At 48.3% G+C, this 72,089-nt stretch overlaps 1 long non-coding RNA gene across 1 annotated transcript; it reads left to right on the top strand.

Moving 5' to 3' along the window:
- Positions 1–36,671: 36,671 nt before the first annotated feature.
- On the top strand, positions 36,672–38,477 carry LOC311204744. Its single transcript, XR_014618107.1, has 4 exons — positions 36,672–36,832; positions 37,028–37,161; positions 37,883–37,958; positions 38,408–38,477. It is a non-coding gene; the product is annotated as an uncharacterized lncRNA (long non-coding RNA).
- The last annotated feature ends 33,612 nt before the right edge of the window (positions 38,478–72,089 follow it).

Below are 72,089 nucleotides of genomic sequence, written 5' to 3' on the forward strand. Positions count from 1 at the left end.
GAAGCCACAGCCACGGCACGGCCATCACTGCCCATAGCAGGGGGGCCGGAACAAGATGGGTCTCTCAGGTCCCTTCCAACCCCACAACCACCCCCCATCTGTGCCTGGGAGCTCCGGGACGCTGGCACCGGTTCAGCCCCGGGAAGGCAGCCCCGTGTCTCCACACGCCCTACGCCGGGACTCGCCCCCAGCCGCTGCTCCCCCTCACACACACACACACTGAGCCCTCTGCTCCTGCCCCACGCGCGCTCCCAGGGCCCGTTTCTTTCCCAACTCCCCGCTTCCCAGACGGAAAAGCCCCCGGGGGGCCAAGGGGGGCGGGTTCGCCAGGGGCCTTCTCGGGGCGGGGGGACCCGCAGCTCCGCTCCCGCCCTGGGCTCCAACGCCGAGGAGAGGTCCCCGCAGGCCGCACCCGGGAGGCCGCGGGGCCTCAGGGACGGGGCGAGGCCCTCGGGCGGCCGTGCGGCCTCGGGGCGGATCGCTGACCTGGGGGGCGGCCTCTGCAGCGGCGGCGCGGCCGGGGACAGCTCGGGGGGCGCGGCGGACGGCGGCGAAGAGGCCGCCGAGGGGCCCCAGCAGCCATCGGGACACAAGCACCGGCAGCCCGCGGCGGGAACGCGCCCGTCCTGCGCCGCGCCCGGCACGGCCAGGCCCCTCCCACCAGGGTGCGGAGCAGCCCCGCCATTGGCTCCGACCGCTGCCTGTCTGGGCAGGGAGAACGCGGAGGAGCCAACGGGGGGGTGTGTGGCCCAGGGCCGGCCACGCATGCGCGGTGCTGCTCCCCCTCCCTGGGCAGCGCCAGGCTGGGCTGGGCCGGGCTGGGCCGTCCCTCCCCGGCTCTGCCCCCCGCTTGCCCGGCCCGGCCCGGCCCGGCCCGGCCGCCCCTCCCAGGGCTGTGCGGGGCAGCCCCGCCATTGGCTCCTCCCGCCGCCTGTCTGGGGAGGCAGAGCCCGGGCAGGAGAGGGGCGGCTCTCTCCTCTCCTCTGTCTCTCCGCCCCCCCACCGCAGGTTCTGCGGCCCGAGGGACGCGGGTGGGTGGGAGCGGCCGGCGGCCCGGCCCCTGGGCAGGTTCCCCCTCCGGTCTCCTCCCCCCGGCTCAGCGGGGGAGAGGACGGAGGCTCCCGGGGCTTACCGAGCCCTTTCCCCAGCGCTCTCCCGGCGCTCGGTGCCGGTCTCCGCTCCCGCAGCACAGACCGGCTCAGCCATGGCCGAAGGCTCGACTGAGCGAGAGCGGCGGGTGGGCAGGACGCGTGTCCCGGGACACGGAGCGGGGACTTGCGAAGCGTTGAACGGCCCCGCCCGGGACCGGCCGGACCGGCTGCCCGGGCAACGGCGACGAGCGACCCGCCGCCGAACCCGCCGGGAATGGCCGAACCCAGTGGGCGGGAACGAGTCGGTTTCCCCTGTCCCGCTGGGTTCGGCTGGGTCCCGCAGCCACCCCGCTCCCCCTGCCCTGCCCGAGCCAGAAGGGCGGGGATGCGGGGAGGGAGGGAGCTGCGCGGGCAGCCGGGGTGAGGCTTCTCGGGGTGCCCCCGGGTTTCCACCCCGAGAATCCCGGCCCCCCCTGTGTTTACCTCACGTTTCTCCTTCCCGGGGAGAACAGGATTCCCCACCGAGGCAAAACTCCTCCGTGTCAGACGGGAGGAGCATCGATCCCTTTGAACAGCCAGCACCGGGAATCTCCTGCCTTCAAGTCAGGCTGCCAGCACTAGAACTAGATGCTGCCTCTCTCAGCACAGAGCAGATGAAGCCCCCAGCCCCATTTACACCAGCTACAAAGTCCCCACCACAAGGGCAGGGCTTATTCTCCCTGTCATGACTTCTTGGCGCTGGCGGGCAGCGGGTCAGCCGGGCTTCCAGGCCATTCTCCCTTCCCTTGTTGGAGGAGCTGTTTGTCCGTCTTCTTCTCTCCTTGCTGAACATCCTGGCAGAAGGGAGGGAGGGGGAGAAAGAATTAAAAAAGGCGCTCAGGAGCTCAGGGTGTGAAGGGAACGTTTGTGATCTGGGGACAGAGCAAACTGCACAGGCTGTTCCCAAGACAGTGGCATGGTTGAGGGGGGTGGACGTATAGAAGGGAGCATAAGAAATCGCATTTATAATTTACACATAAATAAGAGTAAATTCAATTACTAACTATTGCAAGATGCTTGGAGGGAAAGGTGCTAAGGAGAACAAAATAAATGAGAGCAAGGTTGTGACTCGCGACAGACAGGGACCACCTGTCAGCAGACAGACGGTCTGTTTAGAGACAGGCGGAAAGCCGGGTTTATCCCCCTCACCGGGACCCGACTCCAGGAACCCCCATCCCTCCGGGGGCGAAGAGATCGGAGTGCCCACGCAGGACCAAAAAATCGCCGAATATAAAGTCCTCTCCTTAAGGACGTATCAGATATAAAACTAATAAGAACAGATACTATCCCCGATCCTAGCCAAAAGGCCGAGAAGCGATAGCTGACAACCAACCAGAACCTCTACACACCGCTGCCGGCACTCACACAAAACACGGTTAATACACATTTGCCCCGAAACACCCTCAGGTCCCCCTCGCATTCACATTCCCCTGCCTATCCCCCTCTTCCCGCCGGGATCCGCTGCTCCCGGCTCCGTTAACCGGCGGAGAGCTCCGCACCGAGCACTCCCAGCAGCCCCTGCGCGCACCTCTGATCTTTATTTGCATAGACACGCCCCTCTCCAGCCGCTCCTCTGCCCGGTATCCTCCCCAGATAGCACCCAGCTTCTCCCTTCCCAGAACCGGCCACAATAAGATGGTCAAACAGCCGGTGTGCGGATGCTTTTAGGCATCAAAGGTAAACTAAGGATATTTGGCGATAAGATGGGTTATCAGAACTCGTTATAATCACAAACCAGTCAGTGGGGTGTGAACAGTGTGTGTAACCAAGTAGCAGTTGTTCAGCTTGCCACCTTTGCAGTAACAAATGTCTCTAATCTGTGGGATTTCACCCAATAAACGGCTTCACCTGAAATTCATATCGAATTGGGTGTTGCTCGTTGCCGGTCACCACAAACTCCAGAGGAAAAGAGCAGCTGGAAACAATCCCTGCAGCAACCAGACAGTGCTCAAGGATGGTGGAGAGAAGAGAAAACAACACCCTGCAGCAGTACGGCTGAGAAGGTGAGCAGCTGTTACAGCTCTGGGGAATGAGTTCTCTAGTGAGGAAAGGGCCACAGTCAGGATTTGAGCAACAACCCTTTCAAAGAGGCATAAAATAGGATGAGCCAGCACTGGAGCGTCTGCTGCGGTGGGGTCGTGACCATGGAGTTTCACTCCAACTGCACTTAGTGCTCAGTGTAAACACCTGGCAAGGGGTGGGGGATAAATTATGGGATGCAGTCTCTAGGGGAGACAAGAAGGTCAAGAGAGTTGCTGCTGCTGGGAAACTTGGGATGTCCACTCTGGAAAGCATAAAAGCGGAGCAGACAGATGCCACGGGGGCTGCTAAAGCTCTGGCGGCAATGGCATGGCCTGCTGGGAAAGGGTTTGAGCCCCCAGTCCCAGGACCGACCGCCCCCCCACCCGAAGGCTACGGATACAGAGAAACACAGACTAAAGCACCGGTCAGTGTTGTCCCCACGGCACCTCCTGAGCCCATGGACACTGACAAGGAGCCTGTGCACACGGACAAAAGCCCTACAGAGACGGTCCCGAAGCCGCCTGGCCAGAATCTGCCTTGTCAGACATCGGATCAGGGACCCACTTGGTCTCTACACCCACCGCTCCCATCCACACCTCCCACCCAACCCACCCAGAAATCACTGTCTCCTGATGAATCGGTTTGCAGCATTTGCTCGTATGTGCCACAGGCTCAGGGATGCGTTTATCCACTGAGAGCAAGGCTGGGCACAGAGCAAAAGGAGTTTTGATGGTGACCATAGAAAGTGGGCAGCTTACTTGAAAATTAACCTGGAAAATACAACCCCCCGTTTGGGTCGAGCGATGGCCGCTTACTAAAGAAAAACTTGCCCACTTCCAAGATTGAATAGAGGAGCAACTGACCAAGGGACACATCCAGCCCTCCACAAGTCCGTGGAACTCGCCTATTTTTACCATCCCTAAACAGGACGGGAGATGGCGCTGGGAGCACGAGTTAAGAAAAGTCAATGACGTGATGGAAGACACGAGAGCTTTGCAGCCCGGTCTGCCACCTCCAAACGTGAGACCTAGAAATTGGGACGTTTGGATTGTTTTTTCACTATTCCCTTACACCCTGATGATTATGAAAAATTTGCCTTTTCAGTCCCTACTGTAAACAAAAATGAACCCATGGAAAGGTATCATTGGGTGGTGCTCCCACAAGGCATGAAAAATTCACCCCCTATGTGCCAGGCTTATGTAGCCTGGGCACTTGCTCCAGTACAAAGAGCGCATCCTGATCTAATCCTTTATCATGACATGGATGAGGTACTGATTGTGGGAAAAACTTGGACATTGAAAGTTTGATTCATGAGTTGACAGGGCATTTGAAAAGCAAGGGGTTACAGATTGCTCCAGAGAAAATTCAAAAGAAGCCAGTGTGGAAATCTCTGGGGTGGCAGATTGATAAAAGTACCATAACACCTCAAAGGATTGAGATCCCAGCTGAGGTCAGCACGTTAAATGATGCTCAAAAGCTGCTTGGAGATAGTAATTGGCTTAAGACCATTGTGTGGCATTACGAATAGGGAATTGGAACCCTTAGTGGCATTGCTAAAGGGAGAAGGTGGTGCAGGAGCACTGAGAATCCTGTCAGAAGAAGCTAAAAAGGCCCTCCAAGTCATAGGTTACAAAATCAAAAATACATATACCCATCGATGGGATGCTGAGTGGGACTTAGGAGTCACAGTCATTAATCAAACAGAACATGTGGTTGCTATTATAATGCAGTGGACTAATGACAAAGATCCCTTAAGGTTGTTAGAATGGGTATTCCTGCCCATGCAGCCAAAGGGAACTGTGACTCTGTGTTTGGAGGCGACAGCCCAGGTCAGTGTAAAAGGCCACAATCAGGTAGTAGAATCTGCAGGAACAGAACCCACATTTATTGTTGTTCCATTAGCAGCAGAGTATTTAGCTTGGGCCATAAGGAACAGCACTGCCCTGCAAATAGCTTTATCAGACCGTGCAGGGGAAGTGAAAGTGCATTACCCACCACACAGAATCTCTACAGCAGCACAGAACTGTCCAACAGAAGAAAAGCCCTTGTTGTCTGGGTGTGCGGTTCAGGGTGTTCCAGTATTCACTGATGCAGGGGGAAGGACTCAGAAGGCTGCAATTACATGGCAGGAGAGTGGGAAATGGCAGGATTTGATATTCAAAGGAGCCCAAGCCTCAATCAGCAGTTGGAGTTGCAGGCGGTTGTGAGAGTGTGTGACAAGCAGAAAGCCGAACCGGTTCATCTGGTCTGTGACTCCCTGTGTGTGGTGGGAATAGTGACCCGCATGGAACGGGCACTATTGAAAGGGGTTTCAGATGAGAGATTATATAAATTGTTTAAGGAATTCTGGCTCCTCCTGTCTAACCGACAGCATCAGTACTTTATTACCCATATTTGCAGCCACACTGCACTAACTCAAGGTCTGGCAGAAGGCGATGAGAGAGCAGACAGGTTGGCAGCACCAGCGTGGGCTGCTCCCTCAGCAGAGCGCTGTGCACAGGCTCGGACATCACATCAATCCTTTCACCAATCTGCCAGGGTGCTTCAATGACAACACCACCCGTCAGTTGCTGAGGCTAAAGGGCTTGTACAGTCGTGCCTGGACTGTCAGCAGTTCACCAGTGGCCTTGGCCCTGGCGTCAGTCCTTGTGGCACAGCCCCACTAGAAGTCTGGCAAATGGATGTTACGCACGTCCCAGAATTTGGTGGGCAAAAGTATGTCCATGTTTGTCTAGATCCCTTTTCTCTGGCAGTGTGGGGCTACTGCACAAAGGGGGGATCTAGTAAACATGTCCAACGCCACGTGTGCTCTGCCACAGCAGCACTTGGGGTACCCCCTGAAATCAAAACTGACAACAACCCAGGATATATAACACAGGCAGCACAAACCTTCTTCCAGTTCTGGGGCATTCCCCATGTCACAGGGACACCACATTTGCTCACAGGCCAGGCCATGGTGGAATGTATGAATCAAACTCTCAAGCATTTGCGTCACAAACAAAAAGGGGGAGAGAAGGAGATCTCCCCAGCTGATCAACTAAACAAAGTTCTGTATGTTTTGAACTAATTATGTCTGCCACAGGACAGTTTGGTACCTCCAATGATGAAACATGGAGTAGGTTTGAAAGGAGGTTTGGAAGGGATCAAAGAAAGTCAATGTCAGGTGTTAGTAAAAAAAAAAATGAAATTACAGGTACTAACTTGGGGAAGGAGATCTGCCTGTGTCATTACAGATACGGGAACCTAGTGGGGACCAGCCAAGTGGATGAAGCTGTGGATCCAGAAGAAAGCAAGTCTGCATGAACCAGGATGGGATCCTGGTCCCAGGAACTGAACTCAAGTGTTCCAAGTGCAGCCACGCTGGACTTGAGTTTTGTTATGGGAAATATTGAACTATTGAACAGTCTTTGAAATATGCCTGTAAATTAGTGAAATAGTGACTTCCACACAGCCTAAGGTCACGGACAATAATGGCTGCCTGTACCAGAAGAGAAGCTGCTGTTACCTACACCCAGACACTCCTGACACTCCTGACTGGCAAAGCAAACAAATACAACAGCAAAGGTAGCTAAGGCTATGGATGTGGATTCTGTGAGACCTGCCACCTCACAGAATCCTGCAGCAACTGATTTCCTATCACTGGCTCACGGACACGGCTGTCAAGATTCTGATGGCATGTGCTGCAGGAACCTGTCTGACCACTCTCAGTCAATTCACACCAGCTTTCAGAAATTAATAGATCAAACACAAAAGCTACAAGAAAATGGATTCTTTGGATTGAACAATTGGCTTCATGGGTGGGGAATTTCAGGATGGGTATTGTCACTGGCCAGAACCGGATTGTTGATTTTAGCAGTTGTAGCGGTTGTCTTACTCTTACTGCCATGTTTGTTGAGCTGTCTGCAAAGGGCCCTGCAGAGATCTCTACAGGCAGTTTTTGTAACACAAATACAAAAAGGGGGAATTGTCAGGGAAGACAGCGGGCCTGGCAGTGGCCTAGCTCTCTTCACCCAAAACATAGGCCCTGACAACATCCTCGTGTGCCCATGAGACAGGACAAGTTACTCATGCTGAGAGGATCTTAATAATCACACTTTCAAAACACAGTGGCCTTGCTGACAGGGGTACAGGCTGCCCTAAACCAAGAAGTTGTGATGGGAAGAACTTGGGAGTAATGGAACATGTCAAGAACCAGCCATAATAAGATGGTCAAACAGCCGGTGTGCGGATGCTTTTAGGCATCAAAGGTAAACTAAGGATATTTGGCGATAAGATGGGTTATCAGAACTCGTTATAATCACTAACCAATCAGTGGGGTGTGAACAGTGTGTGTAACCAAGTAGCAGTTTTTCAGCTTGCCACGCAGTAACAAATGTCTCTAATCTGTGGGATTTCACCCAATAAACGACTTCACCTAAAATTCATTTCGAATTGGGTGTTGCTCTCTGCTGGTCTCCACAGGGATTGAGCACAGAAATAGAGGGGGACATGGAAACACAGTGTGGAGGGCGTGGGACATTGAGTGGGGCACATGATGGGGAGACATGGGGAATGCATGGGGACCCAGAGGTGGTAGAGAGCATGTGGAGATATGGTGGAGGGAGGAGTTGGTGACAGCCATGGGGACAAGGCTGCCTGATGTCCTGGAGGGCCACCTCCAACTCAAGGATGTCTGGTTCTGCTACCCTGAGCAGTAAAAGCCCGTCCTCAAGGTGGGCATGGGGGAAGGACGGGGGCTGCAGTGACAGGGCAGGAGGGCATGGTGGGGAGGGCATGGGGATATGGACTTGGCCGGGATAGTTTGGAGGCATAGCAGGGGGACAGACATGGTGGCAATATGGCAGGTGGACATAGGGACATGGTGAAGAGGGCATATGGGGACACAGATGTGGTGGGGGCCATGGGCACATGGCATGGGGATAGAGAGGTGGTGGGGAAACTGTGGGGACATGGCAGGGACAGTGGGGACACAGTGAGGACATGGCAGGAAGGGCATGGGGACATGGATGTGGTGGGGAGGGTGTTGGGACATGGTGTGAACAAGGTAAAACTGCATTGTGAGGGCTGGGGGCACTGGGGGAGGGGCCACAGGGTGTCACCTCTGTCACCCAGAGTGTGTCCCTCAAGCTGCAACTTTGAGAGGTGCTGGCGGTGGTGCCCCCCCGGGGGCAGGGAAGGTCCCCCTGGTGTCCCTGGTCCTGTGCCTGTGACACTGAGAGCCAGGGGGTGCTCCTGGACAGTCACCCCCTCCCTGACTACCAGCCCTTCTACCTGCACGGCCAGGTGCTGCCACCACCTGTCACACACGATGTTCCCAACAGGTTCCAACTGCCACCTGCTGCCACCACCCATCCTCAATGTGTCCTTACTGCCACCTGCTGTCACCACCCATCCCCACCACAGCTCATCAGCATGCTGTATCACCAACCATCCCCAAAGCATCCCCAGATATCCCTGCCATGCCCATGGGACATCCCCACCATGTCCCTGACATGTCCCCAGCCGTCACCACCATGTCCCAAACACATCCCTGCTGTGTCCCCAGATGTCTCCCCCACATTCCCAGCTGCATCCCCATTGTGTTCCCATCCCCATCATGTCCCTGCCATGTCACCACTGCATCCCTGCCATGTCCTCAGTTTTCCCTTCCATGTCCCTGCCAAGTCCCCTGCTATGTCCCCTGCAGTGAGGGGGGATAGAAATATAGACACTTACTTACTTAGTTAGTTGTTTGTTTGTTTATTTATTTATAATGCACCTATTGACAAACATTCTTTGGATCCACTCTGACAGCAGAGGGAAGAACAAAGAGTCAGTCTGTCAGTCCCTCAGTGCTGCTGCTTCCAACAGATTTAAAACCAAACAGCACAAGACTTTGCTGCCAGCTCGCTCGGCTGGTGTTTAATGCTGCTGCTCCCTCAGGGAAGCAGTACTGCCACACCCATCCCCAACATCTCCTTCTGCATCCCTGCTGAGAGCCCAGCCCTTTCCCAGCCCTGTTCCCATCACATAACCTGCCGCATCCTCACCATGTCCCCCCTGGCATCCCCACCGTGTCCCCAGCCATCCCCTCTGCTGCATGTGGCTGCCATCCCCCAGGAGCCACTGCTCTTCTCCCACTCACTCCACGCAGCATCGTGTGTGGACCGGAGAACTGGAGCCAGGCGCAGGTGACAGTAGCAGCCACCCAGGTGGGTGCCCACACCTTTATCACCCACCAGCCCTGGGGCTATATCACAGGAAGGAGATAACCCCCAATCTCACTGTCCCTGTGTCCCCAGCCTCACCCCCATCTCATATAGAGGTGGGCGAGCTGGGGATACAGATCTCGGGGAACAGTGGCAGAGGGTGGCCCTAATTCAGGCCCTGGTGATGAATTCTCGTGTCCACTGTCCTTTGTACCAGGAAGCTTCACTGCCTCGATTCCAGTGCATTGTTAACCTTGATGCATGACCTGGGCGATGGCTGCAGTGCTCAGGTCAGGTGCACCCTCCATCATGAGCCCAGCTGTCCGTGGTGTCTCAGCCCCCATGTCCCACAGGCCCATGGAACTACGAACAGCTCACGACGACCTTCCCACTCCAGGTCTACCTGAGCATCTCCAATTTTAGCCACCTGGTCTCCTTGGTCCTTGTCTTGATGGTCTCCAGGGACACGGCCCTTCGACATGTAATGGGAGTCTGCGCAGGCAGCAATGTCCAGGCCCAGCTGCCTGGCTTTGACTGCTGCAACTCCCCATGAAGGAACAAAGATGGAGAGAGACTTTTACCAAGTCTTGGGGTGGCAGGTGAAGGGCCATGGTTTGCTACTGAAAGAGGGGAGATCAAGGTCTGCTTGTAGGTCCACAGCCCAGGGAAGTGCTCTGGGTCTCTGCCAAAATGGTGGGCACTCTTCTGAGAGCAAAAGCCAAGATTCATGATGCATCCACACAGACAGAAGGTGTAAGGAAGGAGACTGCAGTACAGGCAGGAAGTGTTGGTGAGTGCACGCACCCTTCTCATGCTGAAAAGGTAAGTGCCTGCACAAGGTGGGCACAGGGTGATGATTGGTGGCATCAGGTGCCCGAGCTGCAGGGAAGAAAAAGAAGATGAAAAAAGACCTGTGGGGACCAAGACTAAGGCAGTTCATTAAGGCAAAAGCAAAAGCCATGTGGAGAAGCAAAGGAAAAACAAAAGAATCATTCGCTATTTCCCATCATCAGGAGATGCCCAGCAACATCCCGGGCAGCCGGGCTTCAGTATACGCAGTGGCTGCTCCAGAACACAAGCATGGTCACTAATAAACCATGTGCTGGAGCAGTGTGGTCAGCTCTCTGCAGGCAGCTCCCAGCCTCTCCAGCTGGTGAGACCACAGGGGCCACATCCAGCTGCCCCGGTTGCTCATGGAGCAGTAAGACTGAGATCACTGCAAGGATGGCAGGAAGAGACAGTGTCACCCTGGGAAAAGACCCTGTCCCCAACCCTCTGCTATGGTTGCCTCAGCATCCGCCGCAGGCAGCCCAGTGTCGCTCTGACCATGGGTATCAAGGGGGAGCACAGAGAGCTGGGCCTACCCTATCCACCCCCCCAGTCCCATGTCATACCTTTGGCCAAGCTGCCAGAGCTCCCATCCATGTCTATAGGGGAGAAACAGCTGTGAGCTGCCACCTCATGCTCGCTGTGGGCACAGTGCACGTAAGAGAAGAGGGGAAGAGGCATGAACATCCACTGCACTTTACCCTCAGGCTCAGGGGCTCTGTAGAGAGTTGCGTCTTGTGCCCACAGCCCCTACCAGCCCCCCAGGCTCTGCCTTCCTCCCACACCCTGGGGATTTACCTGGTCTGTACCTCCAGATGATGAATCCAGTGATGCCAATGATGACAGCCGGGATGGCAAGGGGAACAACCACCCACAGCACGATGGATGATGAGTTGGACTCTGGCTCTGGGGATGAACAGGGTGGTCAGGAGGGGAAAGGGAAGCCCCCAGCCCACTCTTTCATGTGCCCAAGGCCACCAGACTCACCCCACACAGAAACCCCTGGCTCGGACAGGCTGGCATGCTCCACATGGCACCGGTACTTGTCCTGCTCCCCAGGATGGGCCTTGATGGACACCCAGGTGTAGTAGGTGCCGTCGCTGTTGGGCACGATGCTGCCCCACTGGGTCTCCTGGTCCCTGACCTCACCGTCCTTCAGCCAGCTGATGCTGATGGGCTGTGGGTAGAAGCCGTAAGTGCGGCAGTGCAAGGTCAGGATCCCCTGGGTCTCCTTCCTGGAGACTTGGACCATGGGGGGCTCTGGGGAGGGAGTGTCAGTGAGGGCTGGCACACACATCCATGCTGGCTGCTCCCCATGGTCCCCATCTCCCCTCACCTTTCCTCTCCAGCACGGTCTGCCTGTAGCTCAAGTATTTCCTCAGCCACTCAGGGCAGGTGTTCTCCAGGTAGTGCTTCATGTGCTTAATGACAGTTCTGTCTGCCTCCCAGTTCCTCTTGGTGATTTGTGCTGCTGCATCTGCCGCAGTCAATGTCATCCTGTCCTTGTCAAAGGCAATGAAGTCCCTCCCGTCGTAGGCAATTTGTCAATACCCCCTGGTGCTATTGTCCTCCAGGATGTCACAGATGACTGTGCTCTGCAGTGTGTGAGCCCCTGAAACATGACCAGGGAGATGGGGCTGAGGGGCTGCTGCAGCACTGGGCCTTCAGTGGGGCAAGGCCCCCTGGCAGCACCCCCCACTCCAGCCCTGTGTGAGGCTCGAGGTAAGCAGGCACAGATACAAGAGCTGCCCCCACCCTGCCCAGGGTCCACAGCACTTGGGGCATCACATACAGCTGTGACACAGACCCCTTGTGCCAAGGGTATGGCTGGGCTGGCACCCAGCCCCATGGCACAGTGTAACAGCAAGGGAATGGGACAGGGTCCTGAATGCTGGGAGAGGGATCAGATAGGAGATGGCACGGGTAGTGGGAGCCCCTCTGGCTCTGAGGTGGGGTGTACAAAGTACCATAGGAATGGTGTGGGGCTGGGACACAGGGTGGGATCCCCTCTGAGAGTTCTCAGGTTCTGAGAGTACTCACTGCCACAGGATGGTGAGGGCTGTGATGTAGCACCCAGGTCTGGGATGGGGTGCAAGGCATGGTGGGGAGAAGGCCAGAATGTGCTTGGTGGGGAACTCAGAAGCCTCCCTGGATCTGGCACAAAGTATGCCATGGAGTGTGGGACTGGGGGACAGGGGTGCATGGAGCCCTCTGCCAACAGCACTGGGCTGGGAAGGATTGGCACGTGCTGGGCCAGTACCATGAGGAAGGGTGGTGTCTTCATGGGGGAGAAGGGAGTGGAGATCTCCCATCCCACAGAGCCCCTTCCCAGCCCACACTCACCCCCACTCTGGTTGTAGCGGCTCTGCAGTGTGTCCAGATCCACACGGTTAATCTCCTGATTCTGCTGTCCAATCTGGGTCTGCTGGTCCCAGTGCTGCTGGTCCAGGTTGGCCGCCATCCAGTCTGCCCGGGGCACCGCCCTCCCCTTCTCGCTGTCGTAGTGCACAATGAGGTTCCCGTCCACGTACCCCATGGACACAAACCGGGGTACTCCTGGGCTGGGCTCTGACACTGCGGTGTGGAGGTAGCGCAGGGAGTAGAGCTCTGTGGGGACACAGGGGTCAGTGAGGTGTTGGGGGTGCAGGGTGAGGGTTCCCATAGTGATGGGGTGCAGGATTGGGTGGTGAGCCTGGGTGGGGGTCACAGAGCAGCAGACTGGGGGTGTGGGGGTCAGCTTCAAGGGGAAGTGTCTGTTGGGGACGGGTATGTGTCCAGGATGGGCTCCTCCTTCCCATGAAGGGAAGCCGGGGGGGTCCTGGTGATGATGAAAGGGGGGCCATGGCAGTGAAAAAACCAAGGTTCCCAGGAAGGGGTCCAAGGGGTCCCCAGCATCAAAGAGAAACAGATCTGTGGGACCATCTTGTAATGGCATGGAAAGGGTGGAAGGGGGTGGAAAGTGGTGGAAGGGGACTATTCCGAGGGGGCACCTGTTCTTCAGGGATTGTGATCAGGGGTCCCTGTGCCCTGAGGTGGTCTGGTGCACAGGGAATGGAGAACTGTTGTCAAGAAACAGGATCCAGGGGGGTTCCTGGATCCCCGCCCGCACTCACCACACGCTGCCCAGCCAAGGATCTCCAGCAGCAGCAGCCCCAGCGCCTGGCCCAGCCCCATTGCTCATCACTCCTCTCTGGGTCCCCGATATCACGAGAATAAGGAGCTCTGGGACAAACTTTGCCACAAGCCCCACCCCTCACCCCATGATTGGCTCTGCCACCACCCAACAGCCAATGGTAGCCTGAGACACTTCTTACCAGTGACTCCCCCACAGCACCGCCCAGTCCCCACACGCCCCCCTACCCCAACACCTTCTCAGGGCCCCAGACCCCACCATGGCCCCATACCATCTGTATCTCCCAGCCTGGGGACACCTCTGCCCCCCCAAGTCACAGATCTCCCCTCCACCCCAGCCCTACTCTCCTCCCCTTCCCCTGGGGCACCCCAAGACCCTCAGACCTGCCTGTCCCGGGGGGACCAAGGCGCCTGGTGTCCCATGGCTCTCCCCACCCGGCTCTGACACCCTTGGGGTTTGTGGGTGAAATAGATGGGTCAAGTGTGAAAACCTCCTGGGGAGAGTGTGGGCAAACCCCAGGGCTTGGGGGAGGTGTCCCTTGACCCTGCTGTCCCTTGTGCCCAGTGCCCCTCATGCCCTGGGTTGCTTGTGCCTTCCATCACCTGTACCCAGCGTGCCTCAGGCCTGGAAGCACTCCTGCCTGGCACTGCTCGTACTGCATCTCCTGCACAGGTCCTTCAACTTACCAGTTCAAACCAGCAAAAAGACCTTCCAGAAGGATCTGGACTATCTTCTGCCCTGTCTCAGAGAATCCCTCTGCTCTCCTGCCCCATATGATGATGCCATCAGAGTACTGCAGGTGCTCTGGGGCTTCACCCCTTCCAACGCAGTCGGGGTCAGCCCAGGGCAGATGGTGGGGCTGTATTTCCACCCCTGGGGCAGTTGATTCCAGGTGGACTGAGCACCCTCCCAGGGACAGCAAACTGTGCCCTACTCTCTTCTGCCAAAGTTATCCAGAAAAATCCAGTAGTGATATCAACTGGGGTGTCCCACTGCGCTGCCTCTGACTCCAGTTCCTGCTGGAGCTCCAGCATGTCCAGCACAGAGGCACTGGTGAGCAGGGTGACTCCATCCAGCCCACGACAGCCTGCTGTCACTCTCCACTCTCCACTGGACTTCACACTGTCCTTAACAGAGGAAGCTCTCTGTGCCCACACACATCAAGGATCTGAGTCCAAGCCAGAGCAGAACACCCAGTGCCCACCTGAGTAGGGGGTACCCAGGCCGGGTCTGATCTCGCTGGTACCCAGGGCTGATCACCCAGAGCCCAGGGGGACAGGAGTGCAGGGCTGCTGCCCATCCATCCCAGAGCTGGCTCAGCGGGCACAGCTCTGGCAGCGCTCAGCAGGGCCCCAGACACGGGGAAAGCTGGGAACTCCAAACGGGTCAGTGCGGTGTGATACTGTTCACCCCAGGGGGACTGGGGGCAGCCAGGCAAAGGATGCTGCCCGGAAGGGCTCCCGACTCCCACTGACTGAGACACAGTGGGAAGCCGGGAGTCAAAAGCGGCGGCTCCCAGTGGGCAGCAGGGAAAAGGAGGAGGGGACACGGGGAGTGCTGAGGGTTCATGGAACTGAAACCTAGAGAAACAGACCCCAAAGCCTTCCTTACGCACATCCCCACCGTTGCTCACATCTGCAACGTGCACCAAACCCACCTCAGCAACACTGACCTCCACAAAACCTTCTGCAGAAACTGACAGACCTCATCTCCCATCGGTGAGTGCTTATGTGCTTTGAGTCATCAAGCATAATTCTTAGGAGCTCTGAGTCAATGGTGTAGTACTGACATCCTGAGCAACACGTTGAACCAGTGGGTCATTAATGTCTGTTAGAGCCAGAGAGGTTTCATGTGGGGTTTTTGTTGTAGGTTTTTTTTTTCTTTTCCTAACTCTCCTGCCCTGTCGTGTGAGGTTCTGTGACAGTTGCTCTCCTGTTTTCAGCAGGGTTAGAGTTAATGTTAATCTTGCAGTGAGTGTAGGGCTGTGTTAGGGATTTAGGGTGATGGAACCACCCTATTGGTTTAGTTGTTGCTAAGCAGTCAAGGACATTTCAGCTTCTCATCCTGCCCTGTCTCTGAGACAGGGGAGGCAGTCAATAAGCTGGGAGCACAGCTCCTGGCACTACTACTGCTGGTGCTGGGCTCGATGTTCAAAGCCCTCATGGTCCCCATGGCCCTCGAGACCCCCAGAACCAGAGGGGCTCCCACACCCTGGGTTCAATGTGTCTGTGTCACAGCTTTACATGGTGCCCCGAGTGCTGTGGGCCCTGGGCAGGGTGGCGGCAGCTCTCGTTTCAGTGCCCGATTCCCCAGGCCTCACACAGGGCTGGAGTGGGGGGTGCTGCCAGGGGTCCTTGCCCCGCTGAAGGCCCAGGGCTGCAGCAGCCCCTCAGCCCCATTTCACTGAGGGGGCTCACACACTGCAGAGCAGAGTCGGCTGTGACCTCCTGGAGCACAATAGCACCAGGGGGTATTGGCAAATCCCCTATGATGGGAGGGACTTCATTGCCTTCGACATGGAGAGCACCTGTACGTGGCTGAGCAAATACTTGAGCTACGGGCAGGCTGTGCTGGAGAGAAAAGCTGAGAGGATCCTGACCTTGCACTGCTGTGCTTACAGCTTCTACTCACAGCCCATCACCACCAGCTGGCTGAAGGACAGGAGAATGTCTCCCCCACGAACCCCCAGGGGCTGCCTGAACACAGCCACTGCCTCCCCATCCTGCCCCTCTGCGCTGGGGCTGCAGCCCCACCAGTCCCTGTTTCCATAGGATTGAGCTTGGCCATGGCCCTGCTGGTGCTTCCCAAGGATGGGATGTCTTGAAGGAAGATGTCCCATCTCCTGCCCTGCGGGGCAGATCCTGGCCCCAGGGTGGTGAAACCTGTTGAGCTCTGAGCTCTGCCCCTGATACTCTGGCTACTCCTGTCCCCAGCAGATGTGGTGTCCCTGGATCCCCAGGGCTCCTTAAAAGACACAGCTCTGATAGTGCTGGAGAGGAGGAAGGGGAAGATAGAGAAGGGCAATGGGGGTCACAGGTGCCCCAGTTGGGATGGCAAAGAAGGGCTCTCCATGCTAAAGAGGTTCCAGTATCTCCCAAACCCCCAGCACGAGTACCCTGACACTGGAAAAAAACATTCCTCGAGGACAGAATGGGACCACACAGCTCCCCAGTGCAGCCCCTGCTCTGCCCCACTGCCCCTCCCCAGGAGTTATTGCAAATCCATTACTGACTCTACAGGGCAGGAAATACAAATCTCCTGTGGAAAGGGAAGTTGCTCACTGGGTGCTCAGGAGCTGCTGGATGCACCAGGCTGCTTTAAAACCCCATCCTCTGCTGGCTTTGAGGTGCAGATTTACGTCTGTGGGCAGCATTTGAGGCCCCACTGCCAGGCAAGAAGCTGAAATTCTGCATCCTCCTACCAAAGCCCAGAGGCAGAAAATACAGCTGCAGTACCTGGGTGCAGGTGCTGGAGGTGGCTTTTCCCAGAGCTGCACCTCTCCCAGCAGCCTGTGCTGGGGAACAGCACGTCAGGGCATACCCACTGTGAGCTCTGCCAATGGTGGGGTGCAGAACTCCAGGGCACCAGGACGGGTGATTTTCACCACAGCCAGCAAATCCCACCTTCCCCAAACTCCCCCTTGCCCCTCACACAGCCACCGGCCCCACCACCCAGCAGTGCTCACCCTGGGATCCCTTTTGGACCCATGCCACCTCATGGGTAAAATACCTGGGATGTGACATATCTGCTCATGGTTGTCCTGCCATCCTGGAGAACGGAAGCACCCCACAGTGATGCAGGAGCCACTCAGGCTGGAGCATATCTCTGCACCCATCCCCACCAACCTACAACCCTAATCTGCCATTGATGGCCCACCTTCAGGCATGTCCCCTCCAGCTACATGACCAGGTTACCCCAATCTGCCCAGCCACCAGTCCAACCAGTTTTCCAGCTTCTGGTTGGGGTGCAGGTGACTCCCCAGCACCCCAACAATCAAGTTCATGTTGAGGAGCATCATACCTGCTCTGGACATTGCTAGATCCAGATGGAGATGGAGGGCTGTCACAGCCCAGAAAACTTCACTGTGGTGTATTTCGAAAACTGCATCATTTAACTGTGATGAGAGACAGTGAGCACGAGGGGGGGAATCATGGAAGGAAACTCCACATCCGATAAAAGCAGATGAAGTGAATGGATCAATCCCTTGGGGGTACGGAGACCCCTCGGGTTCAGGACAGGCTTTTTCTTAAAATAGGCAAATGGTTTTGAAGGTGGGAAGCTAAAAAGAGGCTTTTTAGCCTCTAAGGTAGAACCTTGATGTTCCCCTCCAATGCATGAGCCATGCTGAGCGGTCCCCAAACCCCACAGCCCTCCATCCCAGTGGGAGAGAGGCACCCCTGCAGCCATCCCTGTCCCTTACCTTATGACCCAGTAACTCTAAAGCCCCTTGAACCAGAGTGCAAAGCCTTCCTCATCCACCCAGCTACCCCAGAAACTGAATGGGAGTCAACTTTCCACCTTGTCCACTCTCCTCCTGGACCCACAACTGGGTCCCATACTGGGACCAGTGGTGTTTAATATCTTCATCAATGACATCAACAGTGGGATCCAGTGCATCCTCTGCAAGTTGCAGATGACACCAAGCTGAGCAGAGGGTTGACATGCCAGAGGGATGAGTTGTCATCTAGAGGGACGTAAACAAGCTGGAGAGGTGGGTCCATGCAAGCCTCATAGAGTTCAAGAAGGCCAAGTGCAAGGTCCTGCACTTGGGTTGGGACAATCCTCACTCCCAATACAGGCTGGGGGATGATGTGATAGAGAGCAGCCCTGCAGAAAAGGACTTGGCCCAGTGCATCCTGGGCTGCACCACAAGAGGTGTGTCCAGCTCATGGAGAGAGGTGATTCTCCCTCTCTGCTCTGCTGAGACCCCAAGTGCAGTACTGACTCCAGCTCTAGAGTCCTCAACAAAAGAAGGACATGGACCTTTTGGAGTCTGTCTAGAGGAGGTCACAAGGATGATCGAAGGATGGAGCACCTCTCCTATGAAGACTGGCTGAGAGAGCTGGTGTGGTTCATCATGGAAAAGAAAAGGCTCAGAGAACTCAGAGCCCCTTTCCAGAACCTGACACATGTTGTCCAGAGAGATGGTGGAGGCTCCATCTCTGGAGACATTCAAGGTCAGGCTTGAAGCTCTGAGCAACCTGATGGAGTGAAAGGTGCCCCTTCTCACTGCAGGGGGTTGGACTAGATGGCTTTTAAAGGTCCCTTCCAACCCAGAGCATTCTGTGATTCCACAACTTCAGTCTCAGGGATGGAAGGAGCTGTGGGAATGTCTCCACCCCCAACTGCCAGGAGAGGGCAGTGTGAGCCCAGAAGAGCTGCTGAGCCCCAGCTCCCAGGTGGGACCAGCAGATCACCTCCCAGAAGAGCATCCTCCGGCCCAGGCTGGGATGCTTGGAGCACCTGAATGGGCATCTCAGGGCTGTTGGGTGCTGATGAGAACCACCTCATTATCGAGCACTGTGCCCAGAGGAACAGCAGAAGCTTCATGAGGGAGCTGGAGAAGGGAAACCCAATAAGATTTCAGGTTGGCTCCCCTCTCCCCTCAGCATCCCATGAGCACAGGCAGCAGCTTCACCTTTCCTGGTGTCACCCCCATCAGAGTGGGAACAAAACGCTGTTTGTACCCGGGGTTGAGGCAGGAAGGCCAAACTCAAACCATTCCCTCGGGCATCCCAACCCCAACCAGGATGAGTCCTTGAAGCCCACTGCCATCCTCTGACATGGATGCAGGACCCCCAAAATGTGGAGAACACGCTGGATTTCTGTTCAAAGGAGTTTCGGGGATCAGAGCCAGGAGCTCCCAGGGAATGACAGCATCAGGAGACAGGTTAGGGCTTGGGGAGTCCCCCTGGCCTGCAAAAACCACTGGGGAGAACACTGAGGTGCCCCAGGGATGGAATGGGAGCACAGGGGAGAGGGTCCTACCTGCCGGAAGGGCCGGGGCAGGGGCTGGAGAAGTGCCATGGCTTCTCAGTGGTGGGGTGATGGTGACCTCCTGGAAGGAGAGCTCCTGGTGACAGCTGCCTCCTGGGGGTGTGGGTTGGGGGGTGCACACAGAGAGGCTGTAAAGAGGCCTCAAAGTGACAACATTTTGAAAGTTAAACCATTAAACCAAAGTAACCAAAATGAAAGAAGGGGAAAAACCCACAACTGAGACCCAACATACAAAGGAAAGAACTAAAATTTAAAAAAAGAAGCAAAATTAAAAATATCCAAGCAAAAAACAAAACCTGAAAAGAACTAGAATAACCCCCTGAATAACTGAATAAAACACATGTAATATTATGAAATCAAATAATCATTTTTTTACAAAATAAGAAAGAAAAATCAAAGAAACCAAAAAACCAAAGAACTAATTTTAAAAGGAAATCAAAAGAGAAAATAAAAAAGCTAAGTAAGAAATAAAATTGAATGCTAAGAAATAAATTTTTAAAGAAAAAACAAATTATAAATTTTAAAATAAAATTAAGCCAAGGAAAAAAATATAATCCCACAGTAATAAAACCTTAGGAATAAATTTTTAAAACCCAACAAACCACAAGGTGAGAAATACAATTAAAAGTGATGAACTAAACTTCAAAAAGCCAAAGTCAGACACAAAGCTTGAAATATTATCATAAAAAAATGACAAAAGAAGGAAAAACTTGTTGCCCTGATGTTCCCTCTGCAGTAGCCCCCAAGCCCTGAGGTCGGACCCCGCCTCTGCCGCCAGTTCCCCTTTCCCCCGGCTGCGCAGGGTCCAGGGGTTCCCCCTGCCCGACAACCTTCATCTCCCCCCTACACGCGCTGGCACAGAGCGGGGCTCCGCGGTACCTGCGCACCTACTGTAGGTGGGGAGGGCTGACCCAAACCCACCCAGCCCCCAGGGTGAGGGAGGATGGGGTGGCCCCCACTCACTGGGGAGAAAAATGCCTTTTCCAGATTTCCCTCTTCCCTCTATTTTTATTCTTTTTTTTTTATCATTTTCCACTTTCATTTTAAACCCTATTCCATTTTTATAACCATTTTTTGCCTACTTTATAAAAAAATGTTTCCTCCTTTGTAAAAATAATTCTCCCATTTTCCTCTTTCAAACATATTTTTTTCTTTTACATTTTAACCTTTTTTTTTACCTTTTCTTTTTCGCATATCCTTATCCCCTGTTTTATCCTATTCCACCTTTTTTAAATCTCCTCCCCCCATTTTTACCTTTCTCGGTTTTTATTTCCTCTCTTCATCCCTTTGTTTCTTTCCCCTCTTCCCCCTTCTTTCTCCCCCCCTTCTTTCTTTTCAATCCACACTTTCTTGCAAGAAAAGAAATGACAGGATGGGCATCTTCAGACCCCCATGGAAGTTATCAATAAAATAGCAGCCATGTCTCCACCGGCCAACACAAAGGAGACTCAAGCTTTCCTAGGCACTGTGGGTTTCTGGCGAATGCATATCCCAAACCACAGTCCCATTGTCAGCCCTCTCTACCATGTAACATGGAAGAAGAATGATTTCCAAAGGGGCCTGAGCAGTGACAGGCCTTTGAACAGATCAGACAGGAGACAGTCCATGCAGTAGCCCTTGGGTCCATCCGGACAGGGCCAGATGCAAAGAATGTGCTCTACACCACAGCCAGGGAGCATGGCCCTACCTGGAGTCTCTGGCAGAAAGCACCAGGGGACAGTCAAGGCTGACCACTGGGGTTTGGAGTTGGGGCTACAGAGCTGTCCCTGGGAGCGCGCGTGGGGCAGGAGCAGAGGGCTCAGTGTGTGTGTGTGTGTGTGTGTGTGTGTGTGTGTGTGTGTGTGTGTGAGGGGGGAGCAGCGGCTGGGGGGGAGTCCCGGCGTAGGGCGTGTGGAGACACGGGGCTGCCTTCCCGGGGCTGAACCGGTGCCAGCGTCCCGGAGCTCCCAGGCACAGATGGTGGGTGGTTGTGGGGTTGGAAGGGACCTGAGAGACCCATCTTGTTCCGGCCCCCCTGCTATGGGCAGTGATGGCCGTGCCGTGCCTGTGGCTTCTGTGTCCCAGGGTAGAAAGGGGCAAAACTGCGGGTGTGGGTGGTGAAACCCCCGGGGAGAGTAACTCAGCGTTGTACACAGGGGCATTGCCCCGCTGAAGGGCCGTGTGTGGCTTGGGGGGGGTTAACCTGTGCAGAGTGAAACAAAGCCCCTTCCACGTTAGCCAAAGCCCTGTGTTTGGTGCTGGGAACAAGCGTAACTCATGAAGAAGCATTAACAGAAAGGAATTACCCCACTGTAGTGGGATAATTAGCGGTGCTTTGGCTGGGAGAGGTGGGGGATGCTCTGCGGTGTCTGTGAGTGTGTCTGAGATGATGCCAGGGGGGCTTGGAAAGGGAACTCCAGCAATTAGCTCTGGGAGTTTTGCTTGTGTGAAGCTGAGCCGTGGTTGTACATCCCTGTTCTGTGTCTTCTCTCCACAGCCCTCATCTGCCTGTGGAACATCCTGATGGGCAGGAACCTCCAAAGCTACAACCAGGTGGCGCCCATGACAAAGGTAGTTCACAGCCCTGGTTCTTCTGGGGTTTGGTGTCCCTTGTAAAACTGAGGGGTGTCTGAAACTGCAGAAGGGTGTGCAGCTTGGAATGAATCCCAGTGCTCTGGGTGGGATCGAGGAGCTGGGCTGCCATGCAAATGGCGATCTGAACCCCTCTTAAGTCATGCTGTCATGTGTCCTGCCTTTGTTGTTCAGATGCTGCCATCCCTGGGTGTGAAGAGAAGGCTGAAGAAGTTTCTGCTGCTGCGGTGAAGGTACCAGCCAGGGCAGCAAGGAAACACCGAGCTTCGGGCAGCGATGCCGCTCCAGGAGCAGAGTCTGTGGGAGAGGTTAGCAGAGACTTTCCTGAACCTGTGCAGCCTCAGGCTCTTCTTTGCCCTTGACAGCAGGTGCCTCTTGTGTGCTGGGTTTGCCTCGCCCAGATTTTACCTGCTCTGCTCTGGCATGTGGAGCTGAGGAAGGAGCACCCAAACTACATGACCATGTGAGAACAATCGCCTGCTTCCTCTGGATAAAGCCCTCTCTGCTGGGTTGGGTATCCACCGGCCCGGGAGAGGATTCCCCTAGGACTCTGGCTCTGTAAAAACGAGTCCTGAGCTGCTTGACCCCTTAGTTTGGTTGGGAGGTGCCGTGTTCTTTTTCTTACTGCCCCATAGGGTGAGAGGAGTAAGAAACCCTCATGCTCTATTATTTGTCCCTGAGAGCACCATTGACTCTTTGTTTGTACAAAACCCCTTTCTGAGGGGCTCAGCTCTCCCCCAGCCAGAGTCAGGGCTGAACTCTGGAATGCTGAGGAGCTGCCTGAGGGGAACTGGGCAGGAAGCCTGAGGGGGTTTAATCCCTGCACATAAGAGAGCCCCTATTAACAATCAAACCCAAAGGGCAGCGTGCTGGTCAGAGATCCTGCAAAGATCCTTCTGCTGTGCTCTGAGCCAGCAAATCCCAGTCCCTAAATGGGACCAGAGCTGCCTCCCTTTCCAGAAGCTTCCGCTGGCTTGGGCTGGTGTTCAGGTTAAACTCAGGGTGGTGCTTTGTTTGTTTCTGTTCCAGACTCAGGCACTGTCATCTGAGCCTGCAGTGAAAAGACCCAGAAGTTCTGTGCTGGAGGAAGAACTGGTGCAGACTGGTAAGGCTGACGTCAGGGCGTGAGCTTGTTTCTCCTGCGCTCTTCCTGGCGTGTGGTGCGACTCTCCCCCTCGGCTCACGGACGGGCTGTGGCGGCATCGCCCCTCGGTAGCGTCTGGCAGTGCTGGGGTGGGAACTCAGTCTCTTCCCTGCAGCTCCAGCTGCGATACGTCTGCTGCCAGCTGGCCAGAAGGAAACTGGTCTGGTTTGGGGTGTTAGATCCCCAGAACCCTTTTTGGGTTTGAATCTGGGGTTCAGCCTGTCAATACCTCATGCCCAGTGCAACTTGCTGCAGTTGCCAGTAAGGAAATCTGAGACTGTTCTAAAGGAACAGAATACAGGGAATGTGGGGATGTAGGGGAGAGAGTAAACATTGACCTTTGGGGAAGCTCATCAACCTCCTCAGTTGCCTTTAACAGTGGCTGATTTGCTTATGCTCTCCTCTTGTAGATCAAATGCCTTGCGGGACTCCCTTGGGCAACGGAACACTCTCCCTTTGGGGCAAGACAGCTCCTTGTGCCAGGTAAAACCCTTCTGTTTGCTTTGACTTTCTTCTCTGACAGGTTTGCTTTCCATTTCATTCCTGAAGATCCTCTGTGCTGCCCAACATTTGTCTCTGTGTCCGCACAGGGATGTTTTTCCAAGGTTTCCTGGGCTGCTTTCCTAAGGGAGGTGAACCTTCAGTAGCATTTTATTTTTCCTTCCTCCCCTTCCAACTCGAGATGTTTTTTTTCTTTTTTAGTCTGGGGACGTGAAATGTAAGGTAATGACAGGGGATGCCAGTATTTTCTCTCTTCCTTTCCACCTCCCCTGGTCCTTCTCGCACAACTTAGAGGCAGTTTTCTCTTTTGGGTAACCGTGAGGTGACAAATTTGATTCCTGCCCCTCTGGTCTGCCCGAGTTCAGAGTCACCCAGCTGAGTGTGAAGAGCCTCTGCACAGAAATGCCCGCTGTGTTTTGTCATGACACCAGTGCAGGATGTTTGACAGTCTCGTTGTACTTTAGGTATTTGTTTTCCTTTAGCTGTGGCTCCCCACTCACATGTAGACAGTTGTGTAGGAATAAATTGTCTCCTTTCTGGTGCTCTGACACGTATCAATGCCAAATGCCATGCTTATAAACACTGTGGTTCCTTTCTGTTGTTTTTTCCTGCCCCACAGTGCTCCAGCCTCCTCGACTGCTGAGGCCCCCTTGACTGCTCCAGCCTTCTCCAGTGCTCCAGCCTTCCCCCCTGCTCCAGTCTTGTACAGTGCTCCAATCTACACCGTTGCTCGAATCTACTCTGGAGTTAAATCACACCCCAGTCTTCCATCCTACTGCTGTGTTCCATCCTACTGCTGCCGTGTGCCATCCTATTACTGCCGTGTGCCATCCTACTACTCCAGCTTGCCATCCTACTTCCATTTTCCATCCTACTACTGCCACATGCCATTCTACTCTGCTGTTCCACCCTTGCTCCGTCTTCCATCCTTGTCCGGTTTTCCAACCTTCTCCAGTCAACCAGTGACAACTCTGTATCAGCTGGACCAGCAGAAATATGGAGGAGATCCCTTTCCATCTGGGACTCCAAAGACCTGTGAGTATCCCCATGATTCGTACCTGTCCCACTTGGTGGGTAGACTGTAGCTGCACCACACAGCAGGAGGACGTAGTATCTGGTTGTCGGGACTTGTGGAGGGTGACACATTACTGCACCCCCTTAGGTACCCGCTACTTAACTCAGGCTTGTGGTTACATGGTGCTCTTCAGTCCTTTTTTCATGCTGTTGGTGACTCTCTCTGTGGCAGCAGAGCTTTGAATCCCCGTAAGCTGGTGGTTGTAACACCATGTGTTGGAGGGCAGACAGCAGGTATTGTCCCAGCCCCCGGCCTGGGAACTTCCTCCGCTCAAAAGCTTTTGTATTTCCTCTTCCTGGAGGTGCACCTGGTATGTGGGTACAGGGTGGGCATTGCAGTTCCTTGCTTGGTTCTCCTGTTCCTCCTCTGACAAGGGGTGATCTGGAGGGTTTCTAAATGAGCTTCTGCTGTTGTGGGAGTCTCCTTCAGCAGCTGGCTTTTTGTGGGAATAAATGCTGGAGATAAAGAGGATCTTTTGTTCTCTTTTGGGTTAAACAGCAAATTCCTGCAAGAAGAAAACCGGGAGAAAAGAAAGGTGGAGCTGGCTTGTTCCCAGGGGACTCCTCACAGCACAGAGCCCCACGTAAGTGAGCGCTGCTTGGGTTTGGAAAATGAACTGTGGCTCCTTGTGGTGAGGGTCTGAACCCGTCCGAGTTCAGCCCAAGTCATCAGCCCGAAGCTTCTCCTGTTCTTATGGCACCACCTCTGGCTGCGAGCGGAGCGGGAAGCTGGGTTGGACTCTCCAAGCAGAGCCTCTTCTCGCTGGCCCAGTGCTCTCTTTGCTGTTTTGGGGTTGGGGTTTGTTTAATCAGTCTGCCCCATTCAGGTGAATCTGACTTTGTCCCCATTCCATAAGTTTTTAAGGATCTGTTGAGCCCTTGTCAGAGACCGTAGGCTGCCAAACCCAGCTCTGGGATGAGGATTGATTCTGGCTTGGAGCACAGAGCCCGGTGTGTGACAGAGCAGGGGCTGGTGCCAGTGTTTCTCAGGACATTCCCTCCGAGGGAAAAGCGAGGCCTCAAGCCTTGATTGCAGAGACACGGCGCTGTGCAGAGCTGGGTGTGCCGAGAGCTGGGGGGACCCGCCGAGCCTGCGGGAGTGGGAAGCGCATCCCGAGTTGGGTGCGGTTAGCGCAGGGCTGGTGTGGGTAACGCCTGCTGCTCGTCCTCTGAGGGAACGGCACATCCTCTGCCTTCCTTTGCCTTCCCTAGGAAATCCCTCAGCAGCAGAACAGCAGCGACTGTGGGGGTTTCGCCTGCCAACACGCAGACAGCATCTCCCAAGACGAGCCCATGACCTTTCCTCAGGTGAGCGAAGGTTTCCAACAGCTCCAGAGCTTTTTTGCCCTGGGTTTTTTCAAGAGCTGGGGGAGGGGAGTTCAGGCAGCAGCCTGGGGCAGGGGCTGAGGGTTTGTACCTCTCCTTGGGCGCGCGCTTGCTGGGGTCGGCACTTTGGGGTGGCCTCAGCAGGGCAGAGCAGCGCTCCCCGTCCCTAACGAACCGGGTGTTTGTGCCTCCTTGCCACCCTGACTTTCTATTTAATGGCTTTCTCTCTCCTCTTTCCAGAGTCACATCCCTCACTTCCACAGGAAGATGGTGTGGGCCATAATCCACCAGCAGCTGCTGTGAGACGGGCACCACTGCAGTCACACTGTGATCCCCTTGGACTGACCCTCGTTTTAGTTTCTCTTCTGAAGTTTGACCAAGTCCCTGCAACGTGGGGTTGGGTTTGTTGTTCTGTTTTTGTCTGTTAAATGTGCAAAGAGAAATATTTATTTATTTTATTGCATTAAATATTTAAATTCTATAAAAAAAAAAGCCGTGCTGGTGTGAAGCTGTTTGGGACCGGAGCGGCGTTGACCCTGTAAACAATATGTCATCAATTATGTTGGAGTGGGTTTTTTGGGGGTTCTTTCTGTTATTTCCCCCTTATATTCTCACAGCTGCTCTAACTCCTTTAAAATCAAAATCGAATCCTACACTAGAACCAAAATAACGTAGAAGTGAAGCTGTTTTATTAGGGTGACTGTCACATTTCCCCCTTTGAAAGTTTTGATAATCATACTCAATACTTTCACATACTCAAATTGTGGCTTCATTGAATGTCAAATTGTCATGTGCAACTTCTTTAAGAAGTTGCAATTCAACTTCTTTAATCAAATTATAATTTATTTTTTAGATTGAACTGCTATTGATATTAGATTTGTATTTATTTTCTTATCAAACTTGTTCACCTGCTTTTACTTGCCAAGTTACAGGTTTGTAACGGGGCCTGTGAGTGTGATAAACAGAGATACTTCAGGTTTTATTCATTCTCACTTCTTTTATTACTATGATGTTAGTGCTGTGCCTATTCTCTTAAAAAATAGTAATTAAAAAAAAACCCAGTCCTGTCTCTGCTGCAGATGGACTAAAAAAACTCTAGTTTGACAGGATCTTGACTCTCCTGGCTTTGTCCCCACCTGCAAGATGTGCATCCTGGTTTTCTGTCTGCTGCCCCCCTGTCTCAAGCCAACCCACTAGAGGTCTAGAATTGCAACAGTTGCCAGGGACCTCTGGTGACCAACCAGTGACATCTCTGTCAGAGGGGCATCACCTGGGAGGTCACTTCCCAGAGGGGAAGCACCTCCAGCCTTGTCAGGGGAGATCACCTCCGGTCTTGTCTGGGGAGATCACCTTGAGCAGGTCACGCATGACAGGGTCCAGGTAGGTGTTGAATCCCTCCAGAGAAGGAGACTCCCCAGCCTCCCTGGGCAGCCTGGGAGGAATTTCCTTTTCTTCTTTTCTTCATTTCTTAAGTCTTCTCTTTGATGGCTCAGCCGGGTGACGGTAGAGATGGTAAAGCCGGTATTTACCCAGTCTGCCCTTTCTCCAGACTTTATCCTACCTCCTGGGTCTGGGATTCCTGAGGGCCCCTTCTAGACAGGTGGATCCTGTCCCTCTCCAATAGGTTGGAGTCACCAAAGAACATCCCCTTGTTGTCCAAGCCAACCCCCTGGCCTTAGTCCCAGCCCTGTAGCCAGGAGTTGAGAGGCGTGAGATTTCCCAGCCCGTTCAGAGAAAGGAGGAAAAGCCACCTTGGGCACCAGTGTTTTCCAGTCACACCCCCAGGGCTCTCTGGTCTGCCTTGGTTCTGCCTGGTGAAATGGTGTGAAGTGTAAAGGTGAAGTCAGGTGAAATCCAGAAGTCTGTTGGGGCGAAATGTCCTGATATATGGTCTTGGGTGAGGAACTTGTGGTGTGCTCTCTGGTAGGGACGTGAATCTCAGGACTGGAATTCAGGGACAGAATTTCAGGACTGGAATTCAGGGACAGAATTTCAGGACTGGAATTCAGGGACAGAATTTCAGGGCTGGAATTCAGGGACAGAATTTCAGGGCTGGAATTCAGGGACAGAATTTCAGGGCTGGAATTCAGGGACAGAATTTCAGGACTGGAATTCAGGGACAGAATTTCAGGGCTGGAATTCAGGGACAGAATTTCAGGAGTGGAATTCAGGGACTGAATTTCAGGACATGAATTTCAGGACTGGGAAACGACCCTGTTGGTGCTCATAGAAACACCTTCAGGCATTTCTGGAGCTTCAGCCTTTGTGTTACTTTGCCAGCGATGACTGTGAGGTGCTTTCTTGTTTCTCCTCCCAGCTGTAATCCCTGAGGCTGTGTAAAATGGCTGGGCGCTTCCACAGAGTCCTCCTGTGTGCCATACCTGGAGTGCTGGCACTTGTTGGCTGCTGGTGGCTGTACTGCCAAAGGAGAAAGTCTGCCACCTTTAATCAAGAAGAAAGAGCCGCTGAAGAGCAGCGGGAATCACCAGCAGCGAGTGTTGGGGCGAGAGAGGCAGCCTCCAAGGAAGAGCAGTGCCCAGGGGATGAAGCCTCAGCCTCCCTGCCTCTGGAGATGGCGAGCGTTGCGTCCTCTGGCTGTGCACGTGCATCTGAAGGTGGGACGAGTGCGAAGGCCCCGCCGCAGAAGACAACGTGGTCTGGTGCATCAGGCCAGCAGTTGGATTCACAGAGGGTATCTGCAAGCCAAGATGTGCCTGCTGAGCAGAGCTCAGCACCAAGAGAAAAGCCTCCCACTCTGGCTCTGCCTGAAGGCAGCATCGTGCCCCACAGTAAAGGGGTGCATAAAGAGGATGCTCTGGCCTTGCATCGTGGCGGTACCAGGGCAGCAGGGATGGGTGAAGGTCACTCAGGAGGGAAGGGATTCCCAAATCCTCCTACAAATACATGGGGACCAAGTGTTTTATGTGCTGTACCCCTTCTGCTTCAGAACATGTCTAAATCTATCCTCTCCCTCTAAATCTATTCCTCTCAGCAGAGGAATATTTGGCCCTTGTACAGGTGGGTATGCATTTGCTCTCAGAATTCCCATCGCTGTTGGCTCTGGGTGAATTTCAGGGTCTGCTGCAAAGGGGTGAATGGGCTGGTCCCCTTTCAGCATGGAGCTTACTGTCTAAAGCTGAGGGTGTGCTTGAGCAGCCCAGTGAAATGGGCCGTGTCTGGGTGCTGAACACCCCGCTGGGTTGAGACCTGCTCGTATGAATGGTTTCTGCTCCCGTTGAGGCAGCCTCCAGTAAGCACGGGGTCCTTCTCTCTTTATGGGCTGCTGCTGAATGGATGGATGGCAGCAGGTTTCTGAGGTGCTGCTGGGCGAGGCAGAGACGTGCTCTGAGGAGCTGTGGTTGAGTCAATCAGTTGCAGACCAAGTGCCCTTGAACCCTGTCAGTTCTGTGTGAAGAGTTGCATGGCCCCCCACGTGCTGAACTCCAAGTCAATGCTGGCCACATGTTTTTACAGCAGCATACACACCCTACTTTCTGTGTCCTGCATAGACTTGGCCAGCAGATGAATGCCTGCTATTCCCAACTGGATATTCCCACTCTGCCAACTCCAGTAGAAGGCAAGTAACTCAACTGCTCACAAGCTGTTTGCTTGAGAAACTTGTAGGGTCATGCAAAAGCCCAATGCCCCTGAGCACGGTAGTGGCAGACAGACTTGAGAGTCCAAGGCAGCTCTGCTGTGTCGCAGCTGCAGGCGGGTCTGATGGAGGGGCAGGGGTGTGGAAGGGAGATGGGAGCAGCAGAAGGAATGCTGTTGGTTCTTAGGAGGTCGCTGTGCAGCGCGGCTGATCCGCCCGAAGGGCTCGTTTCTGGGCATCCACTCACCCTGAGCTCTTCTGCTTTGCAGTTGGCACGATCTGCGCGGCTCCGGCTCTGGATGGGGCGTGGTTACGGGCTCAAGTCAATAGGTACTTTGAGGAGACCGGTGAAGTGGAGCTCCGCTACGTGGACTACGGAGGCTACAACAGAGTGAAGATCAACCAGCTCAGGAAGATCAGGTCTGTAGCTCCTCTGCTGCTGCTGCTTGGATTGCTGGGAGCGTGGTCTGGGGTCTTTGGAGGGTCTTTACTTTTAAACTGAATTCCCGCTAAAGCAGTTGATTAATTGCTGTAACCTTCAAGGACACAGGAGAAACTTAAATCCATCTTCTTTGGGTTTGTTCCCTTTTCCTTCAGGTCTGACTTCTTATCGCTGCCTTTCCAAGCAGCAGAAGTTTTGCTGGACAACGTGGTCCCGCTGGCAGGTAACGGAGCTCTCGAGACGTACCCTGGTGGTGCTCTGGCAGGTTTCCCTGGGTGCCAGCTGTGTACCAGCCTTGATTCTGTCTCAGCCTTCTCCCTCCCCTTGCGAGCGCAGCCTCTGAAGGGACTGGAGAGAGGGCTGGAGAAAACGTATTTTCTTCTAAATGTGTGAGTGTGGCACAACCTGTCAGGCTCCAGGGGAGAGATGGGGAAGGGCCAGGCTTTCTCCTGTGTGGAGGGAGGAGAGAAGGAATGACTTTACTGAAGAGCAGGTTGGCAGGACCTTCAGGGTATAGGTGAAGTAGCTGGAGCTACTCTGCCACCTACTGTCCCGAAGGAGTTACCAAGGCAAACTTAGCTTTTAATTTGCTAGACAAACGCCTGAGATTTTCCTACTAGTCAGAGTCAAAACAGCAATGGCAGATGAAAAGTCTGCTCTTCTGCCTTTCAAGCCTCCCAATTCACCCGCTGCTGGCGTTCACATGCAGGTGGCTTTAGAAAGCGCTCGGTCCTTTCCCTTCGGCAGCACAGCAGGGATAATACTTGTGTGACCTCCAGCTGGATAGGCTGGGTCCAGCAAATGCCTCCAGCATTGGCAGGGGAGGGTTCTCTGTTCGGGCTGCTGTCAGAGGTCAGGCAGGGCTGGTTGCTTAGTCCCTCCTGGCCTGTGAAGCCTGGCACCATCTCATCTGCTGTCTCCCACTCTGCTCTCTCCACAGACGAGGATCACTTCTCATCCCAAGCGGACGCCGCCATGGTGGAGATGACCAGAGGTGCAGTCCTGGTGGCGCAGGTCAGTGGGAGCTGTCTGGGAAAGCCTTGCTGCTGCTTTGAGTGCTGCTGTTGGCCCCTCTCCTCCAGCATCCTGTGTGTGCTCCAGGCCAGAACAAAGGCCCAGCTTGGACGCCTGGCTGCTGGGCAGGGCTCTCGTGGAGAAACCTTGGTGCTGAGACCTTCCTGGTGCAGCATCGGCAGCGCAGTGGCTGACGCTGGCCGTGCCAACTCTGTGGCTCAGGGCAGGGCACTGCTGAGAATCGCTCACACTCGCGACCAGGACTGGTGTCTGTCTGCACACTGATGTCGGTCTGTCTTTTCCAGGTCACAAATTATGACAGTGCAACAGGTCTGCCACTGGTAGAGCTCTGAACTCGATGGGAGATGAGGTGTGTCTGGCCACATGCCTGTTTTGTCAACACTCTTAGAGTTGACGATGATGATGATGCAGAGTGTTGATCAGCAACTGGCTGATGGTTCTTTCCAGTGGCTTGTTCACCTTTCTACTTCTTTTGCCCCCCTTTAGATGCTGTCAGTGAACAGAGCTCTAGTGGAAAGAGGGCTGGCTCAGCGGCTTGACCACTAGAGATGCCCCAGATGCTCTGACGCTTATTTCTGCAGAGAAATCTTATTTTGCACTGTTACAATTTGGTTTGGCAAGTTCTTAAAAGAAAACGTTCTCTTACCAGTGTGTGGAGTTTTTCTGGTCTGTTCAAACACATTTCATAGGGAGCACAGCTCGTCCTTACGCGGTGTCTGGGTCACACGAGACCGGGAGATACTTCATGGGAGGATGAACGTGCACCATGTTATTATGGCTTAGACACACTAGGAGTAAAAAAACCCAAACCAACTACTCAAAAACCTACTAAATACAGCCTGGTGCTAACGTGAGTTTCGTGGCCAGCGATGCACAGAAGACCAGCAGTTTGTTGCTGCTTAGAAACATCCAGTCATCAGTTTCCACACAGCATCCTTGAGCTCCTGGATCCTCACGCTGTAGATGAGGGGGTTCACTGCTCAGGGAACCACCAAGTAAAGAAATGCCACTACCAGGTTCACTTGTCTGTGGAGACAGGACAAGGGGCAATGGCATCTTGTAGGAGCATAGGAATTTCCACACCAACATGTGGAAGAACTTTTTCAGTGAGTGAGGGAGCCCTGGGAGAGACTGCCCAGGGGAGTTTGGAGTCTCCTTCTCTGGAGCTATTCCAGCCCCATCTGTACGCCGACCTGTGTGACCTGTCCAAGGGAAACTGCTTTGGCTGGGGGTTAGACCCAATAAAAAATAGGCGAGTTCCACGGACTTGTGGAGGGCTGGATGTGTCCCTTGGTCAGTTGCTCCTCTATTCAATCTTGGAAGTGGGCAAGTTTTTCTTTAGTAAGCGGCCATCGCTCGACCCAAACGGGGGGTTGTATTTTCCAGGTTAATTTTCAAGTAAGCTGCCCACTTTCAGTGGTCACCATCAAAAATCCTTTTGCTCTGTGCCCAGCCTTGCTCTCAGTGGATAAACGCATCCCTGAGCCTGTGGCACATACGAGCAAATGCTGCAAACCGATTCATCAGGAGACAGTGATTTCTGGGGGAGTTGGGTGGGAGGTGTGGATGGGAGCGGTGGGTGTAGAGACCAAGTGGGTCCCTGATCCGATGTCTGACAAGGCAGATTCTGGCCAGGCGGCTTCGGGACCGTCTCTGTAGGGCTTTTGTCCATGTGCACAGGCTCCTTGCCAGTGTCCATGGGCTCAGGAGGTGCCGTGGGGACAACACTGACCGGTGCTTTAGTCTGTGTTTCTCTGTATCCGTAGCCTTCGGGTGGGGGGGCGGTCGGTCCTGGGACTGGGGGCTCAAACCCTTTCCCAGCAGGCCATGCCGTTGCCGCCAGAGCTTTAGCAGCCCCCGTGGCATCTGTCTGCTCCGCTTTTATGCTTTCCAGAGTGGACATCCCAAGTTTCCCAGCAGCAGCAACTCTCTTGCCCTTCTTGTCTCCCCTAGAGACTGCATCCCATAATTTATCCCCCACCCCTTGCCAGGTGTTTACACTGAGCACTAAGTGCAGTTGGAGTGAAACTCCATGGTCACGACCCCACCGCAGCAGACGCTCCAGTGCTGGCTCATCCTATTTTATGCCTCTTTGAAAGGGTTGTTGCTCAAATCCTGACTATGGCCCTTTCCTCACTAGAGAACTCATTCCCCAGAGCTGTAACAGCTGCTCACCTTCTCAGCCGTACTGCTGCAGGGTGTTGTTTTCTCTTCTCTCCATCATCCTTGAGCACTGTCTGGTTGCTGCAGGAATTGTTTCCAGCTGCTCTTTTCCTCTGGAGTTTGTGGTGACCGGCAATGAGCAACACCCAATTCGATATGAATTTCAGGTGAAGCCGTTTATTGGGTGAAATCCCACAGATTAGAGACATTTGTTACTGCAAAGGTGGCAAGCTGAACAACTGCTACTTGGTTACAGACACTGTTCACACCCCACTGACTGGTTTGTGATTATAACGAGTTCTGATAACCCATCTTATCGCCAAATATCCTTAGTTTACCTTTGATGCCTAAAAGCATCCGCACACCGGCTGTTTGACCATCTTATTATGGCTGGTTCTGGGAAGGAAGAAGCTGGGTGCTATCTGGGGAGGATACCGGGCAGAGGAGCGGCTGGAGAGGGGCGTGTCTATGCAAATAAAGATCAGAGGTGCGCGCAGGGGCTGCTGGGAGTGCTCGGTGCGGAGCTCTCCGCCGGTTAACGGAGCCGGGAGCAGCGGATCCCGGCGGGAAGAGGGGGATAGGCAGGGGAATGTGAATGCGAGGGGGACCTGAGGGTGTTTCGGGGCAAATGTGTATTAACCGTGTTTTGTGTGAGTGCCGGCGGGGGTGTGTAGAGGTTCTGGTTGGCTTTTAGGCATCAGTTCTCGGCTTTTTAGCTAAGATCAAGCATAGTATCTGTTCTTATCTGTTTGACATCTGATATGTTTTCAATTAGAGGACTTTATATTAAGCGATTTTTTGGTCCTGCGTGGGTATTCCGATTTCTTCGCCCGTCGAGGAAAGGGGGTGCCTGGAGTCGGGTCCCGGTGTGGGGGATAAACCCGGCTTCCCGCCTGTGTCTAAACAGACCGTCTGTCTGCTGACAGGTGGTCCCTGTCTGTCGCGAGTCACAACCTTGCTCTCATTTATTTTGTTCTCCTTAGCACCTTTCCCTCCAAGCATCTTGCAATAGTTAGTAATTGAATTTACTCTTATTTATGTGTAAATTATAAATGCGATTTCTTATGCTCCCTTCTATACGTCCACCCCCATCAACCATGCCACTGTCTTGGGAACAGCCTGTGCAGTTTGCTCTGTCCCCAGATCACAAACGTTCCCTTCACACCCTGAGCTCCTGAGCTCCTTTGTTAATTCTTTCTCCCCCTCCCTCCCTTCTGCCAGGATGTTCAGCAAGGAGAGAAGAAGACGGACAAACAGCTCCTCCAACAAGGGAAGGGAGAATGGCCTGGAAGCCCGGCTGACCCGCTGCCCGCCAGCGCCAACAAGTCATGACAGGGAGAATAAGCCCTGCCTTTGTGGTGGGGACGTTGTAGCTGATGTAAATGGGGCTGGGGGCTTCATCTGCTCTGTGCTGAGAGGCAGCGTCTAGTTCTAGTGCTGGCAGCCTGACTTGAAGGCAGGAGATCCCCAGCGCTGGCTGTTCAAAGGGATCGATGCTCCTCCCGTCTGGCAGTGAGGGGTTTTGCCTCGTTGGGGAATCCTGTTCTCCCCGGGAAGGAGAAACGTGAGGTAAACACAGGGGGTGCCGGGATTCTCGGGGTGGAAACCCGGGGGCACCCCGAGAAGCCTCACCCCGGCTGCCCGCGCAGCTCCCTCCCTCCCCGCATCCCCGCCCTTCTGGCTCGGGCAGGGCAGGGGGAGCGGGGTGGCTGCGGGACCCAGCCGAACCCAGCGGGACAGGGGAAACCGACTCGTTCCCGCCCACTGGGTTCGGCCATTCCCGGCGGGTTCGGCCATTCCCGGCGGGTTCGGCGGCGGGTCGCTCGTCGCCGTTGCCCGGGCAGCCGGTCCGGCCGGTCCCGGGCGGGGCCGTTCAACGCTTCCCAAGTCCCCGCTCCGTGTCCCGGGACACGCGTCCTGCCCACCCGCCGCTCTCGCTCAGTCGAGCCTTCGGCCATGGCTGAGCCGGTCTGTGCTGCGGGAGCGGAGACCGGCACCGAGCGCCGGGAGAGCGCTGGGGAAAGGGCTCGGTAAGCCCCGGGAGCCTCCGTCCTCTCACCCGCTGAACCGGGGGGAGGAGACCGGAGGGGGAACCTGCCCAGTGGCCGGGCCGCCGGCCGCTCCCACCCACCCGCGTCCCTCGGGCCGCAGAACCTGCGGTGGGGGGGCGGAGAGAGAGAGGAGAGGAGAGGAGAGGAGAGAGCCGCCCCTCTCCTGCCCGGGCTCTGCCTCCCCAGACAGGCGGCGGGAGGAGCCAATGGCGGGGCTGCCCCGCGCAGCCCTGGGAGGGGCGGCCGGGCAGGGCCGGGCCGGGCAAGCGGGGGGCAGAGCCGGGGAGGGACGGCCCAGCCCAGCCTGGCGCTGCCCAGGGAGGGGGAGCAGCACCGCGCATGCGTGGCCGGCCCTGGGCCACACACACCCCCACCCCACACACACCCCCGTTGGCTCCTCCGCGTTCTCCCTGCCCAGACAGGCAGCGGTCGGAGCCAATGGCGGGGCTGCTCCGCACCCTGGTGGGAGGGGCCGGGCCGGGCCGTGCCGGGCGCGGCGCAGGACGGGCGCGTTCCCGCCGCGGGCTGCCGGTGCCTCTGTGCCGATGGCTGCTGGGGCCCCTCGGCGGCCTCTTCGCCGCCGTCCGCCGCGCCCCCCGCGCCGTCCCCGGTCTCGCCGCCGCTGCAGAGGCCGCCCCCCAGGTCAGCGCTCCGCCCCGAGGCCGCACGGCCGCCCGAGGGCCTCGCCCCGTCCCTGAGGCCCCGCGGCCTCCCGGGTGCGGCCTGCGGGACCTCTCCTGGGCGTTGGAGCCCAGGGCGGGAGCGGAGCTGCGGGTCCCCCTGCCCCGAGAAGGCCCCTGGCGAACCCGCCCCCCTTGGCCCCCCGGGGGCTTTTCCGTCTGGGAAGCGGGGAGTTGGGAAAGAAACGGGCCCTGGGAGCGCGCGTGGGGCAGGAGCAGAGGGCTCAGTGTGTGTGTGTGTGTGTGTGTGAGGGGGAGCAGCGGCTGGGGGCGAGTCCCGGCGTAGGGCGTGTGGAGACACGGGGCTGCCTTCCCGGGGCTGAACCGGTGCCGGCGTCCCGGAGCTCCCAGGCACAGATGGTGGGTGGTTGTGGGGTTGGAAGGGACCTGAGAGACCCATCTTGTTCCGGCCCCCCTGCTATGGGCAGTGATGGCCGTGCCGTGGCTGTGGCTTCTGTGTCCCAGGGTAGAAAGAGGCAAAACTGCGGGTGTGGGTGGTGAAACCCCCGGGGAGAGTAACTCAGCGTTGTACACAGGGGCATTGCCCTGCTGAAGGGCAGTGTGTGGCTTGGGGGGGGGTTAACCTGTGCAGAGTGAAACAAAGCCCCTTCCACGTTAGCCAAAGCCCTGTGTTTGGTGCTGGGAACAAGCGTAAGTCATGAAGAAGCATTAACAGAAAGGAATTACCCCACTGTAGTGGGATAATTAGCAGAGCCTTGGCTGGGAGAGGTGGGGGATGCTCTGCGGTGTCTGTGAGTGTGTCTGAGATGATGCCAGGGGGGCTTGGAAAGGGAACTCCAGCAATTAGCTCTGGGAGTTTTGCTTGTGTGAAGCTGAGCCGTGGTTGTACATCCCTGTTCTGTGTCTTCTCTCCACAGCCCTCATCTGCCTGTGGAACATCCTGATGGGCAGGAACCTCCAAAGCTACAACCAGGTGGCGCCCATGACAAAGGTAGTTCACAGCCCTGGTTCTTCTGGGGTTTGGTGTCCCTTGTAAAACTGAGGGGTGTCTGAAACTGCAGAAGGGTGTGCAGCTTGGAATGAATCCCAGTGCTCTGGGTGGGATCGAGGAGCTGGGCTGCCATGCAAATGGCGATCTGAACCCCTCTTAAGTCACGCTGTCATGTGGCCTGCTTTTGTTGTTCAGATGCTGCCATCCCTGGGTGTGAAGAGAAGGCTGAAGAAGTTTCTGCTGCTGCGGTGAAGGTACCAGCCAGGGCAGCAAGGAAACGCCGAGCTTCGGGCAGCGATGCCGCTCCAGGAGCAGAGTCTGTGGGAGAGGTTAGCAGAGACTTTCCTGAACCTGTGCAGCCTCAGGCTCTTCTTTGCCCTTGACAGCAGGTGCCTCTTGTGTGCTGGGTTTGCCTCGCCCAGATTTTACCTGCTCTGCTCTGGCATGTGGAGCTGAGGAAGGAGCACCCAAACTACATGACCATGTGAGAACAATCGCCTGCTTCCTCTGGATAAAGCCCTCTCTGCTGGGTTGGGTATCCACCGGCCCGGGAGAGGATTCCTCTAGGACTCTGGCTCTGTAAAAACGAGTCCTGAGCTGCTTGACCCCTTAGTTTGGCTGGGAGGTGCCGTGTTCTTTTTCTTACTGCCCCATAGGGTGAGAGGAGTAAGAAACCCTCATGCTCTATTATTTGTCCCTGAGAGCACCATTGACTCTTTGTTTGTACAAAACCCCTTTCTGAGGGGCTCAGCTCTCCCCCAGCCAGAGTCAGGGCTGAACTCTGGAATGCTGAGGAGCTGCCTGAGGGGAACTGGGCAGGAAGCCTGAGGGGGTTTAATCCCTGCACATAAGAGAGCCCCTATTAACAATCAAACCCAAAGGGCAGCGTGCTGGTCAGAGATCCTGCAAAGATCCTTCTGCTGTGCTCTGAGCCAGCAAATCCCAGTCCCTAAATGGGACCAGAGCTGCCTCCCTTTCCAGAAGCTTCCGCTGGCTTGGGCTGGTGTTCAGGTTAAACTCAGGGTGGTGCTTTGTTTGTTTCTGTTCCAGACTCAGGCCCTGTCATCTGAACCTGCAGTGAAAAGACCCCGAAGTTCTGTGCTGGAGGAAGAACTGGTGCAGACTGGTAAGGCTGACGTCAGGGCGTGAGCTTGTTTCTCCTGCGCTCTTCCTGGCGTGTGGTGCGACTCTCCCCCTCGGCTCACGGACGGGCTGTGGCGGCATCGCCCCTCGGTAGCGTCTGGCAGTGCTGGGGTGGGAACTCAGTCTCTTCCCTGCAGCTCCAGCTGCGATACGGCTGCTGCCAGCTGGCCAGAAGGAAACTGGTCTGGTTTGGGGTGTTAGATCCCCAGAACCCTTTTTGGGTTTGAATCTGGGGTTCAGCCTGGCGATACCTCATGCCCAGTGCAACTTGCTGCAGTTGCCAGTAAGGAAATCTGAGACTGTTCTAAAGGAACAGAACACAGGGAATGTGGGGATGTAGGGGAGAGAGTAAACATTGACCTTTGGGGAAGCTCATCAACCTCCTCAGTTGCCTTTAACAGTGGCTGATTTGCTTATGCTCTCCTCTTGTAGATCAAATGCCTTGCGGGACTCCCTTGGGCAACGGAACACTCTCCCTTTGGGACAAGACAGCTCCTTGTGCCAGGTAAAACCCTTCTGTTTGCTTTCACTTTCTTCTCTGACAGGTTTGCTTTCCATTTCATTCCTGAAGATCCTCTGTGCTGCCCAACATTTGTCTCTGTGTCCGCACAGGGATGTTCTTCCAAGGTTTCCTGGGCTGCTCTCCTAAGGGAGGTGAACCTTCAGTAGCTTTTTATTTTTCCTTACTCCCCTACCAGCTAGAGATGTTTTTGTTGTTTTTTTTTTTTTTTTAATCTGGGGCCGTGAAATGTAAGGTAATGACAGGGGATGCCAGGATTTTCTCTCTTCCTTTCCACCTCCCCTGGTCCTTCTCGCACAACTTAGAGGCAGTTTTCTCTTTTGGGTAACCGTGAGGTGACAAATTTGATTCCTGCCCCTCTGGTCTGCCCGAGTTCAGAGTCACCCAGCTGAGTGTGAAGAGCCTCTGCACAGAAATGCCCACTGTGTTTTGTCATGACACCAGTGCAGGATGTTTGACAGTCTCTGTGATAAATGAGCCTTTGTTCAGTAAACCACATGTACCTTGAAACAGGTTGTAACGTTCTGATTTTGTAAGAATGATTGTGTAACGTATATTGTTAGTTGCTAACGAAGCATAGAACTGAGTTATAGGTAACTTAGAAGTGGAAACCATAGAAATTAAGTAGCCAATGAATGAGCTTGCTGTTAAAGATGACCAAATATGGGAGAGGGGTCAACTAAGGGAGAAGTGAGGAAGAGGAGCAACTTCATCCCATCGACCACTAGAAGGTAGAAGACGACCCCCTAACAACAACTGGCGCATGTGCAGAAGAAGCCTCAGTGAAACAATCGGGACCCGGAACTAAAGGACTATAAAAACCTGAATTCGGAGAGGGACGGTGCGTGCCGTTGGTAGAGCTGAGACTCTCCGGCCGCCCAGCGCTGTTTGCTTAATTGCCGCCTGCTAAATTAATAAAATTAAGTTTGTAACTGAATTAACTGGTTTCCGACTGGTGACTGGGAAACCCACGATAACAATTTGGTGCCGTGACTCGGATGGAGAACAACCGGACGTGAGCCTCTGAGCAGGGAGGCGCCCCGCTGTATCAGCGGCCCTGCCAGAGTATCCGCTCGGCTCTCCACCGACGAACCGAAATTCTCGGCAATAAGCAAAGAAAAGCCGGCAAAGCCCCTTAATCTTTGTGCACGAAGCCCCGGACGAAGACGCAGGACGCGTGAGTATAGGCCAGTTTACCGTTCGGTTGGGGCCAGGATTCCCGGGGTGGGAGAGGTACGAACCCCGAGAGGTGGGTAAGAGTACAGACCCCGGATGATGGGACAGAGGAAAAGCAGGCCCACTGTCACCATGGGTGGGGGAGATCCTGTGAATCTTTCCCCAGTACCCCCGAGTAGTCCATTGGGACTGATGATTAAGTACTGGGATGCTCACCCTTCTAGGCGGGGTAAGAGTAAAGTAAAGATGATACATTAATGTATGGAAGTCTGGGCAGGACAACCCATAAGGGGTGAATCTGTTCGCTGGCCCAGGTTTGGTTCCTTTGAGGATTGGGTATGTCAAGCTCTAAATTTGTGTGTAAACGAAAAGGAACCCTTTGGTTTAGAAGAAAGTGAATATGCAGCCCTTTGGATAATTTCTGAAACAAGGGCAAATTTATACACTTTAAGTGAAAGAGAACCCCTTACGAGAAGTGGCAATGGGGGAATGAGAAAATGTTTAAAGAAGACTAGGAGTGTCAAGAACTTTATTTGCTGGGGATAAGGAGTAAGACAGAGCCCCTGGTAAAACTGAAAGTATGTCCCCAGCAGTAAGAAATTGAGTTCCTTGTGGACGGAAAGATCCACCATCCAAAGTTTACCCCCGGGGATGTAAAATTTCCTCGGAGACAGTACAGGTAATTGGCGCAAAAGGGGAACCCTTTGCGGTACCCATGGTCAAGGAAATACTATTTGAAAGCAACTCCAAAATTGGCTTAGAATCATTGTTGCTGGTGCCTGAAGCTGACTATAATTTACTGAGACGAGACTTAATGGTTAAACTAGGAATTTCTTTGGAAATAAATAAAAAAAACCAATTACGAGTTAAATTACGCTCCCTTAAAGTCGAAGACGAAAAGCAAATTAACCCTGAGGTATGGTATACCCCAGAGACCACGGGGAGATTAAATGTTAAACCTTTTGTGATTGTGATTAAGGACCCTGAGGTCCCGGTACAAATTAAACAATGCCCACTACCTGAGGAGGGTAGGAAGGGATTGAAACCAGAAATTAAAAGACTAACAACTTTTACGGGAATATGAGCCGGGCCAAGGAGTAACCCTCGTCCAGTATGTGGACGACTTGTTGTTGGTCAGAGAAGATAAAGAAACAATTAGACGGGAGAGTATTAAACTTTTAAACTTTTTAGGCTTACAGGGTTTAAAGGTGTTTAAACAAAAATTACAGTCTGTAGAAGAAGTAGTAAAGTACCTAGGACACAGACTCAGTAAAGGAACTAAGAAATTGGATCGTGAAAGGGTTAATGGAATACTCTCTATGCCTCTGCCCAGAAATAAACGACAAGTGTAACAATTATTGGGACTTTTTGGGTATTGTAGGCAATGGGTTGAGAATTTTAGTGGAAAAGCAAAATTTTTATATGCTAAATTAGCTGACGATGGGTTGCTAAAGTGGACTCCAGAGGATGGAGAAAAATTGGAAACACTTAAGAGGGAATTGACAAATGCCCCCATGCTCAGTTTACCTGACTTGCGGAGACCCTTTTTCTTATTTGTTAATACAGAGGGAGGTGTCGCATACGGGGTATTGGCTCAGGAGTGGGCAGGAAGCAAAAACCTATAGCCTATCAAACTATTAGACCCGATTAGTAGGGGATGGCCCACTTGTCTGCAAATAATAGCAGCCACGGTACTATTGGTGGAGGAAGCTCTCAAAATTACCTTTGGAGGAGAGTTGAAAGTAATCAGGGGAATATTACAACAAAAAAGTGGACAAATGGATATTAATTGCTTCTCCAAAGTTGTCTCTAGAAACTACCTCTCTGCAGAATCCGGCCCAACTTTTATATCTTGAACCTTATTCACAGACTCAAAATATGCTTTTGGAATAGCTTATACATTTAGAAGGTTTGGGAATAGAGAGGGTTAACAAATTTACAAGGAAAAGACTAATCCATCAAGAGCTTACAAGCCATAAGGGGCCTTAAGAAAATTGCAGTGGTACGCTTGAGGGGACACCAGAAAGGGTTAACCCCGCAAATAAGAGCAAATAATTTAGCTGACCAAGAAGCTAAAAGAGCTGCTTTACTAATTCTGGAGACTAGGGACACAGATATATCGGATAAGAGGCAGAAAGAACTAAATCAACAGGTACCGAAATTCACACCACAGGAGTAAGAAAAACTAATAAAGATGGGAATACAAAAGAATAGTTCAGGAACCTGAGAATTACCTGACAGCCGAGAGGTTTTTCCTAAAACAATGGCCTCAGAATTTTACAAAGAATACACAGCAGTACACACTGGGGCACTCAAGCCTTAATTGACCAATTTGTAATTAAGTATATGTGTGTGCATTGGTTTATATGATCTGGCTAAGCAAATTTTAAGGGGATGTATAACGTGTCAAAGGGTCAATAGACAATATCTAAGAAAAATAAAGCAGCTGAATCCTGTAGTTTCACAAAATGTTTTTAACTAGTATTTTTAACAGTACTGCTGCCTACAACAATAGTTTTCCTCCTGCCAGGCACTGTACCCCTCCCCTGTGCTGGCATCTTGCTGGTGCCAGTGTATCTGCGGGGTGGACTTGGCCAGGGAGATCACAGAGTTACAGCTGCGTGGTGGTGTGCTGACTTAGTATGCAGCTCAGCTGCTTCCCCTGGCTGGTTCACCAAGCAAGCATGGAAGCTGCTTGCACTGGCTGGAGGGAAGCACAAGATGCACATGGAAAAAGCAAGAGGAAGAATCCTGGCCCATAGACCCTTTTTTTTTAATATACAAATTGATTTTAATGATTTGACAACACGAACCACGGCCTGGGTAGAGGTTAAAATATTATTAAAAAAAAAAAAAAAAAAAAATTAATTACTCCCTGATGTGGGATTGTTGAAACTGTAGATTTGGAATTGAGTGACAACACCACACACCATGGCACCCACAAAGTTCTGGCAGAGTTGAAAGAATGAATGGAGAAATTAAAAAACAATTAACAAAATTAAAATTGGAAACAGGGATGTCCTGGATTAGGTGTTTACCATTGGCTCTATTAAATATCTAAACACAGCTGAGAACTGATGTGGGTGTTTCTCCCTTTGAAATGTTATATGGGATGTCATATGACATGAGTAACCTGGGGAATCATCCGCGATTGGAGGATTCCCTAGTAGAGGCTTACAAAACACAACTAATGGCAAGAAGAAAGGAGTTAATAAGAAAAGGAACGCCCCCCCCTTGCATATGGCAATACACAAGATACAACCGGGTGACAAAGTCCTGATAAAGACTTGGAAAGAAACTTCTTTAACACCTCAAAGGGAGGGACCTTTTCTTGTCTTACTTACAACAGATACAGCCATTAGGACTGCTGAGTGTGGATGGACACATGCCAGTCGAGTGAAGGGACCTATTTCGGATTCAACATTGCAAGAGCCATCCTGGAAGGTCACCAATTCTCCTGGAAGTCTCAGAATGACCCTAAAGAGATCTTAAACACCGATGTTCTTATACAGATAAGTGATGAAGGAGAAACTTGTAACTCTAAGTGTGTAAAAACTTTACAGTTAAGTGTGGAGTCAAACGTTGTAATTGTTATACTTTTATGTGTTTTATTTGTAAAATCTGCCAAGGACGGTGGTGGTCTCATTGTTATGAAGGAACCCGTCCTAGGGGAATTTATGGGAATAATTACACACAAAAATTGAAATTGACACAAGAAATATTTGAGTATAAAACAGCTGAAGGGGAAATTGAAAAATGGTCACCACAGTGGTGGAATATATATAGGTTACCAGAATATTAATGTTTCCACCCAAACGAGCCTGTTCCTCTTTCAATAACTCTTGTCCAGGTGTGTTGCCGGAGAGACCTAAGTGGAGTATGGTGCAGCTCCCCAGAGTAAAACGAATAACTGGGAGAAATTGAAACAAAGGTGCGCTAAGAGAAAAATCTCGGAGCCTCCTGAAGAATACCCCTGCTGCCGGGAAGATGGAACACCCCGTGACTCGAAGCAACCGAGCCGACGGGCGAGGCAGAGGTGTAAAAAACTGTGGAGGACGGAACCCCGAGATTAGAATAAAGCTCAAGCCTCGGAGGAGCTGCCCTAGTGCAAATCCCGGCTTAACACTGCCTCAGGAACACACCCACCTAGGAAAAGAAAAAGGGGGGCTAGAGGGCAATAAATGGGATCAAGAAAAACCTTGTAGGAAATCAGAATACCACCACCCATCCTGGCTGATTGTTTTAATTATTGTATGTATCTGGGAGCAATTAATTAGACCATGTCAAGGACCCTTGTTAGGTGGGAGGATTCAAAGGTCCTTAAAGTTAATGTTAACGGAAAAATCCCTAAGATCACGATCTGAGGTGGTGTTACAGAACAGAGAGGTTTAGATCTCCTATTTTTAAAACAAGGGGGACTTTGTGTAGCCTTAGGAGAAGAATGCTGTATTTATGCAGATCATACCGGCATTGTTAGAGATACTGTGGCTAAACTTAGGGAAGGGTTGGAAAAGAGATGATGAGAAAGAGACTCTCAACAAGGCTGGTATGAATCATGGTTTAACTCTTCCCCCGGTTGACTAAACTCTTATACTAAGCCACCGAGAATTACAATGGTTTACTGAACAAAATGGTGATAAAAACAAAAAGGGGGGATTGTGATAGATGAGCCTTTGTTCAGTAAACCACATGTACCTTGAAACAGGTTGTAACGTTCTGATTTTGTAAGAATGATTGTGTAACGTATATTGTTAGTTGCTAACGAAGCATAGAACTGAGTTATAGGTAACTTAGAAGTGGAAACCATAGAAATTAAGTAGCCAATGAATGAGCTTGCTGTTAAAGATGACCAAATATGGGAGAGGGGTCAACTAAGGGAGAAGTGAGGAAGAGGAGCAACTTCATCCCATCGACCACTAGAAGGTAGAAGACGACCCCCTAACAACAACTGGCGCATGTGCAGAAGAAGCCTCAGTGAAACAATCGGGACCCGGAACTAAAGGACTATAAAAACCTGAATTCGGAGAGGGACGGCGCGTGCCGTTGGTAGAGCTGAGACGCTCCGGCCGCCCAGCGCTGTTTGCTTAATTGCCGCCTGCTAAATTAATAAAATTAAGTTTGTAACTGAATTAACTGGTTTCCGACTGATGACTGGGAAACCCACGATAACAGTCTTCTTTTCTACTCTTTGTATAAACAGGTGTAATTTTTCCTTTATTCCTATCACTGGGGACTTCACCTGACTTCTATGACTTTTCAAATATTATGGAGAGTGGCTTGGAAACTACATCAGCCAATTCCCTGAGGACTCTGGGATGCACCTCATCAGGTTCCATGGGCTTGAGCAGTCAGTTTCCTAAGATGGTCATGAACTTCATGTTCACTAACAGCAGAAGCGATATAGTGATCCCAGGTCCCCCATTACAGAATCATATAATGTGTTAAGTTGGTAGGGACCTTTAAAGGTCACCTAGTCCAAATCCTCAGCAGTACACATGGACATCTTTAATAGATCAGATTGCTCAGACCCTCATCAAACTTGACCTTGAATATCTCCAAGGATGGGGCCTCTGCTATCTCTCTGGGGAACCTGTTCCAATGATCTACCATCTTCATATTGAAGAATCTTTTCCTAATATCTAACCCAAATTTACCTTTTTCTAGTTTAAATCCATTTCCTCTTGTCATATCACTACACGTCCTTATAAACAGTCCTTCCCCAGCTTTCCAGTAAGTCCCCTTCAGGTACTTGAAGGCTGTTATAAGGTTTCCTCAGAGCCTTCTCTTCTCCAGGCTGAACAAATCCAACTCTCTCAGCCTGTCTGCATCAGAGAGGTGCTCCAGTCCTTTGATCATTTTGTGGCCCTCCTCTGGACACGCTCCAACAGGTCCATGTCCTTCTTGTGTTGAGGGCTCCAAAGCTGGACACAGTTTTCCATGTGAGGTCTCGCCAGAGCAGAGCAGAGGGGCAGAATCACCTCTCCCGCTCTGCTGGCCACACTTCTTTTGATGCAGCCCAGGATGCTGTTGGCCTTCTGGGCTGCAGATGCACATTGATGGCTCATGTACAGCTTTTCATCCATGAGTACCACAAAGCCTTTTTCCACAGGGCTGCTCTTCATCTCATCATCCTGCAGCCTGTATTCATAATGAGGATTGTCCCAACCTCTGTGCAGGACCATGCATTTAGGTTGCCAAGTTTGCATGGGCCCATGTCTCTAGCTGGTCCAACTCCCTGTGTGTGGCATCCTGTCCCTCTGGCGTACTGACTGCACTACCCTGCTTGATACCATCAGCAAACTTGCTGAGGGTGCACTCAATCACATCTTATTAGTTATCATTAATAAAGATATTGAACAAGCACAGAAGTGAGGCTGACAGGTTGGTAGTTCCTGGGGTCCTCTTTCCTACCCTTTTTGAAAATGAATGTAATATTTCCTCTCTTCCAGTCACTAGGGACTTCACCTGACTGCCATAACTTTTCAAATATCATGGAGAATGGCTTGGAAACTACATGAGCCAATTCCTTCAGGACTCTGGGATGCATGTCATCATTATGTATATTCAGGCTCCTCAGGTGGCCATGAACCTTATCTTCAATTACAGTGGGAGGAACTCTGTCTCCCTGGTCCCTGTCTTGTGGGCCATCAACTTGAGACCAGTGAGGAGAAGGGTAACCAGTGAAGACTGAGGCAAAAAAAAAATTGAAAACCTCAGTCTCTTCCTCCTCTGATGTTACCAGTTCACTATTGTAGCTCAATGTGGAGGGTATGTGTTCTTTATCCTTCTTTTTCTTATTTACCTGTAGAAGCCCTTCTTCTGTTCTTGGCATCCTGTGTCAAGTTCAGCTCCAGCCATGCTTTGGCTTTCCTAAACTCGTCCCTACAGAACCTGGCAACATCCCTGTACTTCCCCCAGGATACCTGTCCCACTTTCACTGCCTGTGTAGTTCCATCCTGCTCATGACTATTCTTTATGGACATCTCTTCACACTCTATTCATTTCTTAACATAAAAGGCAACACCTCCACCCCTCCTTCTCCTGTCCCTTCTGAACAGCTTGTAGCCATCGATAGCCACACTCTAGTCATTGGATTCATCACAGCAAGTTTCGTTAGTGGCCACTACGTTGTAGCTTTCCAGTAGCATGGTAGGTTCCAGTTCCTCCTGTTAGTTGTCCATGCTGTGTGCATTGGTGTAGAGGCACTTCAGCTGGCTAGTGGCTGTGTCACCTTCTTAGATGGACATCCCTTTATTCCTTCAAGGCATTCCATGGAAGTTGCTCTGTCATCTCCTATTACGTCAGGAGCCTCTGGGTTGTGCTGCAGTGCCCTTTCTTAACACTCCTTTTCTGGTTGATATATCTGTACAAGTCCTTCTTGTTATTCTTGGCATCCCTTGCCGAGTTTAGATCCACCCATGTGATCTGATAAAAGGCCTTGTGTATAGACAATACATATCAACCTGAGGGCAGATCACAGGAAGGATAACTACTGTGTTTATGACATTCAGAAACAAAACATGAGAATTCGTGAATTTCAGAAGATCAGGTGAATTTTACCATTTAAATAATTTGAGTGAAATAGATCTCTCTGCATCATAGCTTTCTCATCTGTGAACATGAAATTGTACAGTGCATATTTGACATATACAATTTTTAAATAACAACACAAGGAATGCATAGAAGATTACAGACTTTTATTTCAGTAGATATGAAGATGAAATCTGGATATTTTATCAGCAACATTACAAGTGTCATCCACTGGTTATCAGCATTAATTTGAACATAAAGATGCATTTGGTGCCTAACAGCACCCAGACCATTATGAAGACAGATGTTGGGCTGAGGGCACATTTAATTAGATTAGCTAGCTACATTACTGAGTGAGTTACTATTTCTGCTTGCTCTGACTAACAAATGGTTTCAGAATGTTGTTAACCACCCATTCTTTTGCACGTTGCTTTTAGCAAATGCTGCATTCATTTGTAATCCCCCAGAACACACATATTCTTCAGCTTCTTAGGCACAAGAATCTAGTCTCTAAATAGGACTGGCGGTAGCAATTATAAAACAATGTGGAAAGATAATTTCCTGTGAGAAAATTGTGAGCAAACAGTGCTTTGTTCATTATAAATTTTTGCACAAAGGCTACTTTTAACAATTATCTTCAGGAAAAACAGTGGTGAATTCTAGCTAGAATCTTCCACTTACTTTCCTGCTGCTTTCCATCTAGTTACTTATCTACCTTCCATGCCTATCTTCATTTAGACATTTGTTAGATCTTTGATCTAACCCAGTCCACACTGTATTAGACCACAGATCCACTAATAATCCTGCTTTCTGCAGTGTACAGTTGCATATATTATGCAAAAATGGATACTACATTAGGGGCATGTCAGACAGTCATCCTTGCCTTGACATCTCCTGTCTGTTTCTGTCAGCTGACATTTTTGTCATAGAGGGAAATCTTCAGCTACTATAGGCACTATTCCATTAGCATAAAAAGTCAGTGTGGACATATCAGAAACCGAGACAGAGTTGTAGAATTTTTGAACTGTTACCTTGACACTTGAAATCTATTCTAAATAACATCATTTTGGGTAGTCATCAGGGTAGCAGCTTTTATGACACTTTTTCTACGAGTAAACACACCCAAAGTAAAACAGAAAACAGGCAGAAAAACACTGCTTTGTACCACAGAACTGTGCTCACCTATAGCACTCCTTTGGGCTTCAAGCAAGCCTTTTCATCCCCATGTCAGGAAAGCAGGTAAGGTTAATGGATGATGTATTTTCCTAAGCATGTTTCTCAGTTTGCTATATTGCCCTTTAAAATATGAAGCAGACTCTCTGAAGCCATATAAATAATAGTTTACCAGAGACCTTCAAAAAGGTGGTTGATGCCCTTGCCTTTGGCTGTATTTTCCTGACTCTGTCAGATAGGAACAAGAAGAATTGCTCTGTAAAACAGGTGATTAAAACAAAAAACAAAAAAACCCTATCTACCACCACCACCACAAAGCTTCTTCCATTAATACAAATTAAACTGATGGAAACTAAAACCAATGGGCAAGGATGATAAACCATTCAAGTAGTGCACTACAAATAACGCAGTTATCACTGCACATACTTTTGTAGGGAAGATGTGCACTGTTCTGTCAGATGAAGGCAGGATTACTTCTTGAATTTTCCTCTTGGCATTTGTAGACTGCTAAATTAATTATTGCTATTCAACCTTGTTTTGAACCTTGGGCGGGGTAATGTAGCTTTTATTTCTATCAGGAAATGCTGATAACCCTCATTCTATTTTTGAGCTTTATTTCTTGCATTTAGTGTTACAGATGCCAGCTTTATCAGTCCCTTTCTCTGAGGGAAGCTTTTAAATCTTTTTTTAGTATTATGATTCAGTAACTTATTTCTGCCAACAAGCTTTTCAGGTATGTGTACCAATAGATTTTTTCCAGATTCCCATGTAAGTAGAAATCAGTTGGAGAGTAAGTCTGAGTGACGAAAACATTGCAGAGATCCAGCTCTACATGCTTATTCATTTTTACCACATGCCAGCCCTCATACTTGCCTAGTTCTTTCCCTCACAGTCTCCTATCAAACCAATTTAAATCCACAGCAACAGAATCCTCAGAACTACAGGATGGCATCCCTGACACAGCCTCAGACCCTTCTAGTCAGATGAGAAAAATTTTCTTCTCATTTATGTTTGGTTTATACTACTGACCAGAACGGTGTGATCCTAGTATATTCCACAGTACAGCAAAACAGGATCCAACCTTCGTGCAAGTACCCTGATGCCACCAGCAGGGTCTGCACCTCTGCAGTCTCTGGAAGGGGAAACTGGGGCTGCCCTAGGCCAGATCTTGCCGGTTCCAACTGATTCCAGCAGACCCACCATAGGGCACAACTGAGCCCCTCAGCCATGGGTGGGCACCTCAGGGAATGTGCTGCTAAAGGATGCTGCCTGGTGATGAGGAAAATAGAGCTGGGGTGGAGGGGAAGGTGGTTTAGCTTTTTTGCATTTGTTTTTCACCACCTAACTCTATTTTAATTGGCAAAAATTGACATTTACCACAAGTTGCATCTCTTTTGCCTGTGACAATAACTGGTAAGTGATCTCTATCTGTTGGGTGGGCGTCTGGCAGTTGGCCAAGGTCAACCCACTGTAGGCGTTAACACCAACAGATTTTGCTTATGACACCAACAAGAAGTTTCAGCTCAACAAATAGTAAACACAGGACAGTAAAGCTTTGTTTGTCGTTTAATGAAGCTAATATGAAGCTTCTGAAAAGGTTTCAAACACATCAATTTCATTCATGAGTGAGAATCATTAATAAACAAAATTAAAATATCACTAGTGTCCAGAGACTAGTTATTTCACCCTTGCAAAACCTTAACTTGCTCACGTAGACTGTGCATTTAAAGAGAGATGTAATTTTTGTTCCATTATACTTGTAGAATTCTATTTTTAAAAGATAATTAAAATACTTGAGGACTTGACTGAGACATACAGAAGATGTATGGTTATCCTCAACTTCAACTGGGGTTACAGAAGTTTAGTGGCTTGAAAAAGGCAGCCCTCACCATTATACTATTTAAAATATTGGAGACATCTTGCCCACTGCTAAAATGTATTACTATTATGGTGTCAGATTAATCCATTTTGCTTATGTCCAGCAAAGTAGAAAAATTGCCTTAAACAGAAAGATCTCATAATCATAACACAGTTGAGTAGCAAGGGATTGAATCGGGTCAAAAACATTACTTAAAAGCTAAAAGTCAGTTGCAGAAGCAGCGATGTTCCATCCCTTTAGAATACAACTAAGGTTCTACCTCAGAAGACTTTGGATCGTAACTGAATACTACCATAATTCTATTGCCAAGGCAATGAGTGAATACCTTCATCTAGCCATATCAAAAGACAGCTCAACTCAGAGCTGCTGCCTTTTACATCACACACACATTCCACAAACTCCGTGGGCATCAAAAGTGATGGTAGAAAAAGAGTATCTCCATGCTAATACCATCTGTAACAATTAAAGGTAAGAAAGTATGTTATCTTTATAGCTTAAATTGAGAAATTTTGCTGTTACTGGAACAAGCAGCTTGCTAGGCTTCCGGCCTTCGATCTAAATAAAGTAATAATTCATGCCACTGATAACACCAGAATTGTTACACATGGTTGAATACCAAGACAGATTCAATTGCAAGGTACTATTATTTTCATAAGTTTTGCTTTTATTCCCTAGATGACTATAAGTAAGGAAATGTATTACCACTTCATTCAAAAAATACAAATACAGTAACTTACATGTTTAATAGTTTTTAGTGTTCTGAGGTTATGTCAAGCACAGATGATCATCCAGTGATTTAACTCACATGGATAAATCCCGTTGTTCATTTCTTTTCCCTTCTGTTTCAGCAGAGTTCTATGGATATTACAGTTGTCATTATCTACCCACAGGCATCTTGCTTAGCTGCAGCTTGAGGTTTTGGACAAAAGTTGTGTCATATAGAGCTGCAAAACTTAAAATATGTATATATAAAAAAATATCTGTCATTTTGTGGTATTTCAACCTGTAAGACATATGCTGGAGGTCTAAAGCTGCCACTGGTAAAACAGCCTCAATGTTCCTACGAATTCTACACGAGAACTCTATCAGAAAAACATTGCTTAAGGCAGTCCTATACAAGACAGAAGTTTGAAAGATAAATGGTTCCCTAAGCTGAAACCGATGTGGTTTTTTCTAAGTACAAGTGATTATAGCATAATTTCATGAGCTGCTAGCAAAGATTTTACAGTCCCAACTGGTAATATAAGTAGACACTGTGACTTAATAAGATATTTTCCAAAATGTGACCTATGAACACATCTTGAAAAAAGTATGAAAAGCGTGTTTTGGCAGCATTTTCTAGAGTAAGTGGCAAGGGAGAGTCTGTACCTCGCATAACAGATCACCCTCAAGAAATGCAGAAAAATGGTGCTGGGAAGTCTCAGGAAGCTTGCAAAATTGGTGGAAGACAAAACAGGCTACATTTTGATGTGCTCATGCTTCCCATTTTTCCTGCATTAAGATGAAAATAATGGCATCAATTAAAACCAAAACAAACTATCCTTAACAAAGTTAGGAAGATATATTGAGGTAAATAAAACCTTAATGATATTGAAACTCTGACACTAGATCAGAACATTAAAACTGAAAAATATGAATTATTGAATTTACATTATTCTTCAGTATTTACACAGAAGCAGAATCATTCACACTGCAAGAATAGCAAAATATTTTCTATTGATTAAAAGCTGTGAAGTAGTAATTATAGTAATCTTTCAGATTTTTTTGACTGCGTAAAATCTTATCTGAGAATATTGAAAGATTTAGCTGAGAAGTTTATCAAATTTTTAGAGAAATACTAAAACATCAGTGGAGATCTGGAGGCCTGAAAAGAATCCAGTATTATGTCAATTCCTGAAAATTATGCAAAATTATGAGATGTGAGAAACTAGAGGCAGCATAGCATGATATAAATACTGTTAAAAGAACAATAACCAGGACAGGAGTTACAACTAGAGTAGAACAAAAATGATAATACTCTTGTGATACAAGTCTTGTGGAATCACAAATCTAGTTAATGGAAGCAATGGCATCATCATAATAGTGAGCAAAGGGCTCAGCTTAGTTACACAAGACACTCTTTAAAAACAATGTAAAAATGAGAAAAAAGAGATAACTAGTCAAATGGTCCTGTGAGAGACCTGGATAGAACTGTTACCTATGCAATATCCTGACATCATTATCAAACTCCCTAATCCATACTACTATGTTAGTAAACTTTCTGTTAGGGGGTCATAACTGAAATTGATCTTTAATAAAACAAATATGTAAACTAACAAGTGATTAAAGAGCTCATGGAATGGAATTTTGTTTTCTCAATCAGTTTGATGTCACCTGATGCAACAGGAAAGGATACCATGAAAATTTAACCAGATTTCTTGGTAAAATGAGCTCATCTGAACAATTTACGTTCTAATATGTGCTCTAATACAAGGTTTTTGAATAAAAGCTGTACTTAAAAGGACAGAAGTGTGGAATCCTGCAATGGAGAAGTCTAGATTTCTTCAGAAAGAAAAAACCAACCCTGAAAAGTGAAGTTTCATTTAAGGAAGGGAATAAGGGAATATGACACCCACAGGTATTTCATGAAAGGACTGTAAAAAGAAGACAATGTGTTTAATCATACAGGATTAACCAGACCTTTACTTAAAGTCCTGTTCCTAGTTCTGTCTGCTACAGTTAAAATCATTATGAGCGAGAATGAGCACCTTTCAAATGGAAGTAAGAATTTTTTGTCAGTTCAGTAATTCAAACTGGTACAGAAAATTTCCATGAATAACCAAGTTAAATTCGTTATACAAGCCTTCCCGCTACCCATTCTTCTTCCTGAAAATTATGCTTACCTTCCCCCTGTCTATCTAGGTTGTCTGGCTGACATTTCAGTTCTTCTGAAGAACAGGGGTAGGAGGTGGGAAGAGATAGGTATGATAAGGTCCTTGCTGGGAGGATTCTGCTGTTTATGGTGGCAGGGCTCCATCATCAATGTTGGGGCCCTTTGGGGCTACTTTTATAGATTTTCAGCCATAGTCTTCCTCTTTTTCCAAGCTAAAGGCTACTCCTACCTGTAGCTCACCCACACACAGGGTTACTGTTTGCTACATGGAGACTTCAGGATTTGTGAGCCCTTCGCTGCCTGTGGGACTCAACATCCAGGTCACGCACCAGTCAGGTGGCCGCTGGCAGCTATTAACCGAGCTTCAACCAGCAGCTCATGCCAAAGCAAATCCAGGTATGTCCTGACAACCTGAACAGTCAGAAAAGCAGAAAGCCTGTGTCCATTCACTAGTAATGCAAAATTTTTATGTCTGGGCTACAGTTTACTTTTCTTCTTAAAAACACGGAAAAATGAAAAGAGGCTAGAAATACAAAAGTTAGAGCAATCACATCTATTTGCCAGAGTCTATAGAACTTTGCTTTAGGTACAAAAGTGGCAATGAGATCTGAAATCTCCAAGTTGAAGCTAGATGAATTTAGGCTTGAAATAAGACACGTACTATTAACTGTGAAAAAAATTATCCACTAGGGTTAATTAAATGAATAGACAGAAGGTTTTCTATGTCTTAATTATATGAAGATCATCTTTAAAAAATAGAAAAGGAAAATAGAGGAAGGTATTATTAATGGAAGTATTGAAGGTTCCGACCATAATCTATGGCAATCTTTTCTGTTTAGTTCCCACAGAGTGGCTTAATTTGCCTGTAATTCTACAGAGATATGTCTTGCAAAATTTAGCAAAAACCAAGTCCTCAGTTAATAGTATCCCTGCTATCATTCTGAGGGCAAAACCATAACCTTTTAAAAAAGTATTTCATAGTGTTTCTGGCTTTTCCATCTGCTCTCTGTTCAAAGGCCTTGCCTTCTAAAACCTTACTGGCCCAAGACCACAATTTAGGAACCACAGAATAAATGTAGTTAAGAGTTCATTCCTACCGGTGCTGAAAACTGATAACACGCTATGATCACTTTTCACATAATTAAACTAGCAGTTAGAAGCACATTCATCACCACAGAGAAAGAAATTTGTAGCCCCTGCCAACAATCATCTAGTCTCAAGGGCAACAGTAGAGGAGTTAATCTAAAGGGTCTCTAAAAAAACAGCACCAGCGCTCCTAAGGGCTTTCTTCCTTGATACAAACCTCACAATTTTTCCATGTGTTCTGTCCAATAAAAACTAACAGGAACAACATGGACTTGCAGAGTAGGCTAGTTCAGACATGCACCAAATTACAATACATTTTATATAAAACAATTTTTTCCCTACTTTATGGCTTAACAGTGGAGCAGAAAACCAGGACCAAGATTTGGCTTTGTTTTTTCTTGGTTCTGTTTTGCTTGCATTTTCCCCCCCTCAAACATAGTTATAAATCATATAGGATTCACTGAGGCAGAAAGCCCTTTTACTTTCCAAGTTACAACCCTCTACCTTCTGCCCCAAGGATTTAGCTTGTACTTAAATAGCTATGTGCCTTGCATGTCTGTCCAGTTTAAAAATCTAGTTTTTTCTTTTCAATTTACTGATCAACCTGACCTGAGATTTCTATAGCTACAATCCACTGTTGCTTTCTACAGCAAAACTCCTAATACAAGTAGCAATACTGCCTAGACAAGATATAACACAACTCAAGCCTGTCAAACCGTTTGGCAAGTATTGCTTACTGGTTTTAATTCTGCCTTTTTATGCCTGCTTCACTTTACTCTTTAAAGCACTATACGTTCCTCAAATCCATCACTCCTCTTTTTTCTTTTTTTTCCCTTTCTCTCATATTTTAGGATAACAGATTACTTCAACAGGGACACAGACTTTTTAAAAAAATATTTCAAGTTACAGTGATTAGTAAATGTATTTTCCTTTACTGCTTGTACTGGGGTAGAATAAAATAAATGAGCCCATAGGTATACATCTGTTAGGTTTAAATAATACCTGAAGGTAAAAAAGGAGAAAGTATATTTTTCAAGGACAAAATTCTGCGTGTTCAAATGTATTTCTAACATCAAACAGTAGCATTATACACTTATATCAAACCAGAAACTTCTTTCAAAACATAATTATACTGTTCAAAGACAACTACTGTGTACTTTTCTGAGACAATACAATGCAACTACACTATGCAGAGCACATTTCATACAAACTGCATTATGAAATGTACCACTGAGATAAATAATAGTTACACAGTCAAACAACAATAGCAAAGAGAGAAAAACATTAAGTCATAAGAAATAGAGACTATATTCCATATAATTTGAAAAGAGGACAGAGTCAGTAAGACAGGTATAAAGGCATTTCTAGGAGTTAAGAATAATAAAGGTTTTCAGAACAGCTAAAGTAAGACTGTATAAGATACATGAGTTTGCCACTATGTTAGCAAATGGAGTGAGTTACTGTCAAAGAGAAAAGGTCATCATTTATTTTCTGCGATTTTCTAAGTAATTGTAATATTGCCAGTGAAGCATTAATCGCTTGAAACATGCTGACAACCACCAATGAAATACTAAGTATGAAAAATTAGGATGGCAAGTCCAAATAAATTCTGTCAATACTAAACAAAGAAAACAAATGTGCCAGAGGGGCTTATGTGACCAAACACTAGAGTAAGTTAGCCTTTGATATTATGACTGATCTTGAGTTAAAATAAGCCACCTGAAGAAAGTGACTATGCTTGAAGACCTGTTACTGCTCTCAGAGGCTTTGAATCAAACAAAAGATCAGAAACAATGCCTGATGGTCCCTTGAACAATGCTTCAGATGAGTAAATTTAATACAAAGGCCAGAATATTATCTAGCAGAAGCTATACGATAAGAGAGCGTGAGAGAAGGAAACATTAGTAAATTCTACAATGAATTCTGTTGGATATGAGTCAGAGCAAGAAGTAATTTTGATTACTGAGTTAATGATTTTGAGGTCAGCTTGCATTCTAGTTAGTCTGTCACTTGAGTTTAGTGGGCAACTGTAAGGCAACAGTCAGGTAGAACTAAGGTCTATAATACTGCAAGAACTGCAGGAATTCTGGCATTGGAAAGGCAAATCAATTGCTCCAGATACAAAAAAAACCCCAAGCAGGTATTTCCTTTCACCATTAAAGTGGAAATATTTTAGGAGTTGGATTTCTTCTTTCCTCTAGAATTCTCTGTAGCTTGCAATTTTTCCTTACGTAGAAAAGTGAAAAAACAGGTGAGAGCTACCTTAAATGAAAGTGAAAATTTCCACCTTTGATTTGCATTAGAGGAAGTTAATAGATTGGGTCTATCAAAGACTGCCCTTTGTATGTGTACAAATTGACTAGGACCATTAGCTATAAAATGTCTAGACAACTTTTCAACCCCATAAATTTTAGGAATTTGACTTGAAAGGTATTCGGAATTAAATAGAAATCCAGGTCAGCAACATTCCTACATAGAAAATAAACATTTCAAGTGAAAAATTAAGCCCTTAAAAACTGTGAAGCTGAGTGAAATGAGAATCTACAGTGCTATCTAGTACTGAAGGCTAGACAGCACTGAACATCCTTCCTTAAAATTGTTTGATGTTACTTGACTTACATAATATCTGAGTTAATCTCATTATCTATGACTAATTTCTCGTTTGCCTGTTCATTATCTGAAAATGAACAAAGAAAATTCTGCATATTTCAACATGGGAGGTAAATCTTCCTTTAGATGAGAGCTATTTAATGATTTAAACTTTGAAAACTTAAAATACTTCCTATAATGCAAAAACTCAAAATCACAGTTGAGTCAATTTCTGGCATTTCACAATGTTGCCTTAGAAATGACTAATGTATAAAGCTGTAAGGGAATATGGACTGATATAAACCAATTAAATCCTCCTAGCAACTTGTTTCAATTGACCTTTGAATCGTGATCTACAACATATCTAAACATTATATGAAATCCATAGTGTCATACAGATTAATCACAACAATCACAATGTTGTGATATGAGAAATTATACGGACCGATGAAAACTGTTGTATCCTTTTCCCCAGATCTAATCAATTCTGATTGACAGAGCAACTATTAGGTGCCAAGATAAAAAGTTGAAGTCAAATTAACTGCTGCCCTCTAACAAGTCTGTCTTAACAATGAAACATACCATACTGAAATAAAAAGTTATCAGCTGAATGCATGGCAGCAGATAAATGCAACAAACATACAAGCAACAATTATCTTTTCAATAAGATTCAGATGCTTTTTTTCTAGGCACAAAAAATTATAGGTCTAAAGTCTGTAACACCTTAGAAGAAATGTGTGTTTCTGCTATACCATGTCAGTTCAGTTTAAATTCTTGATTCTTAGGGCCTCGGCAAGCATTTGTAAAGGCTTTCAAATCCTAGGCACAATTAGAAAAGCATGTTTTTCATGTGTAGGCATGGGTTTGAAATCTCTTTTGTCCCCACCCCCCCACCCCGAGTGGAAAGATGTTCTATTTAATTGGAACTAGAACACTGAGTTTCCTATTCACCAGCATTGTTTCTAAACCAGGAATGTATAAATTCAATATTCTGAAATACACACCAAAATTGCTGCCAATTTAAAGTCCATAGGCATCATATGTATGCTCTTCCTAGGAATCAGTAAGTAGTCTTTATGATTTTCTCTCTCCCTTGTACTAAATCTAACAAACCATCTACCTAAGTTTCTTTGGCTTCCCTTCTGCTTTGATTAGTTTGCACTGTTTAGAGTTTTTTTAACAGTTATGCCAAATACAGTATGCAATACAGTTGTAATGCCTACAGTTAGTGCAGGGTAGCTACACCCTACACTACAAATTGAATATACATTCAACAAGCTGCAACTTACAGTCTGTGGGCAGAAGCTGGCCTGTAACAAGAGACAACCACATAGGCAAGTAATAGAGCCTGAACATGCACACACTTCTGCCTCAATACACAAAGACAGAATTGGAACATGTTGCTCCCACCACAACCAACTCAGAGAGAAAGGAGGTGCTGAGCAGCCTTGCATGCTATGCTGTTTGCTCTGCTGCCAGTCTAAACTTATCACCAAACTGGTTCCTACCACAAGTGTGGCTTAAACCAACCCTCACTTAAGCAGTAAGCACAAGGGAGGAATTTCAGAGGTACTATACCATCATACTGCCCTTGGCTTCACTGAGAATCTTTTAATATATCTATTGCTTAGAGCTCTCATTATGTACATAATTTAATATAGATTTATTACAAGTCTAAATTAGCATCTCATAACGTGCCATTTTGCTGTTCTTCAAGATGTTGTCCTAACTGACTGAATTTGAGAGATCTATTTCAAAAGCAGTAACCATAATTCTATTAAGCATATTTTCACCATTTTTTCATTATTGTGATGTTTTATAAGTAGCTTTTTCATCAAAACGATAAGTTTTATGTAATAAATTGCAAGAAATAAATGATAGTGAAAATTTTGTTGCCAACATTGAAGTGTAAGACATAAAACCTCTGTTTTTCCCTCTAGGAGAAAAAAGAAAGTTATGGCTATGGCTTTTCTTTGGTCAGAATTATACTTCGCAGCCTAAAAAGTCTTAGGCTAAATCATTTATTCTACAGTTATATGTGAGCCATTGTTGGACTAAACATTCCTCTGAATGAACAGGTCTTGTAAAAATACTTATTTGGGGATCACTCAGGTAAGAAAAGGATATGTACTTTTTTCTTGATGAAAAGGACGTATTTACCGCACAGATTAAATATCTTCCTTCTGGAGAAATCCAACCCTATTCATCTCTCTCCTAATCTAGATCTTTATTCAATATTAATTTCCTTTCTGTACCCTCCTCTTTTGAAACAGCTAATCTAATCTACTGGTGACATTCACAGGGAATGAATGAAGACCTGTTTACTGAAACCTACAGGATTGTATTAGTTAGTTCATTTAAACTATCCTTCCAGGAATGCATCAAGGATTAAGCAAGTAGCATCTGACATACATTCCTCCAAGGAGTTTTCTCATTTCCAATTCCTCGCAAGAAATCTGCTTATGTTTTAACTCAATTTCTCATCGGGAATTGCCACCTGCCTCTAATTTGATGCACAACAGAAATCTGCAGACTCACAAATACTAAAGTGCATAATTATAATCACAAAATTTTTGTGCAATAGCTTTAAATCTATTCAATATAATGTTGAAAGTTGACTATACTGGAAAACAAGTTTCCTCTGGAACTGGAGAGAATCCAAATCCTTGTTCAACCTGGAAGGTTTGTGTCATCTTGGTCAACCACCAGATGACCCCAAAGCTGTTTATGTGTCTACAGTGAAAGTTACACAAAAAAACACCATCTGGCTGCTTCAACACCTAAAGTTTACCAAAGCAGCAATGGCAAAACTGACCCTCTCTTTACTTAGCCTGCTGTAAAACCCTTCTGGGGATAAAACACATAAGCACTGTTTTAAGCAGAGACTGTATAGTAAGATCTCCTCTCATACAGGTGTATGTTCTCATTTGAAATATTTCTAGGCCATAAATTTCTGCCCACAATCTTCTCAATACTTGCTCAGTGTTTTGGCTGTAGTTAATCCTGCTCCTTGATGCCTATACCTACCTACTTATGCTCCACAGAACTCATCCCCTTCCCACTGGCAGAGCCACAAAGGTTGACCTTACATGTAAATCCTCTAAAGAATCTACACCTTATTCTCTCGCTGCATTTCCCTTAAAGGAAAATGTCACCATAAACACAATAGAAATGCCAGGATCCTCAGGAATGTTAATATTCCTGGCGACAGTAAAGCATAAAAGGTAAATCTGTTCCGTTCAATGTGCTAGTAGCAAAAATGAATTTGATTACATATGTTCTGTTAGGTGGTTCTTCAAAACGTCTGTGAAATCAGTATCTGGGAGAAATTTGAGACTGTCACATGAAATAATACCTTCCTCAATGGATGGACTCCTTCAAATTGCTTCCAAAGACTCACTACCAGCAAAAATTCAGAAACATAACAACCACTTTTTTTGAGAAAAAGAAGCAGGAGAGATATGAAGACAGTATTAAGCCTAAAGCACACATCTATGCATTATTATATTATTATTACTGTTATCATAATTACCAGTGATTTCATAACTATGTTATTTCCCCAAGATTTAAAGAGCAACTTATAACAAGACTACTTATACTCTGTTAGACTTGTAGCTTACTTTACATTCTAACCAATATGAACATACTGCATTCAAAATGCTAGTTTTAAGTTATGATTCCTGAAAAAGAGGAAGAATATAAATCCAGCAGGAACTCCACAACGAGACATTTTCTTCTACAAAAAACCACAAATAGCTAACAGTCCTTATTAGTAACAGTTTTTTATGCAAGACAAACTACTTATTCTGGAGATTTTATTGTTTGCCTGTATGAAAAAAAGATGAACCTAACATTTTACTAAGACAGGTATTTTGTCAAAATTACTACTATAGAAAGCTATTGCCAGATTATTAAATGGTTGTTCTATGGTTTTACAACCACCTGTAACAAATCCAGTGGAAATTCCAATAATCAAACATGATTGGCTATCTCCCAGGTTTGGATGCAGCTCACAGCTTAATATCTGATTACAAACTCAGAGCTGCATTCATAATCAAAACTCAGCTGAGTAACCAGGAAGTTAGTGTTTCAAAAATATTATGGGATCACGTCAATATTTAGGTCTTGCAATGGTATACATTTCATGTCCAAGAGAGAGTTTGTGAATATTTCCTCAGTGCTCATAGCTTCCCCACAGGAGGATAAAAATAAGCAAAATACAACCTGCACATTCAATTATCCTGAGTATAGTAACACGTTTAAAAGAAAACAATTTCCACAGAAAGCTTTTGGTTAAGAATTCCATATAGATTACCGCCTTTGATTAAGCTGTTCCTGTATCAATGATAGCAAAAAAGCAGAGGTTCTGTAAAAAAAGCTTGTAACATTAAGATTTTAAAAGTTTGACACAGCTTGTTTTCTCGAAATGGATGTCCTACTAATCCTACCAGATTAGTAAATGTAGGTTGGTGCCTCTGTGACAGTACCCCTCTTCTCTCAGGTACTGAACATAAAAATCTGTTACATGGAGTTACCAAGAGCCTGGGGCAAGCCACTGACTCACACCCACGCTGCCTGAATCAGGTCATCAGATTTGACTTTGTTTTGTGAATCCATTTTAGAACTGATGCTCACAAGCATTAGCAGAATGGTAAGGAGCAGGCTGTATCACTCCTCAGCAGAGCTTTGAAAACATCCCTTACAGTCTGGCAAAAGAAAGACACAGAGCCACCACAAGGAGCATTAGGGATTCAGGCCAAGCAGTCTGTTTCCTGAATAGACCTGAGATAAATTGGCAACAACACAAAAAAGAAAAAATACCTCACAGAACTATGGTGTGGTACTGTGAGGTATTTTCCAAAGGATGACACGTAGCCATGACAAGCATACTTCTGCCCTTCCAAAACTTGCTCTGTTCCTGTGCTGCTCAGCCAGTGCTGCAGGAAAAGAGCTCTTGTGGCTGCCCCGTGTGGGTGCAGCGAGCCGGGAGCCCTTCTCAGCAGGGGCTGTTTTGCCCAAGCAAGATCCCCTGGGGAAAGCGAGCCCTGTCAAGGGGCTGTGCTCAGTGCTACCGAGGAAAAGAGGACAGTCCTGGGGGGGCCTCCCTTGGGGCCCGCCCGGGGGTCCAGAAAGCTTCCTCCCCCGGCACGTGGGGCACGAGTGCACCTTCGTGGGGCCCGAGCAGCGGGCCCCGAGCCAAAACGGCCCTAAGGAGCCCTGGCAAGGGACCAGCGCACTCAGTGCCACAGAGGCAGGCAAAAAACCCCGGGGCACAGCTACTAGCCCACCGTGGGGGAAAAAAAGCCCTCCTCTCCCCAGCTGCAGGGCACGAGAGGCCACCTTCGTGGGGCACCAGCAGCAGGCAGTGACCCAGCCCAGATGGTCGGGAGGGGCCCTGGCAAGGGGTCCTGCTCAGTGCTGCAGAGGAAGGCAAAAAACCCCCGGGGACCAGTGCCAATCCGCCCCGGGGGAAAATTCCTTCCTGACCCCAGCCGCAGAGCTGGCGATCGGCTATTCCCTGAGCAGGTGAGCAAGACCAGCTCCCTCCTCCCACCGGCTGGTCACGCCTCCCAGGAGAGGCCCGAGCCCTGTTCTCCCTCAGCCCGGAGCCTGATCTCCTCCCCGGCCCCATCAACTTGGGGGCAAGGATGCTTCCCGCGCCTGGCAGGGTGCCGGCATGGGCTCCAAAGCTCTGGGACGCCTTCAGAATTGCTGCACCCTGGTTGCTTACGGCTGCTGCCCCTGGCTCCGCGGGGGATGAGGGTGGTGAGCTCTGCAGGCTTCTCAAGAAGGCATACCCTTGCTCTTGCCATGGCCTTCCAGCTGGAAAGGTCCATCAAATGATCTTCAAAGGCAGCTCTGCTGTGAGCTGGTATTGCATTAGAAGACCTCCAGCAGCCCTGTCCTGCCCTTGGAGTGTCATCCTCCCTCAGCCCCCTTTTCACCAGCTCCTCTAGGAGCTCATCCTCCTACATATGCCTGGGGCTGTCCCCGGGACAGCTCTGGCAGGGGCCTGGCAGGACACCCCCTTTTACACTGCCCCGGGGCATTGTGACTTCACTGTTTCCTGGCGACCGGGTGTGACGGGCAGGCCTCCCCCCCCCCCCCCGCCGGCCATGCACAGCCCCGCCAGCTGCAGCCCCGCCCAGCACCCTTAGAGGAAGGCCTTTGGGGTGTTGGGCCCCAGGCAGTCGCTGTGCCCAGGAGGCACAGGGGCTGTCCCGGCCTTTGGTGGCCATGCAGCGGGCACAGCTGCTCAGTGTCCCTGACATGTCCTCTGCCCCTGAGCTCCCAAGGACAAAGCCAGTGGCCTTAGTCTTCTCTCACAAACCAAGCATGACACAAACCAATCCTGTGGCACAGAGACCATCCCTATAACCCATCAGGTAGTTCAGAACTCTGCTTCACATACTCCTCAGAAATATACCTAAATTTTTACTACACTAGATTTTGGTTTAAGAAGAACAAGTATTCATCATGAACAAATAATCCACTAGCTCCAGAAAATTATTTCAGTAACATACATTTCCATAATAGAACGACAGACTGATACTCAAGTTAAAATAAAGGATTTCCCCCCTCCCCCCCCCGCCTGCTGTTTATCTTAGGTTCTTTAATTTTAGGATTAAATACAAAACAAAGAACATTTGAGGATTTGGGTATTTCGAAATGTTTAGGCATCCAGCTACAAGATTATGTATAACCCACAGAGTTACATGAAAGAGTCTCGTAAAAATATTATTGACTATTGTAACCTGTATTGTATAAGTTAAAGTGAATAAAGAAAAAGAAAATGGCAAATGTATAAGCATAAAATAGTGTTCAAAGCATCTGCTTTCCAAACCTCCCTAAATCGCTATTGAATGCACTATTAAGTTATTTAACAGTCTGGGTCATTAGTCATACTGTTCCACACAGGGAACCTCACATGCTTTCCCCCTTCTGTCCATGTAATCCTACTCCATCCCTTGGTGCTGCTTTTTTTTTTTTTTTGGTGGCAGCTTCAACCATCTAATCAGGATCATTTTCTCTTTTTGAAGTTTTTAAGCTCCATCATCCAAGCTCTAAAGTGATTATAGTTCTTGCTGAAAAGTACAGAAAAGAAACCAACTATCTTCTTTCTCACCCCCTCCATGAAAGAACACTTACATCCACTTCACATGTTGGTTCCCTGCACATACTTTGGTTTCAAATTCCATAAATTACACCTCTTAGCATTTAAGCAAGTAATACTTTAACATATTCCACTCATCTCTCTTGAGATGAAGTGCGATGGTGATGAACCCTAAACATCTAAAACCCCTTTTTTCCTCCTCAAGGTATATCCTAGCTTTATGAACACGTTTAATACATTCCGTAAAATGACCACCTTGCTTAGAACAGAAACTGTGCCCTTCCTTTTATCTGTCATTTCAGACTTAACTTGATTAACTTGATATCTGAATCATAATGAATGTCAGTATTTCCATGTGCAGTTTACATTAAATTGTTTTAGAATGTTTGTGAACATTTGGAAAAAACAATTAATTCAATTTGTTTGTGTTTCTCATGGGTTTTTTTTTTTTGCAGTTTTAACAATGTCGTGTGTGTGTCCCCTTTTTTTTTAATGTGAGATAATGGAGGGGTTTTTTTCACAGTAAAAAAAATATTCTTGCAGAAAACTAAAATACACTTTGAAGGGAAAGGTAAATAAACCATCCCTATTTTCTGGCCAGCTCTGTAGAGTTGGTAATTTCCAGCTGTCTTGATTTGTTAAGTAATATGGCTGTTGTGACACACTTGTACATAGAGGACAGTATTAAAAGTACCATCACTGTCACCTATCACTGTCACCTGAGCTACAATCTATGTCTATAAAGTCACCTTTCTGGATTGAATTGCATTATGAAGTAAATGCATTTGAATCTCTTGTTGAAAGGCAGCTTTCACCTCCATTTCTACATGTGGTTCATATGGTTCACAAGAGAAGTGGGAAGAGGGAGAGCAGAGGAAGAAGATGCATGTAGGAAGTGGCTTCCACCCACATGGCCATGAACATCTTCAGATGAAGTAATGATACAGATTCAGTTCTTCCCCAGTGCTATTTTGCTTGTTTTTTTTCTTGGGACTACCTCAGCTGTAAAGCAGGTGGTGGGCATTGTCATGTCATCTACTTCTTATGCGGAGAACTACAGGATGGTGTCTGGGTTATTCCTCATGGTCTCCCTCACCACTGAACTGGAAGAGGGTGAAGTACAGAGAGAAAGGCCAGAAACATAAAGTCCATGTAAAGAGCCTGAAGTGACGAATTTTAAGACTGTTTGCAATGATGATTTTTAATTCCAAAGAAATTCTGTCATGCTGCCAATGTTACATTGTGGCCAGTTTCATGCACCAACATGCTTGCTATGTTTTGTTATTTAAATGAATTATTTCAAATTTTAACTGGGAATCACGTAGTCTAGAGAATGTGGCAGTATGGGAATAAAGCTGAATGCTGGCACTCTGTCATACAGAGTGCATCACTACAGCAGGTGAGCAATAATAACACAGAAATATTCTGCTGCCCATTTCTGATTACTTACATTAATACTCAATGTGGTACCGTATTTTTTTCCCTATTTGTGTCATTTCATCTCTTATGGTACACAGATTTTCGTTAAAATTGGCATATGCTCTGCATAATCTACAATGCCACTATATTTTGAAATCATTTCAGTATCATTGTGATTTCGTGATTAAAATCCGTAATTCTGGCCACAACAAAGGCAAGCTTTAGAATTCTCTGGGACAAATTAGTTGTGAGTAATAATTCCTGTTCAATGTCCTGTGCTAAAATCCTAAAGTACAACTGTACCATCTGGACTATAACAACAAGTTAGTTTGTTAGTGATAAGTAAAGGAGGTGTACAGGGACCTGTGCTGTCACAAGCAGTACAGCATGTTGATCGCTGTGACAACAATGCAACTTCCATTGCTAATACAATTAAAGTTAATTAAGTTACAGAAAGAGGGATGATTATTTTTTCTCTGTAGCATTTTAACTGCCTGTAATTACTATATTATTACACCTACATGAAATTACATGCATTTATACCCTTTGGCCTCTGGTGAAAACAAAATGTTCCTTAGCTTTGGTGTTCCCTTTTAGTTAGTAAGATCTCTACAGTCTTTGCAATAGTGAAATGCTCATGTGAGCAGGGGAAGACTAAAAATAAAAAGACACTGGTTCAACACTGTATCTCCCAAGTACAAGTCTAGTACTCTAACGTGATTGTTTTTCTAATGTCTTAAAAGAACCCTGGAACCAAAATGCAGAAACCCTTTCTGTACAGGACTGGTCTTTAGCTTGGCAGAACCTGGGACTTCAGAGCAGTTACCTCCAGGTTGGTGCAAATGAGAACTCACCACCCTTGGGACATTCTGTCATATTCTTATAGAGAAAACTGTACCTTCCTTACTATCTGCTCTGGCTAACGATGAAAAATTCCACTGTTTACAACTTCACATATTTTTTCCCCCAACCACATGAAATTTGCAGTAAGAATAATTCAGTGTGACAGCTTATCTTTTTGCCCAGTGGGGGGTCTTCACCTGAGTGTGGCTGTGAAAGCAATTTCCATGTTGATGATGACCGAAGCCTTTATGTTTCAGAGCCAAACAAGTTAAAAGAAGCGGGATGATACCAGTATCATAGTCACAAGTATCTTCCTATTTCAAAGGAAATGAAATTAAGCTAATAAACAGCACACATGGTACTCGGATCCTTTAAAATAAATCCACATAAATAATGCTATATATAGTGGCATACTATAACAGAAATGCTTGTAAAGTCTTATTTGTAGATGTTAATAAGACAGTCAAGATCTAAAGCTTGGCATTATTACTTCTTAGTCAAAGGGTTTGTTTTAAAGTGCAAACTACAAAGAAATAACCTTGATCGTGGGAGAACAGCAAACTAGATTACATCTCAATCCTTAAATAAAGCAAAAAACAACCCTAACATACCCTCTAGTAGCGTATGGAATGCCACGTTTGGGAGTGCTGATAACACAGGGATGTTTCTAGTCGTTGCCAAGCAATCAAGGACTTTTCAGTTGTTCCTATTTCCCTCCACTCCCCGCCCCTCTTCCCCTTCTCCCTCCTCCCACCCTCCCCCGTCTGTGGCTAACGAGAAAGGAGGGGAGACAGCCAGGACAGATGACCCGAGCAGGCCAAAGGCGGTATTCCACGCCAATTACGTCATGGGCAGCATAAACGGGGGGGGGGGGCTGGTGGGGGGAGGAGCAGGAGGCAGCTCTAGGATCAACGGTTTTCAGGGCTGTCCTGTGCTATATGACCTGAGTTTGTGCGGTTTGGTGGGACACTGCATTGTGTATCACCAGTTTCATATATTTTGCTATAAAGTCCTGTTATCATTGTTATATCTATCTTTCTGCTCTCCCAGTAAACTATCCCAACCTGCAAGGTTTTGGTTCCTTGGTTAGGTTTTTTTTTTCCCGTCTCCCCCTCCCTTAACTCCTCCCTCCCCCCCCACTCCCTTTTAAAGAACAAGGGGCTCCTTAGTGCTCGGTTCTCAGCTGGCGCAAAATCATGATAATATCTAAACCAATTGTATTTCTATTAAAATATATTGTAAATATAAAGCATAATCATAATTTAAAATAATAAAAGGCATGTAATATGCCTTATGTATGATAGATGGCATTATATGATATGTTTGAATACATATTATTATCTGTTACAGAATCACAGAATTGTTGGGGTTGGAAGGGACCTCGAGAGGTCATCAGGTCCAACCTCCCTGCCAAAGCAGCTCCCCAGCTCATATTGCACAGAGAGGCGTCCAGACGGGTCTTGAATATCTCCAGAGAAGGAGACTCCACCACCTCCCTGGGCAGCCTGTGCCAGGGCTCTGTCACCCTCACTGGGAAAAAGTTCTTCCGCATGTTGGTGCGGAACTTCCTGTGCTCCAACTTGCAGCCATTGCCCCTTGTCCTGTCTCCACAGACCACTGAAAAGGGGCTGGCCATTTCCCCCTGCATCCCATACTTAAGATATTTATAAACATTAATAAGGTCCCCCCTTAGTCTTCTTTTCTCTAGACTGAACAGTCCCAGCTCACTCAGCCTTTCCTCACAGGGGAGATGCTCCAGGCCCTTAATCATCTTTGTAGCCCTTCTCTGGACTCTCTCCAGGAGATCCCTGTCCTTTTTATACCAGGGAGCCCAGAACTAGACACAATACTCGAGGTGGGGCCTGACCAGGGCGGAGTAGAGGGGGAGGATCACCTCCTTTGACCTGCTGGCCACACTCCTCTTGATGCACCCCAGGATCCCACTGGCTCTCTTAGCCACCAGGGCACACTGCTGGCTCATGGCCAACCTGTCATCTACCAGGACCCCCAGGTCCTTCTCTGCAGAAATTACAAAAGTAAGTAACTTATAAATAGTAACTTCTACATGAAGTTCACTTTAAAACTAAGCAGTTTGACACAGGAAGCCTTAAGTCCTGTTTTTCAAAAATGCATTGTAAAGCTCTTGAGTCTAATTAACTTACATTGTAAGGTAATTACATTGTAATACATTGCAAAAGCCTAATTCTGATTAACTTCACTATGATGGAATTATTTCTAATCAACATTGGCATAAGTGGATTCAATACGAACTGTCACATAAGCTTAGATTTTCAGGGGGGGGAAGCAGAGACTTAATTAGATATATCTTCACATCCTTCTTGCAAGTCAATTTACATTTCCGAAGACAAATATTCAAAATAAACTAAGGATTTCAAGCTACCAAATACTAGCCCTTTCTAATTTCAGTTGTATGTAAGGAAACAGAACAAACTCCTTCCCTATGATAGCATCTCTTCCTTCCTTCACTATGACTAACCCTCCAGAGGCCTGTGAGAAGCAGCAATCCCAAGTGGCCAGACATGCCAGAAGAACTCACTGGTGTGCCATAAAGCATGCTCCTTAACACTGACATTACTCAAATGGTTTACTGGGTCTGTTGGGATGAAGTTAACTGTCTTCACAGCATTGTGTATGGTGCTGTGTTCCCCATCTAGAGTGGTGGTAACACTCCAGTGTGCTGCCTGCTGCTGAATGGCACTGGCACAGTGTCAAGGCTGTCCCTCCACACCTTTCCCTATAATGGTCAGGAGGCCAGGGATGAGCAGAATGATAGGAGGGAACAGCTGACTTAAACTGACCATAGGAATTTTCCATACAATGTCATACTCAGCAATAAGAACTCAGGGAATGGAGAAGGAAGAGGAGGTGTTTAGTGTGATAGAGCTTCCCTTCAGCCATTACATGTGCTGAGGCCCTGCTTCCCAGAAAGCGTCTGGACATCTGCCTGCTGATGTGAAGGAGTGAATTAACTCCTTATTTTTGCTTTGCTTGTATGTGTAGCTTTTGCTTCTCTTATTAAATTGCCATTCTTACTAAATTGTCATCTTAATCCATAAATCATTTCACCATCCTTCCATTTTTTCCTCTATCTCCTGGGAGAAAGGAGAGAGCAAAAGGTAAGAAGGGTTGTTTGGCTGCTGAAAAATGTCAACTCACCACAACACGTTTAGTGCAAAGTGATTATCAACATTTCAGGAAGAGAAGACATTTTGTGTGACCAAAGCAGTATGCTATGTTTCATTTATTCACAGTACCATTTATCTCTTTGAGACTCTCTTAATTTTCAGTAGGAAAATAAAAGCACATATATTTCCTTACTACAGCTATGCAGATCTTTACTGATGACATTCAGAGTCAGTTGGCCTGTGGAATCTCCATCCATGGAGTTACTCAAAACTTGACTGGATATGGCCCTGAGCAACCTGACACAGCTTTGAAGTTTGCCCTGCTTTGAATCATGTTTGGACCACACGAACTCCAATGTTTGCTTGTTACCTCAGTTATTTTAGGGTTCTGTGATAATGTAATCTTTGCTTCTTTGAAAGCAGAATTCTAAAAGGTCACTTTCAGCATTCCAGCAGACTCACAGAGGGTTTAATAAACCAAGCTGCCTGCATTAAGGAGTTGGGCTACTTGCTTTTTCCCTGTCTTTCCTAGTTTTCTTCTTTTATGGCAACAAAGAAGAAATTGTTAATCAGGAAAATCAGAAATTAACTGGTTGAAAGGGTGGGGCTCAAAGAGAAAGCCTGCAATAATTATGATCTACTCTTCTCAGTTTGTGTCCTGGTTTCGGTCAGGATGGAGGAAAAAAACCAAAAAACTAAGCATTATTTTAATAATGTTTGCACAGTTGTGCAAGTATGTGGACCTATGTCAGTTCTCAGAGAAATTCAGCAAAGCCAGAAGGCACTGAAGCCAGGAACCACAACTGCTAGTTGCAAAAAGAACTCCATAGAAATCATCTAAGAAATCAACAAAATGTGTGACTTTTTGGGAGAGTTCCCTCTATTCAAGGCAGCCATATTATTGACCTGTGGGCTTAACTGAACTTGAAAGAGCTTTTCATCTCCTCTGCCCGAGACTAGGGATATTGGAGATATGCTTTCCACTGCAAAGTGCAAAATCTACAACTTACAGCCATCATCTCCAGTTCCCACTGCTAAAAAGGTAGGGATGCTTTGACGTGATCACTGGCAGTGTCAGAACCATCCTTTCTGTATCACTGTGTATTTGCAGAATATGCAGGACATCTATCGAGTATCAGAGATGTCTCCACAACTCACCTGTCGATAATGGCACACATGTCAATGGGAACGTTGGCAAAGCTTCCCAGCTGCCCGTGCTCCACTGCGTGCAAGTCCACCAGCTGGTCATCCACATGAATAAACTGCATGCATCCTTGAAACGAATGTTGGAATAGCCAGTGATCCGAGTCATTCATCTGCAGCGGAAACCCTGCAGAGCAGCAGAATAAAGAACATTATTAGCTTCCCATACTATTACCCGAGTCAGTATTTTTTCACAGGAAAGGACGTGTTTTCTAGATGAAGGAAGAAAAAGGCAAGTTGGGAAGGAAATATTATACAGTTATTAGATTACATTGCAATGTTATTGATGTAAGTCATTGGCAACTACCTGCAAGAATTCACACTGGTGACTCCCTAATTTTTGTCTACAGGATGGAAGTTTTCTCCAACCCTTCTCCTTCTACAGCCCCCTTTTGCAGTTTCTCGTTAGTTCTCTCTTCATACAGAGATTAAGAGAAGAAGGATTCATTGCTGAATTTTAGGAATCATATTCCCATTCCTCAGATTTTTCTGAGAAAAAAGGATTCCATGAATCCCATGAAGTGAAGTTCCAGTTCAGCTTTCTCTAGATTTGAGCTTCTTGGGAAATGAGTATTTGTGCTGGAAACTTTCTACAAAATTGAAACTAGGCCTAAAATCTAATGTCTTGGCCCGTTTCTGAAAGATCTGATGACAATCTGTAGTATTTTCATTTTCACACTGAATACATTCATTTGCCTGTCTTTCTGAAGGTGGTTTATAAGAGGTGAGAATGAATTAGTGTCTTGACTCAGACTAAAAGGCAGGAAGCAGAGGATGTTTGTATGAAATTGTTTAACTGAATACTCTTCAGAAGTGAATGTGTCAATTTACTTGAGAAAAATGTCCTTGATAAGACAGAACTTGATTCTCTACTTATAAATCTTTGCCAATGAAGTCCCTGAAAACGCTTGAAGAAAATAATTTAGAATCTGTTTAAGATGAAAGCAGGAAGGGAGAGGAGTTAACAACAGTTTATTGGTACAAAAGGTAGAAAGTTTGAAAAATGTAAAAGGGTTCTGCAGACTTCAGCTAGGAAGACGACTAGCCAAGCAGTTCTTAATGGACAATGGTAAAAAAAGATTCACATAATCTTGTTTTGTTAGCCAAAACAGATAATACAGCTCCCCTTCCTTCTCCCATTTTCCTACCCAACTTCTGATCCACAATGCATTATTGCCTTCTTCAGTAACATGGAAACAACTATTTGTGGAGACGGTTGAGTAACAGATTATCAAACGGACAATGTTTGAACAGCAACAGGAAAAAGGAATAAGCATAATTTTAAATTCTGTTCCTGAATACAGTTTATCACGTGCCTCACCAATAGTTGGCTTGGCTGAAATAAAGGGCAATGGATAGAGGGCAGTAATGAGTAATTGGAGCTTGAGGACAGATGCTACTTAATGTAGCACCTATTACTAAAAATAACTCAGCTAACGTAAGTCCTTCCCAAAATACAATTAAAAACCATCATAACTGAAAGGCTTTACCAGAACATTCATATGACCAGCATTTTAAAAAAAGAATAAAATTCTACAACAGTCTTGCCCATCAGCTAAAAATT

The sequence above is a fragment of the Gallinula chloropus genome (assembly GCF_964237585.1).
Source record: "Gallinula chloropus genome assembly, contig: HAP1_SCAFFOLD_140, whole genome shotgun sequence".
NCBI lineage: Eukaryota > Metazoa > Chordata > Aves > Gruiformes > Rallidae > Gallinula > Gallinula chloropus.